Raw genomic sequence first — 72089 nt, forward strand, 5'->3', positions numbered from 1 at the left:
TTAAAATAAAGAACATTATTAAAGAAAGCATTAATCGAACCAACTTCATTATCAAACGAAAAGGTGAAACCTTGTTTGTACAATGCATGAAAGGAAATAATATTTCTTGCCATTTTTGGCGAATAACAACATTTATTCAAATCTAAATTTAACCCACTACTTAGCGATAAAGTATAAACTCCAATCTTGGTGACAGGTGTAACTTTCCTATTCCCCATGATTAAGTTTACTCTTCCTTGCTCCACATTCTCACTTCTTCCTAGTCCCTACAAGTCATAACAAATATGAATACCACAACCGGTATCAAGGACCCAAGATTTCGAATGGGGTGAGTTATTAGAAATGATAGTGTAAATACCTGCATGGTTGGTTTGACTTTCCCATCCTTCACATCCTGCTGGTACTTTGGGCAGTTTCGCTTCCAATGAGCTTTTTCATGGCAATAGAAGCATTCAGCCTCTTTTGGGTCAGAAGAAGGAGTAATGAAACCTTTCTTGGTTCCACTTGAAGAAGAGCCATCAAGGGTCCGAGCCTTGGTACCCTTTGAAGATCTCTTTCTCTTCCTCCCTCGACTTTGCCCGATTGCCAACACCGGAGTTGAGTCTGGGGTAGGAGTGATAGCAACCGACTTCCCCTTAAGACCTATTTCTGCGGTCTTGAGAAGTCCCTGAAGTTTGCTGAGGGTGACCTCTTCCTTGTTCATGTGATATGTCATGCGGAATTGATCATAGCACGATGGTAAGGAGTGCAAAATGATATCTATTGCAAGCTCCTCAGGGAAGTTCACATTAAGCTTCAGCAAACGATCCGCATACCTTTGCATTTTCTGCATGTGGCTCGTGACGGACTCTCCGTCCTTCATCATGGTTGTTATCATGGAGCAGATGACTTCGTACCTCTCTTGTCGTGCACTTTGATGGTATCTTTCCATCAAATCTTGGTGCATTTCATAAGGGTAGAAATCTTCATAAGACTTTTGGAGTTAAGCTGTCATGGTGGCCAACATGATGCAAGCCACCTTGGTTGCATCTCTTTCATGAGTATGAAAGTCAGCGATCTCCTGGGGAGTTGCAGTGGACTCGTCAATTTCCTTAAGCTCCTTGTCAAGGACATATTCTTTGTCCTCGTAGCGGGTAATCATCCTAATGTTTCTGATCCATTTATTAAAGTTGGATCCATCAAAGGTGACTTTCCCGCACAAACTCATAAGAGTAAAGGAGCCATTAGGATTCGAGCTAGAAGCATTGTTTGAAGACATCTGAAAGAGAAGAACAAGTTTAGTTTAGATTTAAGAGAGTCCTTAATAAAACACCCAAATGTAATATTAAGGCTAGGATCCAATCACAATATAATATAACTTAGAAGAGGTATGCCGTAATCTAAGCTATACCATATTTGAAAGGTAGGTGAATGACGATTCACCAATTTCCACCACGAAAACCGAAATATTAGATATTTAGTTTTTATTGGTTTTAGAAATTCCTAGATTCTTTGAGATCCAATGAACTTTTCAAAGGCATGTTTCTATCTCGGGAGTGCCCTCCAGGTTTTGTGACTGGGATGCCGAGGATCACAAAACGAGGTGTGAAGTAACCATGCAAATCACTAGGTACCCTTAAAGTTTATCACTCAATCGATGTGCCGGTAAACCACACACGCTCCACCGATACTATAATAAACCTTAAGTCACCCTTTACCTACCTTGTTAAGTCCAAGTTAGTGTGCCGGTTAACCACACACGCTCCACCAACGACTTAGACAAAGTGTAAAGTGTAATTTCATGGATTAGCACCTTATTCACATTTTTCCTAAAGTAACTAAGATTGGGAATTTAATAAACATTTAGTTACTTTATTATATTCATCATACTTTGAATGAGAATTTATAAGTTCTTGTCTTACCCGTTCGGCTAACGACCCTCCACCAGTCAAGCAAGCGGTGGGTGAGAATATACACCCATTAAGTCACCATTTTATAGGCAACAACCTTATACCCACCTTATAGACTGGCTTCGTGAATGAGGTGTACTAGCGGTAAGACGACTTTAATCTTATACATATATATATATATATATATATATATATATATATATATATATATATATATATATATAATTATTAAATTATCATAATATAAGTATAAGGGTTGAATTTTAACTTTTATAATTCTAGGGGTTGGAACTTAAAGTTGTAACTTAACTTTACTTGTTCCAAAACTTGAGGGCAAGTTTTGTCACTTTCAAAACTTTTCATTTCTTGTAACTTATGAGTTTAATAGAGTAATAAAATGAAGACTCTTCATTTTTCTAACTCTTGTGTTTTCTTAATGGTTTTAACTCAAGTGTGACTCTTGGTTTTCCATAACTTAAGGATAAGTTATGGACTCCATTAAAACACATTATGATCAAGAATTAATCTACCAAATAGGTTACAAATAATTCTTATGATCATCTAAAACATCATAAGAACAAGAACATGAATATGAACACAATCAAAAATTTCATAAAACTTTCTAATTTTGATAACTAGTTGTTGTAAATGAATTAGCAAAGACATTACACCACCAAAAACAAGTTTTTCAATTACCAAAACAGTTTAGGGTAATGTTTCTAATTCATTTCCAGCAACTGAATCGAAATTCTGCACTCATTCGACCCTACTCGCCGAGTGCATAAACTGACTCGCCGAGTTGGTTGAAGATACTCATGGACTCGACGAGTCCCCCCTATAGACTCGACGAGTCCATTCGCAGACAGCAAAATTTCCGATTCTGTTTTCAACTTTTAAGCACAAATAAGATCAAACAAGCCTAGGCTCTGATACCACTGATGGGTTTTGAGCATTCTAACACTTCCTAAGTGTACATGCAACCCTAATAACCTTGGATCTATGTTTGTCTAATTTGTCATGCAAAGTTGAATTCCAAGGCTATATTCCTATCTAGCATACATGGGGAACAATTTTAACATAAAGTATAGATAGAATAACTTACCTTGTTGTTGCTTGTGTTCCTTGAAACCTTGTGAGCCTAACACCCCAAGTGTGATGCCTCAAATGCTTCACACAACACCAAATGCTCTTGGAAGAACTTATGAGAGAATACTCACTTCTTCAAAATCGGCCAAGCCCTCTTGATTCTTAGTTTAGCTGATTTTGGGTGGAGGATATGTTACTTATATAGTGTTGACACATCTAGGGTTAAACCCTAATGTGTCATGACTCTTCATTTCCATGATCCATGGGTTTGTAACTCCCATGGAGCATCCTATGGGTGGAACCCAACTTGATGGTCCATGAAGCCTTTTAGTCCACTATACAAGATATGGATGATTTACATAATCAACCCATATATTTAATTAGTTATCTTTTGATCACTTAATTAATTGTAAATTAATTCTTGATCAAACTAATCAAATAATATTATTAATATATTAGAACTTATAATATATTAATAATCTCCAAGTGTTATTTCTCTCATTTAGTCTATCCAATTGCATGGTGCCATGCAACCCAAATGGACCATGCCGGGTCGGGTCAAGTACATACCAGAAATAGTTATGGACTTAGACACCTTATCCAACAAGAAATCCGTCTATGCGATCAGATTCAGCATATTCTTTCTTTAAGTTCCTTTACTTATCTTTGATTCTTAAAACATTACCATGTGACCCAGTCACATCATGTATCAGGAATCTCAGAACAGAAACTTAACATAGTTAGATTAGTGGACTTTACCTGAAGTAGAGTCAACCTTATTGACTTTAACATCCTTAGGTAAATGTGGTAGCTTCACAACTAATGACCCTTCCTTTGGAAATATAAACATATGGACCCTTTGATAATGGTACACGGGACTATTACAAACTTAGCCTTTTCTCTTTTCCATTTGGTCAACCTAGTTAACTATGGTCAATCCCTTTCCTTGGGAATAGAATGCTTTTTCTATATTTCCTGTGTCACTATTGTCAATGTCCATAAAGTTTTGAGGAAGTTGATCTTAACAAATAAATAAGATCATTAAGGGTCTTGTAATAGTCTGTTTCATAGGTGTTCCAAAAAAACTCACTATGTGACTTAGAAAGTAGTTGAACCACCAACTTTCTCAAGACTTTGACACCCTTCTCTCCCAGCTTGTCAATATGTGACTACATCTCCAAGATGTGATCACACCTAGACCTTGCCTTGCCAATAGGGCTTGAGTGACTTTGAACTTGTGGGTTGGGAGAATAATTTGAGGAGGTGAAAGAAGTATGATTTCCAAGGGACATCATCTTCATTTAGGAAAGCTTGTTTCAAGAGATTTGGGAAGATCATAAATGTCTAAACCAAACATGTTTTGGGAGATATTCAAGATAGTTGATCTAAGTCCTTAATATGACACCCAATCTGAAATATTATGGCTAGGACCCAACAAACTATTTATAACTTAGAAGAGGGATGCCGTATTCCAAGCTATAAAATACTTGAAGGTAGGTGAATGACGATTCACCAATTTCCACCAAGATAAACGAAATGTATTATTAGGTTTTAATTGGTTTTTGAAACTCCTAGATCTTTGAGATTCATTGAACTATTCAATGGCATGTTTCAATCTCGAGTGTGCCCTTCAGGTTTTGTGACTGGGATGCCGAGGATCACAAAACAAGGTGTGAAGTAACCACGCAAATTACTGGGTACCCTTAAGTGTTTACCCCTTAATTGATGTGCCGGTTAACCACACACGCTCCATCGATATTATGGTAAACATTAAGTTACCCTTTGCCTACCATGTTAAATACGAGTTAGTGTGCCGGTTAACCACACACGCTCCAATAACCGACTTAAACAAAGCGCAAAGTGTAATTTCATGGATTAGCACCTTCTTCACATTTTCCTAAGTAACTAAGATTGGGTATTTATAAGAGTTTAGTTACTTAGTATTTATCATTAATACTTTTAATGAAGGGAGAATTATAGTCCTGTCAAACCCATTCGGCTAACGACCCTCCACCAGTCAAGCAAGCGGTGGGTGAGAGTGGACACCCATTAAGTTGCCATTTTATAGGCAACAACCTTATACCCACCTTATAGACCGGCTTCGTGAATGAGGCGTACTAGCAGTAAGACTGACTTTACTCTTATACATATATATATATATATATATATATATATATATATATATATATATATTATTAACTTATAATATTATAAAGTATTCATAAGAGAAAACTTTACAAATTCCAAAACTTGAGGGCAAGTTTTGAAACTATTCAAAACTAATTAATTCCATAACTTATGTGCTTAAAGTAGTTTTAATCCAAAAACGCTTCAAGTTCCATAACTTGAGGACAAGTTATGGAAGACTTTAAACTAATAAAAAAATTAACTTTTCTTAATTTTATAACTTATGGAATTAATTAAGGTTACATTTTTTTTTATTATTTTTTTATTTATTTAATGAAGAGACTCTTGGTCCTCCATAACTTGAGCACAAATTATGGAGTCATAACTCCAATTAATTAGAACTAGACTCTTCATTTTGTAACCTTTGCCAAGTTTTATGAGTTTTCTGAAACTTAAATGTGACTTTTCATATCACTTGAGGACAAGTTACAAAAACACATTTTAGAATCAACTCTTATATTAATTTGGATTGAAGACAACTATTTCACTCAAAATTTCTATTAATCTAAGCAACTCATAAGAACAAGATAATTCAAATCAAACTTTTTCATGTAATTAGTTTAAACCTTAAACTAATACAAAACATGAATCTATTGACAATTATCTTTGAAATTGGATTAGCATGAACATTACCACTTCAAAAACAAGTTTATAAGTTCAAAAACATCTTAGGGTAATGTTCCTAGTCCAATTCCAGCCAAAAAAGTCGAATTTATGCTGTTTGGGGGTCCAACTGGTCGAGTGCATGAACCAACTCGGCGAGTTGGATCGATTTGATCACTTTTTAGGCATGGACTCACCGAGTCTCCTGACGGACTCGCCGAGTCTGATGATCAGACAGCAACAATTTCGATTTTTTAAGCAGTTTTGCAAGTATAACAAGAAAACAAGCTTAGGCTGTGATACCACTGTTGGGTTATGAGTATTCTAACACTCCTAAGTGTACATGCAACCCTAAATACCTTGGATCTATGTTTTCTCTATTATACATGCAAATATGAACATCCAAGGTATTATCCTAATCTAGCATACAAAACTATCAATATAACAAGATAGAATATATACCTCTTTGATAGTGCTTGTCTTCATGAAGCTTGAGTGCCTAGTTCCCCAAGTGTGACTCCTCAAATGGTTCACACAACACCAAATACACTTGGAATAACTTGAGAGAATTCTACACTTCATGAAATCGGCTAGCCCTCTCTAGAATCATACTAGTGCTGATTTTGTCAAGAATAATATCTTTATATAGTGTTACAATTAGGGCAAACCCTAATTGTCATGACTTTCCATTTCCTTGGATCCATGGGTTCAAATACACCATGGAGCATCCATGGAGCATCATATGGGTTTTGGCCCAACTAGATAATCCATGGAGCATTAGCCCACTATACAAGTATGGATGATTAACACAATCAACCCATATATTTAATTAGTCTTCTTTTGATCACTGAAATAGTCCTAGATTAATTCTTGATCAATACTAATTAAATAATCTTATTATTCTTATTATTAATATACTAGAACTTATAATATATTAATAACCATAAGTGTCTTATATCTCTCATTTTAGTCTATCCAAGTGCATGATGCCATGCAACCCAAATGGACCATGCCGAGTTGGGTCAAGTCTTACCAATTATAGTTATCGACTTAGACATTAATCCAACACAAAACCCATCAGTGGTATTAAAGCCTAGGCTTGTTTTGTTTGATTTTTGTGCAAACTGCTTAAAAAATTGAGTTTTATGCATTCTGCCCGTATGAATTCGCCAAGTGCATTGGGGGACTCGACGAGTCCATGACCAAATGCAAGCTACTCGCCGAGTCAGTTCAAGCACTCGACGAGTAGAAGCTGCAGTTTCAAAATATCGATTTTAGTTGCTGGAAATGGACTAGAAACATTACCCTAAATTTCTTTGGTTTGTGTAAACATGTTTTAGTTGGTGTAATGTTTATGCTAATCCATTTACAACAAGTTATCAAAATTATAAGTTTTTGAGTCTAATTTTTGATTCATGAAAGTATTCATATTCATGTTCTTGATCTTATGATGTTTAGATGATCATAGAAATTATTTGTAACCTATGTGGTAGATTAATTCATGATCTTTATGTGTTTTAATGGAGTCCATAACTTGTTCTCAAGTTATGGAAAACCAAAAGTCACTTTGCTTAAAAACCATTAAAAGAAGTCATGGGTTATAAAATGAAGAGTCTTGATTTTTAAATACCCTAATAAACTCATAAGTTACAAGAAATGAAAAGTTTTGGAAGTTTACAAAACTTTCCCTCAAGTTTTGGAATAAGTAAAGTCTTCATTAAAACTTTAGTTCCAACCCTTACAATTTTAAAAAATTAAAATTCAACCCTTATACTTATAGTATTATGATTTAATAATTATATATATATATATATATATATATATATATATATATATATATATGTATAAGAACAAAGTCATCATACCGCTAGTACGCCTCATTCACGAAGCTGGTCTATAGGGTAGGTATAAGGCTGTTGCCTATAAAACGGCAACTTTTTGGGTGTCTACTCTCACCCACCGCTTGCTTGATTGGTGGAGGGTCGTTAGCCGAACGGGTAATACAAGGACTTATAAATTATCATTAAAAGTATAATGATTATTATAAAGTTACTAAATGTTTTTTAAATTCCCAATCTTAGTTACTTTAGGAAAAATGTGAATAAGGTGCTAATCCATGAAATTACACTTTGCACCATGTTTAAGTCGTTGGTGGAGCATGTGTGGTTTAACAGCACACTAACTTGGACTTAACAAGGAAGGCAAAGGGTGACTTAAAGTTTTTCATAAGGTCGGAAGGAGCGCGTGCGGTTTACCGGCACAACGATTAAGTGAAAAACATTAAGGGTACCAAGTAATTTGCATGGTTACTTCACACCTTGTTTTGTGATCCTCGGTATCCCTGTCGCAAAACATGAAGGGAGCACTCGACATTGAAACATGCCATTGAAAAGTTCAATGAATCTCAAAGAATCTAGGAATTTCTAAAAGACAAATAAAACCTAATAATTTATATTTCGTTTTCATGGTGGAAATTGGTGAATCGTCATTCACCTACCTTTCAAATATGTTATAACTTAGATTACGACATCCCTCTTCTAAGTTATAAAATATTGTGATTGGATCCTAGCCTTAATACTACATTTGGGTGTTTTATTAAGGACTATCCCTATATCTAAACTAAACTTACTTTCTTCCCTTCAGGTGTCTTCCAACAATGTTACTCCTGGCTCAAACCCTACTGGCTCCTTCTCTCTCATGAACCTTTGTGGGAGACTCATATTTGATGGAACCAACTTTTCTGACTGGATCAGAAATATCAGGATGGTCACTCATTACGAGAACAAGGAATATGTTCTTGATAAGGAGCTCAAGGTGCCTGAGCCAACTGCTACTCCTGAGGAGTTTGCTGAATATGAGGCACATGAAAGAGATGTTACCAAAGTGGCATGCATCATGATGGCCACCATGACAGCCGAGCTCCAAAAGTCCTATGAGGACTACTATCCTTTTGAGACGCACCAAGATTTAATGGACCGCTACCCTCAGAGTGCTCGTCAAGAGCGATATGAAATCATCTCCTCTATGATCACAACCCGTATGAAAGATGGTGAACCCATCATAAACCACATGCAGAAAATGAAAAGGTATGTGGATAGATTGATGAAGTTGAATGTGAACTTCCCTGAGGAGTTAGCAATATATATTATTTTGCACTCCTTACCTTCGTGTTATGATCAATTCTGCATGACATACCACATGAATAAGGAGGAAGTTACACTTAGCAAACTTCAGGGACTCCTAAAGACCGCAAAATCAAGTCTTAAGGGAAAATTGGTTCTGACCACTCCTACTACTACTCCAAGCTCAGCACCAGTCCTGGCAATCGGGAAAGGAAGAGGGAAGAAGAGAAAGAGCCCTTCGAAGGGTACCAAAGGTAAGACCCTTGATGGCTCCTCTTCTAATCCCAAAGAGGCTGAATGCTTCTACTGCCAACGAAAAGGCGCACTGGAAGTGTAACTGCCCAAAGTACCAGCAAGATGTGAAGGATGGGAAGGTTAAACCCAAACATGAAGGTACTTACACTATCTCATCTAATAATTCACTCTATTCTAACTCTTGGGTCCTTGATACTGGTTGCGGTATTCATATTTTTTCTGAGTTGCAGGGACTAGGAAGAAGTGAGAATGTGGAGCATGGAAAGATAAACTTGATCATGGCGAATAGGAAAGTTTCACCTGTCACCAAGATTGGAGTTTATACTTTATTGCTTAGTAGTGGATGTACTTAAGATTTGAATAAATGTTGTTATTCTCCAGAAATGGCAAGAAATGTTATTTCCTTTCATGCTTTGTATAAACAAGGTTTTATCTTTTCTTTTGATAATGAAATTCGTGGAATAAATGCTTTCTTTAATAATGTGTTTTATTTTAAAGCCTTACCTTGTGATGGTGTGTATGAAGTTGTGTCTATTGTAGATAACTTATGAAATAATGTATTGTGTATTGATTCTACTAATAATAATAATTTGGATAAAGCATCATTATGGCATTGTTGTCTTGGACATGTAAACAAGAAACGCATAGGCCAACTCCAAAAGGATGGAGTCTTGGAGTCATTTGACCTAAAGTCAGATGATAGTTGCGAATCATGCTTACTTGGGAAAATGACAAAGTCACCCTTCACTGGTTATTGTGAGAGGGGTGAAGGTTTGTTGGACCTTATACACACGGATGTGTGTGGACCCTTCAAACATGCCACAAGGGATGCTAATCGTTATTATGTGACTTTTACAGATGATTATAGTAGATATGGATATGTCTACTTAATCAACCATAATTTAGAGACTTTTGAAAGGTTTAAAGAGTTTAAACAAGAAGTCGAGAATCAATTCGGCAGGAACATTAAGATGCTTTGATCCGATCGTGGTGGTGAGTATCTTAGTACTGATTTCCTCGACTATCTAAGGGAATGTGGGACTGTCTCACAATTGACACCTCCTAGGACACCACAGTTGAATGGTGTAGCTGAGAGGCGTAATCGAACCTTGTTGGACATGGTTCGTTCCATGATGAGTCGAGCTACACTACCAATCTCATTTTGGGGGTATGCCTTAGAGATTGCCACCCATATCCTTAATCTGGTCCCTACAAAGAAGGTTGCTAAAACTCCTCACAAGATGTGGACTGGAAAAGTTCCTAATCTAGCCCACATCAAGGTTTGGGGTTGTGAGGCTTTTGTGAGATGCGAGACTCATAACAAGCTTGAACCTCGAAGCGATAAGTGTATTTTCATCGGCTACCTACAAAAATCCTTTGGTTACCTCTTCTACAGACCTAGTGAGAATGTCGTCTTTGTAGCAAGGAGGGCTATCTTGAGAGAGAGAGAGAGAGAGAGAGAGAGAGATCATAAGCCAAGGAGACAGTCGGAGGCTAATTGACCTTTAAGAACTTTAAGATTCAAGTGGTGACGGAACCTCAAACCCTAGCAGTCAACTAGAGGAGGAATCTCCTGTTGACCCAACTATACCTCCATTTGTACCTATGAGGCGTTCCACAAGGGTTAGGAATGTACCATAGCATTACTATGGTTTCCATATTACTGCGGAATGTGAGACACTTATTAGTGATGAAACACTAGTAGGAATGGATGAACCTAACTGCTATGTGGAAGCTATGGCAGGCCCTGAGTCTGCTAAATGGAAAGAGGCAATGGATAGCGAGATACAATCCATGTATGACAATCAAGTTTGGAACTTGTTTGACAATGTGCTAGGTCGTAAGACTATAGGGTGCAAATGGATCATCAAGAAGAAGACCGATATGGATGGTAATGTACACACTTATAAGGCACGACTGGTTACAACGGGCTTCTCTCAAACTCATGGAGTGGAATATGATGAGACTTTTTCTCTAGTAGCCAAGATGAAGTCTATTAGGGTATTCTTAGCCATAGCTGCATTTCATGACTATGAAATATGGAAAATGGATGTCAAAACCACTTTCCTTAACGGAAAGTTGGTTGAGGATGTTTACATGAATCACCCAGAGGGTTTTATCAGCTTAGACTACCCTAATAGAGTGTGTAAGCTTGAGAAATCCATCTATGGATTAAAGCAAGCACCTCGCAGATGGAATCTTTGCTTTAATGAGAAGGTCAAAGAGTTTGGCTTCTCTAGGTGTAACGACATAAATTTTAAAACCAAATTTTCATTTTTGTAATGATCAAAACATCGATTAATATTTCAAATTCAAACGTAAACAATATTGTCACAACAGAATACATCCCAAAGATCATAAAAATAGTTTTCCCTCGATAATGTGTACGATCACGTCGGCGCCTTCCCACAGTCTTCGCTAGTACCTGAAACAAATAACACAACAACTATAAGCATAAATTCTTAGTGAGTTCCCGAAAATACAACTTATGCACATACGCATTTCCAGGCCCTGACCTTCCGGTCCATGTGTCTCAAGGGACCTCCTGTAACAACCCGAGATTTATCTGGGGACTGACTCAGCCAACGAAAGGAAACGTCATAACTGCAAGGCCGGATACGTACGACAGCGCCAAATGTTTAGCACAAATCCTAATCGATCACAGTGATGACCTTGAAGAGGCAGTTACCACTACTGAACCGACAATGAGGAGTGGCGAGAAAAGAAAACTTGGGAAGAAAGAGAAAAGCCAAACATCACACGAGTCTTCAAAGAGATAGCAAACGGTGGCAATTCACGCTGTCACTTCCTCTGCAACTATTTCTGTTGACGGGTCCTCAACCCGAAAATCTATTAATAGATATGCTGGAACCCATCCTAGTTGTGGCAAGTACAACTATCATCATCTTTCGTCCGGTCCATGTATAGAGGTAATTTGCAACAAATGTGGCATAAAGGGTCACATGGCGAAGAACTGTAAGACACCAACTCAATCAATGAGTCAAACTTCCGGAGTGGGCATCGGTCGGGCCTGCTATGGCTGTGGAGAAGTGGGACATCTCAAGCGAAACTTTCCTAAGGCTGTAAAACCTGGTAACATTGGAAGAGTCCTAGCGATAGGACAAGAAGAGACAGCCAACGATCCCACGGTTGCCACAGGTATATTTTCCTCGTTAAATTTTTATGCCTGTGATTCTTTTCGATTCTAGCACCGAGAGAAATTCGTTAACCATCCATTTGAACATTTTCTAAACCCCATCGTTTACGAGTAACTGAAAATGTATGTCTTCGAGATGGTTATCACATGAAAACGAGAACGCTTGTGTCATATTCGTAGATTGTTTTCTCAATCCGAGTGATTATTCTTTTCCATTCGATCTATTGGTAAACTTTTATGAAATGCTTTGATGTCACCCTTAGCATGTAATGACCGAGCCTTATTCATGCTGTCTTTCCTAAATTCAAGAAAGCCATTTGTTCTAATCTTCCTCCAATTCGACTCTCATGATCTTCGTACATAAAAGCTGAAAAAGTTTACCCGTGTATCTCTCGTCCAAGTGATCATCGAGACACGAGAAGTATACGATCCTTTCCCGATGCTGTTTCTAAAGAATTCTTGAGAATTCTTTCCGAACGTGTAGCCTAGTCTCACATCGATCTAATCCCGGGAATTTCCTCGTAACCGAACCTCAGTAAGCACAATGTGTGCAAGTCAGCAATCAGGGCATGATACGATCACTACGAGGAGGTAGTGACGCCCTTCGGTCGAACCATTCTCTTGTTCATGTAGATAAGCAAAGCAGTCATACTCGTAGATCCTTTCAAAAACTAAGGCAATAAAGAATTAGTCGACACCGGGAGCACCCATGGAACCTGTCGATCTCTAGATCCTGTCGGCTATGATCATAGACTCACGTAAAAGTTCCCCTTAGAACCATTGGACCTTTAGTTACTCTGACATGTGAAAGTGTACCCACTTGTTGAAGGTTTTACCCTGGAAAGACATAGTACGTCTTGGGAAGTGCGGAAAACTTAGCTTGTGGAACCTTAGACCCTTCGAGATCTTCGTTAGGAATCGATTCCATAGCTCTCTCCGAGCTATCTTAAGGACTCAGTAGCAATCATCTGGTATTCCGCATCTTTATTCGTAAGGCTTGCCGACGTGACGAAACCCTAGTAAATTCCTTTGAGGAAATAAAAATCCAAATTTTCATGTATGAATCAATTGAGATCGTAGATTGAGAGATTAATCATGCGTAACAAAGCCATATCCTGACAGTGAGGGTTCGCTAGAATGTTAAGCGAAGACCCGAATGCAGTAAATTCATCTCCATATATCTTTCCACTTCGTGATCTGTATTCGAATCTTTGAATTTCGGGACGAAATTCCCTCTAACGGGGGGATAATGTAACAACCCAAAATTTATACCCTTAATTGTAACCCCCTTTTCGCGACTCGTTCCGATCATCAAATCGTCGTTTCCGATTTTGTTTCCGTTTCCGACCTTTTATTAAGTCGTTAATGTGAATTTTATTTTATGACTTAATAAGTGTCTTAATACCCTTAGAACTCATTCTAACGTCTCATATTAATGATCAGAACACTTTTTAGAACCAACCATATCGGGTTACGGCAAATTTGCTGGGTGCGACGAAAAGCCCCATCTAACGCCGGTATCGGGTAAAATTCTACTATGTCCCGAACTTGGACACTATTTAAAGTGACTCAAGTCTCCATTTTGAAGCTTTTGCTCCATTTTACAACTATCACTCCAACCTCTCTCCTCAAACTAGATTTTAGGGTCAAAATCTCATGTTTAAGGCTTCAAATCACCAAGGTACCTTCCCTAATTTGTTATGCAACATCTTTAGCCCTCAAATTCGAGTTCAAACCATGGAATAGGACCATTAACATGAGTTTACGGCCCTAGAACATTCCTAGGCCGTAAACTCACATAAAGGGGGTTTTTGGAGCAACAAAACCCTTCCAAACCTCAATTGGACCTTGTATATGGCTAAAGGACTTTATGAAATGGAATTAGAATGCCTCAAACCAAGATTTGAAGCCTTGTATATGAGTTTACGGCCTTGGAAGGTGCCTAGGCCGTAAACACATATTATGAGGGTTTTTAAGCCATTTAACCCTTCCAAAACACAAACAAGACTTAGATATGATTTTTAGAATATTAGAATTGGACTTAGAACACTTCAAACATAAATTTTGAGAGGTTTATATGAGTTTACGTCCAAGGCATGTGCTTGGGCCGTAAACTCCTCAAAAAGGGGTATAAATTCAATTCTAAGGTGTTAGAAAGCCATCCAACACCACCAAAAGCCTTGGAATAAATCATAGAACCAACTAAAAATAGTTTAAGGGCTTTAAACACATCAAAATCCCACATTTGAGAGTTTACAACAATAGAACATGCCCCATGCCTGTAAACTCCTAAATGGATGTCATATGATGCCCAAAATTGATTTCTAGGCTTGTTAGAATTATTAGAATCACATGTGATTAATTTTGGGACCTTAACAACACTTATTCTATGAGATATGTGAGTTTACGGCCATAGAACCCACGACTAGGCCGTAAACTCCTTTAAGTGTTGCATTTGATGATTTTAATTCAATCCAAGCTTTAGTTAAAATTATTCCAAGCATTTCCAAGTGTCCATACCCATTTGTGAGCCATTAAACACCATAAACCACCCCTCTATGAGTTTACGGCCGTAAACTCATGGGGAATGGGTGTTTAGGCCATAAACTCAACTAGGAAGTTTACTCTTGGGGAGTAAACTCAAATCCCAACTCCCACACTTCAATTCCCGTCCGTAGATGTCACCCGGGTCACTCCAAACACCCGTTTTGAGGTGTTTTCGTTCGTTGGAGTGTATCTTCATATCTAATTAGAGATTGTAAATCTAATTAGATATATTTGTATGCCATTTCATTTTACATAGGAACCTCGTGTGCTATCAGACCTCGATTCGACGTTTAGCATCCGAAATCGACACATTTGCACGTCCGGTGAGTTCATACCCCTACCCTTTTTCAATGGTTTTTCAATGTTTTCAGGGGGGGAATACAAGAAAAAGTACAAGAATATCTTGTACTCAATCACATGATTTCAATTAAATGGTTTCATAATTGCACACTTTAAGAATTGAAAACCTTTTAAACAAACTGTTTTAACTTGCAGAGTTGTTTGTTTTTAACCCGATTTTCAATTCTTATTATACACTGTTATATTGTGTACTTTGCATTCGATCGTTCACATTTAAACTGATAGAACACACAAACCATTGTAATGTCTGTAATAAAACACTAAGGTTCGAGTGTAAAAGACAGACTCCATTAGAAAACATGAAACATCTATATGTTCTTAACAATACACCTAGGCTCGAGTGTGATAGATAAATACCATCATAACACACAAATCACTGTAATGTCCTTAATAAAACACCTAGGATCGAGTGTAAAGGACCATAATCATTAAATAACACCTAGGTTCGAGTGTAATGTCCTTAATAATACACCTAGGGTCGAGCGTAAAAGGACAACCATCATTAAATAACACCTAGGTTCGAGTGTAATGTCCTTAATAAAACACATAGGCTCGAGTGTAAAGGACAGTTACGTAGAATATAGTCAGTTGTAAATACTACTTTCCTAGTCGAAAAGTAAAGAGTAATCTTAATGATTGGAGACACGTCCTTGTAACACTTCCATGGCACGAGATAGTGGAGGACTAACCCTGTAACCAGAATCTCCGTTCGTAGGAGAGCGTGGCTTGAGTGTATAGATCTATACGGGACTGACAATCCCACACCTAGCTGCTAGCTACAGCCGAACCAAATGGTTCAAGGGTGACAAAAGTCATAAATAGGATACTGACCATGGTCCGAGTCATATCCAGTGTAAGTATGGTTAAGGACTCGCAATCTCGATTATTAACGTTTCAGACTCATTTACTAGCTTTATGTACGTAGTAAAGCTAATGTACACTTAGGGATTGCAGATACACACACAGTCAGGAAAACATGGGGTTTTCCTGGGGAGAAAACTGAACATAACCATAACTTGTAAAGACACACACACACGCAGTCAGGGAAACATGGGGTTTTCCTGGGGAGAACACTGAACATAACCATAACCAGTAAAGAAACACACACACACAGTCAGGGAAACATGGGGTTTTCCTGGGGAGAACACTGGACCTAACCATAACCAGTAAAGACACACACACACAGTCAGGGAAACATGGGGTTTTCCTGGGGAGAACACTGAACATAAACAAAACCGGTAAAGATATTCACATAGTCAAGGAAACATGGGGTTTTCCTGGGAAGGACGCCGAACATAGTCAGAAACTAGTAACAGTTCACACACACACAATCAGGAGAACCTGGGGTTCTTCCTGAGTAATAGTAGTACGAAATTAGAGAAGTGTAATAAGTTAAACAATTGAATTACATTTCACAAGAACAATCATGTTTTAATTAAACATCGTTTACTTTACTTTCGGATTTGGAAACTAACTTTACATAAGAAAATATGGGATTTTCTTAGATAACCACTTTTCAGGAAAACAAAGGAACTCGTACATTTTCAGAAAAACTAACCGCTTATGAACTCACCAGCTTTATGCTGATTTTCAACTTCTTGTATTCTCAGGTCCATGTTAGACAGGTACCCGAAGATCCTTTTGTGTGAAGATGGAGTTCTCAGAAGACTCATTTTGTATTGTTCATATATATACTATGTATCACTTGTATAGCTTATTCTTTTGAAACAAATGTAAAACTTTCATATATGTAATGTAATGGTTGATTTACTTTACTTACTATGTACATTGGATTTAATACTCTACGTTGTGTCAACCCCGGAAATGTTTCCGCCTTCGGTTTTCAGGGTGTGACAGATTGGTATCAGAGCCCTTGTTTATAGTGAATGAAGTATACCAAACCTTACATGGTATAAAAATTTTAACATTAAAGGGCCTCAGTGCTCTGAATTAAAAGTATCTTCAAAACTATAAGTATTTTCAAAACTATACAAGTATACCGAACCGCTGAAATCCGTAACTACAAGTAGAACAAAACATAAGTAAATGGATGTTGTACACTGCGGTTAAACCTGGGCAGTTATGTAGTCATGTCTAGGATCAATATAGCCTGGCCAACTATATTGATTCGAGACACGGCCAACATGTGCTTGGGAGTGACTGTAGTACGCAGCGTGCCTAAAACTTACCTAATATCTCAAACAACGAATCGTCGCTGCAGTGAACCATGAAATACTATGAGAGTATTTCTCGAGCCAATCGTTCGTAGAAAATCCTCATATATGCAATGTTACTTGATCATTCCTCTAGCAATAAAATGTTTTGTCTTGATAACTCTTTCCTATTTTATCGCTTAGTATGATGCTATATCTGTCTTGATGAGATATCCCCTGGTCCATATTCCTTGATTCAATTCAGAGGACTTATGATCCTCACTTTCCTGATCTTTTTAGATCAAGATGCCTCCGAGAAAGAGACCCAGCTCGAAGAACAACGACAATCCTCCTCCGCCATCATCTCCTCCTCAGTTTGACCTAGCATCACTCCAGATAGTCATGACAGCTGCAATGGTGGCAGCCATGTCACAAATGAACCCTAGCGGTTCAGGAGGTGGTCCTCAATCCCAAAACCCAGAAGATAGCCAGGGACGCCGGAAAGAGGGTTCCTATAAGGATTTCATGAACGCCAAACCCACGTCTTTTGATGGCACTGGAGGTGTCATTTCCCTTACCCGATGGTTCGAGAAGATCGAATCTATCTTTGAAATCTGCGCTTGTTCAGATTCAGACAAGGTGAAGTTTGCCGCCTGCACCTTTCTTGACAAAGCCTTGACATGGTGGAATGGCCGAGTCAAATCCCTAACCTTACCTATAGCCAACGCCATGGGTTGGGAAGCCATGAAGGAACTTCTGCTGGCTGAGTACTGCCATCGAGGAGAAATGCAGAAGTTAGAACATGAACTGTGGAACCTGAAGATGAAAGGTTCCGACATTGCTGCTTATACTTCTAGGTTTGACGACTTGGCACTACTTTGTCTGGGAATGGTTACCCCGGAAAGTAGGAAGATAGAGAGCTTTATCTGGGGACTGACTCAGCCAACGAAAGGAAATGTCATAGCTGCGAGGCCGGATACGTACGACAGTGCCAAATCTTTAGCACAAATCCTAATCGATCACAGTGATGACCTTGAAGAGGCAGTTACCACTACTGAACCGACGGTCAGGAGTGGCGAGAAAAGAAAACTTGGGAAGAAAGAGAAAACCCAAACATCACACGAGTCTTCAAAGAGATAGAAAACGGTGGCAATTCACGCTGTCACTTCCTCGGCAACTATTTCTGTTGATGGGTCCTCAACCCGAAAATCTATTAATAGATATGTTGGAACCCTTCCTAATTGTGGCAAGTGCAACTATCATCATCTTTCGTTCGGTCCATGTATAGAGGTAATTTGCAACAAATGTGGCATAAAGGGTCACATGGCGAAGAACTGTAAGACGCCAACTCAATCAACAAGTCAAACATTCGGAGCGAGCATCGGTCGGGCCTGCTATGGTTGTGGAGAAGTGGGACATCTCAAGCGAAACTGTCCTAAGGCTGTAAAACCTGCTAACATTGGAAGAGTCCTAGCGATAGGACAAGAAGAGACAACTATTGATCCCACGGTTGCCACAGGTATATTTTCCTCGTTAAATTTATATGCCTGTGATTCTTTTCGATTCTAGCACCGAAAGAAATTCGTTAACCATCCATTTGAACATTTTCTAAACCCCATCGTTTACGAGTAACTGAAAATGTATGTCTTCGAGATGGTTATCACATGAAAACGAGAACGCTTGTATCATATTCGTAGATTGTTTTCTCAATCCGAGTGATTATTCTTTTCCATTCGATCTATTGGTAAACTTTTATAAAAGGCTTTGATGTCACCCTTAGCATGTAATGACCGAGCCTTATTCATGCTGTCTTTCATAGATTCAAGAAAGCCATTTGTTCTAATCTTCCTCCAATTCGACTCTCATGATCTTCGTACATCAAAGCTGAAAAAGTTTACCCGTGTATCTCTCGTCCAAGTGATCATCGAGGCACGAGAAGTCTACGATCCTTTCCCGATGCTGTTTCTAAAGAATTCTTGAGAATTCTTTCCGAACGTGTAGTCTAGTCTCACATCGATCTAATCCCGGGAATTTCCTCGTAACCGAACCTCAGTAAGCACAATGTGTGCAAGTCAGCAATCAGGGCATGATACGATCACTACGAGGAGGTAGTGACGCCCTTCGGTCGAACCATTCTCTTGTTCATGTAGATAAGCAAAGCAGTCATACTCGTAGATCCTTTCAAAAACTAAGGCAATAAAGAATTAGTCGACACCGGGAGCACCCATGGAACCTGTCAATCTCTGGATCCCGTCGGCTACGATCATAGACTCACATAAAAGTTCCCCTTAGAACCATTGGACCTTTAGTTACTCTGACATGTGAAAGTGTACCCACTTGTTGAAGGTTTTACCTTGGAAAGACATAGTACCTCTTGGGAAGTGCGGAAAACTTAGCTTGTGGAACCTTAGACCCTTCGAGATCTTCGTTAGGAATCGATTCCATAGCCCTCTCCGAGCTATCTTATGGACTCAGTAGCAATCATCTGGTATTCCGCATCTTTATTCGTAAGGCTTGCCAACCTGACGAAACCCTCGTAAATTCCTTTGAGGAAACAAAAATCCAAATTTTCATGTATGAATCAATTGAGATCGTAGATTGAGAGATTAATCATGCGTAACAAAGCCACATCCTGACAGTGAGGGTTCGCTAGAATGTTAAGCGAAGACCCGAATGCAGTAAATTCATCTCCATATATCTTTCCACTTCGTAATCTGTATTCGAATCTTTGAATTTCGGGACGAAATTCCCTCTAACGGGGGGATAATGTAACAACCCGAAATTTATACCCTTAATTGTAACCCCCTTTTCGCGACTCGTTCCGATCATCAAATCGCCGTTTCCGATTTTGTTTCCGTTTCCGACCTTTTATTAAGTCGTTAATGTGAATTTTATTTTATAACTTAATAAGTGTCTTAATACCCTTAGAACTCATTGAAACGTCTCATATTAATGATCGGAACATTTTTTAGAACAAACCATATCGGGTTACGGCAAATTGGTCGGGTGCGACCAAAAGCCCCGTCTAACGCCGGTATCGGGTAAAATTCTACTATGTCCCGAACTTGGACACTATTTAAAGTGACTCAAGTCTCCATTTTGAAGCTTTTGCTCCATTTTACAACTATCACTCCAACCTCTCTCCTCAAACTAGATTTTAGGGTCAAAATCTCAAGTTTAAGGCTTCAAATCACCAAGGTACCTTCCCTAATTTGTTATGCAACATCTTTAGCCCTCAAATTCGAGTTCAAACCATGGAATACGACCATTAACATGAGTTTACGCCCCTAGAACAGTCCTAGGCCGTAAACTCACATAAAGGGGATTTTTGGAGCAACAAAACCCTTCCAAACCTCAATTGGACCTTGTATATGGCTAAAGGACTTTATGAAATGGAATTAGGATGCCTCAAACGAAGATTTGAAGCCTTGTATATGATTTTACGGCCTTGGAAGGTGCCTAGGCCATAAACACATATTATGAGGGTTTTTAAGCCATTTAACCCTTCCAAAACACAAACAAGACTTAGATATGATTTTTTGAATATTAGAATTGGACTTAGAACACTTCAAACATAAATTTTGAGAGGTTTATATGAGTTTACGGCCAAGGCATGTGCTTGGGCCGTAAACTCCTCAAAAAGGGGTATAAATTCAATTCTAAGGTGTTAGAAAGCCATCCAACACCACCAAAAGCCTTGGAATAAATCATAGAACCAACCAAGAATAGTTTAAGGGATTTAAACACATCAAAATCCCACATTTGGGAGTTTACGGCCATAGAACATGCCCCATGGCCGTAAACTCCTAAATGGATGTCATATGATGCCCAAAATTGATTTCTAGGCTTGTTAGAATTTTTAGAATCACATGTGATTAATTTTGGGACCTTAACAACACTTATTCTATGAGATATGTGAGTTTACGGCCATAGAACCCATGCCTAGGCCGTAAACTCCTTTAAGTGTTGCATTTGATGATTTTAATTCAATCCAAGCTTTAGTTAAAATTATTCCAAGCATTTCCAAGTGTCCATACCCATTTGTGAGCCATTAAACACCATAAACCACCCCTCTATGAGTTTACGGCCGTAAAATCATGGGGAATGGGTGTTTAGGCCGTAAACTCAACTAGGAAGTTTACTCTTGGGGAGTAAACTCAAATTCCAAGTCCCACACTTCAATTCCCGTCCGTAGATGTCACCCGAGTCACTCCAAACACCCGTTTTGAGGTGTTTTCGTTCGTTGGAGTGTATCTTCATATCTAATTAGAGATTGTAAATCTAATTAGATATATTTGTATGCCATTTCATTTTACATAGGAACCTTGCATGCTATCAGGCCTCGATTCGATGTTTAGCATCCGAAATCAACACATTTCCGCGTCCGGTGAGTTCATACCCCTACCCGTTTTCAATGGTTTTTCAATGTTTTCAGGGGGGAATACAAGCAAAAGTACAAGAATATCTTGTACTCAATCACATGATTTCAATTAAATGGTTTCATAATTGCACACTTTAAGAATTGAAAACCTTTTAAATAAACTGTTTTAACTTGCAGAGTTGTTTATTTTTAACCCGATTTTCAATTCTTATTATACACTGTTATATTGTGTACTTTGCATTCGATTGTTCACATTTAAACTGATAGAACACACAAACCATTGTAATGTCTGTAATTAAACACTAAGGTTCGAGTGTAAAAGACAGACTCCATCAGAAAACATGAAACATCTATATGTTCTTAACAATACACCTAGGCTCGAGTGTGATAGATAAATACCATCATAACACACAAATCACTGTAATGTCCTTAATAAAACACCTAGGATCGAGTGTAAAGGACCATAATCATTAAATAACACCTAGGTTCGAGTGTAATGTCCTTAATAATACACCTAGGGTCGAGTGTAAAAGGACAACCATCATTAAATAACACCTAGGTTTGAGTGTAATGTCCTTAATAAAACACCTAGGCTCGAGTGTAAAGGACAGTTACGAAGAATATAGTCAGTTGTAAATACTACTTTCCTAGTCGAAAAGTAAAGAGTAATCTTAATGATTGGAGACACGTCCTTGTAACACTTCCATGGCACGAGATAATGGAGGACTAACCCTGTAACCAGAATCTCCGTTCGTAGGAGAGCGTGGCTTGACTGTATAGATCTATACGGGACTGACAATCCCACACCTGGGTGCTAGCTACAGCCGAACCAAATGGTTCAAGGGTGACAAAATTCATAAATAGGATACTGACCATGGTCCGAGTCATATCCAGTCTAAGTATGGTTAAGGACTCGCAATTTAGATTATTAACGTTTCAGACTCATTTACTAGCTTTATGTACGTAGTAAAGCTAATGTACACTTAGGGATTGCAGATACACACACAGTCAGGAAAACATGGGGTTTTCCTGGGGAGAACACTGAACATAACCATAACCAGTAAAGACACACACACACGCAGTCAGGGAAACATGGGGTTTTCCTGGGAAGAACACTGAACATAACCATAACCAGTAAAGACACACATACACACAGTCAGAGAAACATGGGGTTTTCTTGGGGAGAACACTGGACCTAACCATAACCAGTAAAGACACACACACACAGTCAGGTAAACATGGGGTTTTCCTAGGGAGAACACTGAACATAAACAAAACCGGTAAAGATATTCACACAGTTAGGGAATCATGGGGTTTTCCTGGGAAGGACACCGAACATAGATAGAAAGTAGTAACAGTTCACACACACACAGTGAGGAGAACATGGGGTTCATCCTGAGTAATAGTAGTACGAAATTAGAGAAGTGTAATAAGTTAAACAATTGAATTACATTTCACAAGAACAATCATGTTTTAATTAAACATCGTTTACTTTACTTTCGGATTTGGAAACTAACTTTACATAAGAAAATATGGGATTTTCTTGGATAACCACTTTTCAGGAAAACAAAGGAACTCGTACATTTTCAGAAAAACTAACCACTTATGAACTCACCGGCTTTATGCTGATTTTCAACTGCTTGTATTCTCAGGTCCATGTTAGACAGGTACCCGAAGATCCTTTTGTGTGAAGATGGAGTTCTCAGAAGACTCATTTTGTATTGTTCATATATATACTATGTATCACTTGTATAACTTATGCTTTTGAAACAAATGTAAAACTTTCATATATGTAATGTAATGGTTGATTTACTTTACTTACTATGTATATTGGATTTGATACTCTACGTGGAGTCAACCTCGGAAATGTTTCCGCCTTCGGTTTTCGGGGTGTGACACCTCCGTCCCGACGAAGTAAACCTTCTGGTCCTACCCACGTCGACCTTACGGTCCACATCACAACGCCTTCCGGCCCATAACATATTCACCTTCCGGCCCATAACAAAATGCCTTCCGGCGCATATCAGGCATATCATACATGGCACAAATAACGAATAACTTATCACACATAATACATATATCTCATTAGGCATCGCGCGGACCTCCTCTGCAGTTAACTGGAAAGCTCTTCCACGAGCCTTCGGAGCCTCGGCCTTCACTGACCGAGTCTCGATAACCCTGGCAACAAGCGTAGAACACTGGCGAAGCTGGGGGCACTCGGCCTTCCGGTGGCAGGTCTGGTTGCAATGAAAGCAAACCATAAATCCCTTAGGGCAATCCCTAGCAATGTGCCCCTCCTTCCCACACTTGTAGCAAGCACCCGATCAACATGCCCCCTCGTGACCTTTTCCGCACTTTCCGCAAGTGCGGCCCTTCTGACCTCCCGACCTCGAATCGGCAGACTCTATCCGCTTGGTTGTCGGCTGAGACTGAGTCGACCGCCAATCCACCCGTTGAGACTCGGCCTCCTCCCTGGCCTGTGTCTCCAACTCGATCTCATGCTTCCTAGCATTCGCCTGAAGCTCAGCAACAGTCTGGTATGACAAGTTCGATACGAACTCCTAGATATCCCTCCTCAGCACACCCAAATACCGACTCATCCGAGCCTGCTCTGTGGACACCTGCTCAGGGCAAAACATCACCCTCTCATGAAACTTCAGCGTGATCACCGTGATAGAATCATTATCCTGCTTGAGGGTCAAGAACTCCTGAACCAACCGTTCCCTCTCCACCGGGGGAACGTACTCATCTCTGAACATAGTAGTAAACCTCTCCCATGTCACAGCTGAAACCTCCGCCAGAGTGACGTTTGCCATCACGAACTTCCACCAATCCTTTGCTCCCAGACGGAGCTGGTTCAAAGCGAACCATACCCTCAGATGCTCCGGACATGAACAAGTGTAGAAGCATCTCTCGATATAAGAAATCCATCTCATCGCAGCGATCGGATCCTGCATCCCGTGAAACTCGGGGTGGCTTCGTGTTGCTGAACTCCCGAAACAGTAACGAGTCACCTCCCTGTGGTCTGGCAGCGGCCACAGCCACGGTAGCTGCAGTGGCTGCGGCCTCAGTCACCGCGGCATACCGCTCATTAAAAGTCTCCATTAGTGTGGTCTTAATAGACCCAAACATCTTCGGAATCTCAGCCCGGATCGCTGCAGCCACCTCCTCATGAATCATCTGACGAAGCTCCTCGTCACTCACACTGCTCGTACCAGGTCTGTGGCGTGGTCCAACCATGATGCCTCTGAAATACAACATAGAAATATCAGAGACTCTATCGAGCATAATCGCACTCGATAACGCAACCCTACTCAATCTCCGATACCCAAGGATTCTTACCTCGGTTTCCCACTGACCTGGTGTCTTCAGTAGTACGAGCCCAATAATACCAACTTGTCACACCCCCAAACCAGAACGGCGGAAATGTTCGGGGGCGGTCGGCGTCATATTCAGTATCATAACAGTTCATATAAAGGAAAGTACACACCACCATATACATTAAAATTTCCAAAATCTTTACATAATTTTATTCGTTACATGTTCAAAAGTTAACTACATAAACATCTTTCAAAAGAAGTAATTAACGTCAGCACGTTAATCCCCATAAGTTGATTTCCAAATCTGCCTAGCGGTTCCCTGAGAATACAAGTTATTTCAAAGAGAAAGTGTCAACAATTAAGTTGGTGAGTTCATGAGTAGTGTTCTGAGAAAATGTACGCCATTCGAAAGTTCGTGTATGTTTTCCAGAAAACGTAGTATTTCAAATGTAAAAAGTGGTGATTTATTGTGTTGAAAGTGAATGTATTAGATCCAGAAAATCCCATATTTTCCCTAATGGTTGAGATACGAATTGTTGTGTTTTCCAAGGAAAACCCTTATTTTCTTATAAAAGTATGAAATGCATATGAATGTTCGTGTTATAAGTTGTAAATAATTGCACCAAGAAAATCCCTTATTTTCCTATTAGTTGTTTGGTTTGTATATACGAAAAACCCTTATTTTCCTAACATAACTGGCAGTCTCTAAGACCGAAAATCGCAAGAAACCGACGTTCTTAAAAGTTGTGTCATAGTTTTATATAATAAAGCTATACGAAGATCGCATTTGTTAGATGAAGAATAGTTTTAATAGCCACTCGTTCATAAAAGCATAATACCATAATAATTGTATATCCGATGAGTTTTATAACCATACTAAACATAATATGCCTGTAACGACATTCTTCAGGCGTCGCAGCGTTATGACAACTGTCACCCCAAAAGACGGAATGTAGCTAACAGTCAGGGCGCGGGATCATGACTTCCCGTATAGATCTATACACATTTGACACGTTCTCCGAACGGGAGACTTTGGTTATAGACAGGACTTGCAGCAATGCTTTCTAATAAAGAAAAGTAACGTTTGAAGATATACACGTCTCATGGATTCTCAACTAAGCCTATATTAAAGTGATAGTTTTGTATGCAAAGTTTATCCTTTTTCACAATGTTTGACAAAGCAAAATCATAAGTTTTTAGAATGTATAAAACGACTTAACAATGAAAGGTACTTTGAAATCATTATATACTTTGTACAATGTCTAATGCACGCAAAGTATGACAAGAGTTTTCCATAATAGTAATGAGTTCCAAGTGATTTATTTGATAAAACAAGTGAAGTGAAACTTTATAAAATACACGATAATAATCGTATGTTTACTTGTATTCCCCCCCTAAAAGAGTATAAAAGCATTTAAAATGTATTTAAAGTGTGTTTGAAAGGGGTATGAACTCACTTGAAAGTTTGAAGACAGCAAGATGGAAAACTGGGCAGAGTTTTGTCTCGGGAAATGGATTTTCCTCGGGAGCAAAATCGACCTTCGAGACTTGCAGAAAATGACCATGACTTCGGGGTAGTGCGAGCACGGAAAACGAGGTAAAACGCAAGAAAAAGGAGAGAGAATGAGCCATTTTCCCGGGAACCCTCGCATCCCTTTTATAGGGGGCTGAGAAGCATGCGTACGCGGGGCGTACTCCTGTACGCGGCACGTACGGGACGTCACTGCTGACCGCATCGTCGGCTGCAGCGCTTCAGACGGGACGGGGAGGGGGGTAGCTCGCATAGGGGCGACGTGGACGATCCGAGGCCGTGGCCTCGAGTACGCGGGGCGTACGAGAGTACGCGGCGCGTACTACGGCCCTAGGCTGACTCCCCTTCTGATAATACCGAATTTTTAATAAAAATTATATATAAATTATTTATCAAACTTCAAAAATTCATATCTCCTTCATACGAACTCCGTTTTTGACGTTCTTTATATCCCTACGAAGGTGAGACTACGATATACAACTTTCATTTAGATTCCGTTGGCAAATTCCGGAATTGTTTTTATTATTTATTTATTAAAATAACGTGATTAAGGAATTTCTTTAAAAATTCATAACTTATTCATACGATGTCCGATTTGAGCGTTCTTTTTATGCATGTTTGTAGTTTAACGATATCTATGACTTTCATTTAGACACCTAAGGTCAGAAAGTGTTTTATTGAAACTTTGCGTTTTTACGGAACTTCATATTGCTGGTTTTTGTCGGAAAACTTAGAATGATCATAACTTCTTCGTTATAACTCGGATTTTTGTGTTATTTATATGTTTGGAAACCTTAAGAAGATACCTACCACATAGTGTACTCCAAATAGAGTTTTTGAACACTTCATTTTTCGATGATATTCTAATTCCTTTCGCAAAGAGGTTACAGGACTAGATTTTTGCTGACTTGAAATAACGGGCCGTTACACAACTACACCACATCAGCATTCACCCCAAGTCCTCCTCCCCAAAACCCGGATCATGAGTACTCTATTCTTGGCATGCACTAGCTACCCACTCTCTCTCAAAGCACCTCATAGCAGCAGATTTCCCTAGACTAAGGCATCACAAATCAGGCCACTCTAGTCCTAATATGAATACCTAGTCTACTAGCATGCGTATCATATCATATAATATCTCATAACTCATATTGTAAGAGTATTTTGGGGAGTTTACCGTTCGGGTGCTGGTTGACCGTACACACTTCTTCTTCCTTTGTTTTTTCAGAATCAATTATCAAATTTTTATTGATTTTATTAATTAAGAATTTCTCAAATCCCCGGTTTGAGTTCAGTTACGCCCGAAGGTGTATCCGAATCCCTCAAACCAAGTGTCACACCCCGAAAATCGAAGGCGGAAACATTTTCGGGGTTGACTCCACGATGAGTATCAAATCCAATGCACATAGTAAGTAAAGTAAAACAACCATTACATTACATAAGAAAAGTTTTACAGTTGTTTCAAAAGTAAAGTTTGTACAGCTGTGATACATAATATATATAAACAAAATGAAACGGGTCTTCATGTACACCGTCTTCTGATCAAAAAGGAATCTTCGGGTACCTGTTCTAACGCTTACCTAAGAACACAAGCGGTTTGAAAATCAGCATAAAGCTGGTGAGTTCATAAGCGGTTTTTGTTTGTGAAAATGTTCCAAGTTTCCTTTCTGTTTCTGAAATGTTATGTATACCAAGAAAATCCCATATTTTCTTAAAAGTTGATTGTTGTTTCACAAATGTAAAGTAAGTAATTTTGTACACTGAAAACATGTCTACTCCTGTAAAATGTATAGCTTGGTTATCCGATTTGTTAAACTGTACTGTTTACCTATCATATATTACCAGGAAAATCCCATACTTTCCTTATTGTATGTTACCAATTGTAAAAGATGTAATGTTATCCAACTTGTTACTCTTTTTAGATATGTAAATGTTACCCAGGAAAGCCCCATGCTTTCCTGCATGTTGGTTTCTAATGTGAACGATGTTAAAGATGTAAAAGATGTAAGCGTGCTCAGGTTCTATGTTTTTCCCCAAGAAAGTCCCCTACTTTCCTGAATGTTAGTTACAGTACGTGAAAGATGTAAAAGATGTAAAGGATGTAAAAGATGTATAAAGTGGTTCATTATTACTATAAGTAAATCTCTGTTAACCTAATTGCGAGTTCCATAACCATACGATAGACTAAAACCTGTGGCAATAAGTAGTCCACATGTGGCAATAAGTAGTCGACATACTTATGACTTTCGTCACCCTTGAACCATTACGGTTCGGCTGTAGCTAGCAGCCAGGTGTGGGGTAGTCAGCCCCGTATAGATCTATACACTCAAGTCACGCTCTCTTAATACCAGAGATTCTGGTTATGGGTGTAGTCCTCCACTCGCGTATCTCGGTGGAGTGTTCGCCGAGGACGTGTCTCTAATCATATAGGATTAACAAATTTACTAGTAATAATATAATAGTCCTCCACTCGCGTATATGTATGGAATGTTACCGAGGACAAAACAGTGTACAAGTATTATATTCAAATGTATAATGTCATGCTTTTAACTGATAAAATGTGGAAAACCATTTGTGAAATATATGCAAAACATAACAGTTTAAAGATCCATTTCACAAATATATGTTACGTGATTTGCATGTTCAAATAGTTATCAGCTGTAGTAATCAGTATTAAAAGCATATGGAATATGAAACACACATTTGAAAACATGTTTTGAGTACAAGAATTTCCTTGTACTTTTCTTGTGTCCCCCCTGAAAACAGTGAAAACATTCACTAATCATATGGAATATTATACTCCAACGAGGTTAAACACCTCAAAACGAGCGTTTGGAGTGACCCGGGTGACATCTTCGGACGTGTAATGGAACTAGGGACTTGGGACTTGAGTTTACTCCCCAAGAGTAAACATTTTAAGAAGTTTATGTTGGGTTTTGAGCATTCTAACACTCCTAAGTGTACATGGAACCCTAAATACCTTGGATCTATGTTTTCTCTATTATACATGCAAATATGAACATCCAAGGTATTATCCTAATCTTGCATACAAAATAATGGATATAACAAGATAGAATACATACCTCTTTGATAGTGCTTGTCTTCATGAAGCTTGAGTGCCTAGTGCCCCAAGTGTGACACCTCAAATGGTTCACACAACACCATAAGCACTTGGAATAACTTAGAGAGAAATTAGAACACTTCATGAAATCGTCTAGCCCTCATACATACACATTGTCACGATTTCTTGAGCCATGGGTTTCTTTTATATGGTGGCTATTAGGGTTACACCATGTAACTCATGACTTTACCCATTCCTTATGCTCCATGGATTTTAACCTCCATGGAGTATCCATGGGTCACCCCATGGACTTAGTCCAACATAATGAATCTTGGATCACAAGCCCACATATATAAGAATGAATGATTTACACAATCAACCCATATATTTAATTAGTCTCCTTTTGATCACTTAATTAATTCCAAATTAATTCTTGATCAATACTAATTAAATAACCTTATTAATATATTAGAACTTATAATATATTAACAAACCTTAAGTGTTATTTCTCTCATTTTAGTCTATCCAAGTGCATGATGCCATGCAACCCAAATGGACCATGCCGGGTCGGGTCAAGTATTACCAATTATAGTTATGGACTTAGACATTAATCCAACAGTCTCCCACTTGGATAAGTCTAAAACTATTATTGCGTATGACTTCAGGAACCAACTAGCAATCGTAGCTCTCAAAAGCTTCTGTCGAACTCTGACCTTGTAGATGAACTCTGATCTTGTCAATGACTTGTCCATTAGATAAGGGATCATATATTCCTCCATTCTAGATATCATATGGACTGAGACATGGATTATAATAATTCTCTCTGTCCATTTGTTGTTTCCCGATTTCCGATTTATGACGACTGACTAATTGAACAAATCAAATTAGTCCTGGCCCGGCCGAGCACTTCCATTTGTCATCATCAAATCATCGAGGGGCCCACAGATATCGCTTTCATCCCGAAGGTAAAAGGAATGGATAAACTTCGACTCATATGGCTTGTTCTACTACTTGTTGAATCATACACAAAGACACGTTTTATAACATCGAGTTACCAATGCGTTTCGTGTAATCAATGTACTATCAACTCATATTAACAACTCATATCTCTAGGTTTGAAGAATATAAGATATTATCATCTCGTGATCACTCGTGATAAAATCCATGAAGTGATTCCAATGAGCCCGGGTTGAATCCAATACTCATAACTTATGAGCACTCATGAGTGTTGTAGCCCTTTGTCCAACAACTTAGACCTCTACAAGCCAACCCATGACAGTCTGAATTCATATCTACTTCCAACATATGACCGACTGTGGATGGTTTGAATAACTTAGTCATTCCGGAAGAATAACCTAGTTTATTCGGGAAATCAAAACATTCAAAGTGAAACACAATAATAATTGAATCCAATATGGTCTCAGAACTTATGAATATAAATAAAACACTTTTTATTTATCACCATATGATTACACATTATTCATTGTATACTGTTTCAGCTATCAACATTATTCTTGAATTTAAAACGATAGTTGTCCCATGCTCCAAGCATGCACACTATGTTTTCTAAACACTAGTCATGCCATACACCAAGTATGCATAATATGTTTGTCTATGATCTTTATTTTGTGAACTAGATCAAATGAACATAACTTCAATGATTCTCTTTTCACACTCCCAAATCCTTAATGCAAATGCAAGAATTCCAAATTCATGTCATTTACTGAAATCTGTTAGATTCTAAACTTATATGCATCGATCCTTTTGTAATCATTATGCACAAAGTCAGAAAGACTTGGCAACAATCATTACAGAGCATTCCAAAGGAGATCAAGTCCTTGGAACCATCCTTCTTGCATTAAGTTTCCTTAATCTTACACAGATTGAAAATTCTAACTTTGAAACATTTCCAGATTCCATTTTGACTATCACTTCTGAACAAGAGTTGCCTCCTTACAGATTATGCCAATATGGTCCTTCCAGAATTATCACTATACTTCCAATTGTCCTTGAGAAACCAGTCTTTGGTAAACCTTAGATTGTCCTCGACAATTGTTTAATCCTTTTTAGTCATATCCAGTTCTAAACCTTTTCCATTCTTAACGCCCCAGGCATTCGGAAAATTTTAGAAAGGATGAATATAGCACATGTAATCGGTCCTATATCCGAAGCATATGGGACACGATTCATGATGTCTCACATAAAGACTAAACCAGTCTTTTGCTAAAACATTTCCATTTCAATTTGCCAAGTTCTCATAATTCAGATTATGAAAAGGGATGCCGTAATCATAATCGAATTTAAGAACGCAAATAATGGACCTATATACAGAATTTCCTTATGTTGAGCCATTCCAACATGAAATTCATATATATCCTTGACTAAATGATTAAAACCTCACGATCTAAGCTTATAGATTTGAGATGAAGTATAATTTCCTCTCCCTTAATTATAGCAAAACAACTTTTTCCCAATTGAAACCTTTTGTTTTCTATAATTAACATTGCTAGCTTGCAATACTTATCGTAATTATCATGCTCCCACTAACATGATGATTATTAGCATAACACTTATGCTCCCACTAGCTTTGACATATACTTAGAAAGCTCGACTTCTAGAAATCAATACTTTATTGACTTTCTTACCAAAGTTCAGATTTCTGATACTAGATTGTTTTGATAAGACTTTATCAAAAAACATACACCTTCCCTTAGATAGCTCATGGGTGTGTCAAAACAATTTTAAGAACTATGAAAAGGGATGCCGTAATCATAGTCTTGATCGTTTTGACCTTTGCCATTTCTCACAAGTCCAAGTTAGTGTGCCGGTAAACCACACACGCTCCACTAACGACTTTGAGAATGCAAATATCACAATTGCTATCTAACTAAAATCTACTTAGTCAAAGTGTTTCCTCACCATCATTTTCATGAATCGGAGAGAAACCTTATGACACTTAGATTTAATGGTGTATGAGTTCCTACCCATATGAATTTGTCAAAACCATAATCACAAGACAAGGATAATGACAAATCCAAAACCATATGGATTGAACTCAATCTTAATTTCTTGCCACCTGGCAGCTCAAGGGCCTACCATTGCTTCCAAGTTGTTGTGCAACACATTGAGAACTCTAAGAACTCATATGCGAAGCCAACTTTAACTAGAATGGGCACAGAATATGTCAACACGATAGGTTATAAACCTCAAGTCGTGCGCTAGTGAAGAACTTCAGGTTTCATTCTCGATTAGCTCTTGAGAATTTCAAGACCTTTAAGACTCCCACTGTCCTCTTGACCTATAAGACTTCCTTGTCAAACATCCAAGAGATAGTGTGGATTCTAATCAAGACAAACACTTCACACAATTGGCCGAAGTTGGTCTTTGTTTTATCGAAAACATCACAACTTACCAATTTCAAATGTACAAGAGTAGAAAACTTTTACTCTTACATTTGTCAAGTGTTTTAAACCTTCTTTAAGACATGTCACTCAAATTACAATCTTGGAGTATGACTCCAAGACTTGTATTGGAACGAAGTATGACTCATCTTCTTGATTTAACCATTTCAACAATTCAAGATCCCTTCTTCTTAGTCATAAGAATGCACTAAGACTTCCTTAGAGAACTGATTTTGATATGGTTTCTTAATCATTAAGATGATCACAAAGCTGATACTAAAGTACTCTCCCATCTTTTTTCAGATTTGAGAAACTTTTATCTTTCTGCCTAGTTTGATTCTTCTTATTCGCTCTGCCTTACATTGAAACCTTTTTCCAATGTCTCAGAGTTAGACTTAAGCTTGTAAGTATAATCATATTTACTGAGCTTTAGTAAACTATGACGAATAGACTTACATCTTTTGTGGTGGACTTAATCAGTGCACATGACTATGTGCTCGATCCCTTAGTCCATTACTTGACTCACACATCCATGTGAATAAGTAATTAGTCTTAATTTTTCCAATACTTGAAAAGTTCTCATTCATCATGCTATACCACTTGCATGATTCCAAGTCCCGGTCCAATTGAGACTTTGGATGATGAGAATCTTTCCTTGTTTGGTAAATTTAGACATTACCACAAATGAAAGAATCAATTTCATATTTCCACTCTTGCTATTAATGGAATCGTATAAGCAACAATTTTTCCTCAAATGCCATTGTAAGGATATTTTAAAATAAATAAAATCAAAATTTTCTTTTTATTTTAAAACTATGCGGAAAAACTTATCCTTACAATCCATACGAAAACTTGTTGTTGTCTATTCCTTAGCAATATCTCATAACTCCTAAGAAGTAGCTCAAGAATCCGATCTTCAAACTACGCGATAGAAATCCATCTATGCGATCAGATTCAGCATATTCTTTCTTTAAGTTCCTTTACTTTTCTTTGATTCTTAAAACATCACCATGTGACCCAGTCACATCATGTATAAGGAATCTCAGAATAGAAACTTAACAGAGTTAGAGTAGTGGACTTTTACCTGAAGTAGAGTCAATCTTATTGACTTTAACATCCTTAGGTAAATTAGGCAGCTTCGCAACTAATGACCCTTACTTTGGCAATATAAACATATGGACCCTTTGATAATGGTACACGGGACTATCACAGACGTAGTTTTTCTCTTTACCATTTGTTCAACCGAGTTGACTATGGCCGATCCCTTTCCATTGGGAAGAGAATGTTTTTTTTCTGTATTTCCAGTGTCACCATTGTCAATGTCCATAAAGTTTCAGGAAGTTGATCTTAACAATAGATAAGATCATTAAGGGTCTTGTCATAGTCTATTTCATAGGTGTCCCAAAGGAACTCACTATGTAACTTAGAAAGTGATTGAACCACCAACTTTCTCAAGACTTTGGCACCCAACTCTCCCGGCTTGTCAATATGTGACTACATCTCCAAGATGTGATCACACCTAGACCTTTACTTTCCAATAGGGCTCGAGTGACTTTAAACTTTTAAAGAACTTGTGGGTTAGGGAGAATAATTGGAGGAGGATAAAGAAGTATGATATCCATGGGACATCATCTTCATTAGGAAAGCTTGTTTCAAGAGATTTGGGAAGATCATAAATGTCTAAACCAGACATGTTTTGGGAGATATTCAAGATAGTTGATTTAAAGTCCTTAATATGACACCCAATATGAAATATTAAGGCTAGGACCCAACAGACTATTTTATAACTTAGAAGAGGTATGCCGTAATCCAAGCTATAAAACAATTTGAAGGTAGGTGAATGACGATTCACCAATTTCCACCAAGATAAACGAAATGTATTATTAGGTTTTAATTGGATTTGAAATTCCTAGATCTTTTGAGATTCATTGAACTGTTCAATGGCATGTTTCAATCTCGAGTGTGCCCTTCAGGTTTTGTAACTGGGATGCCGAGGAGCACAAAAAAAGGTGTGAAGTAACCATGCAAATTACTTGGTACCCTTATGTGTTTACCCCTCAATCGATGTGTCGGTTAACCAAACACGCTCCATCGATACTATAATAAACATTAAGTTACCGTTTGCCTACCTTGTTAAATACGAGTTAGTGTGCCGGTTAACCACATACGCTCCACTAACCGACTCAAACAAAGTGCAAAGTGTAATTTCATGGATTAGCACCTTATTCACATTTTTCCTAAGTAACTAAGATTGGGTATTTTTTAAAAGTTTAGTTACTTAGTATTTATCATTAATACTTTTAATGAAGGGAGAATTATAGTCATGTCAAACCCGTTCGGCTAACGACCCTCCACCAGTCAAGCAAGCGGTGGGTGAGAGTGAACACCCATTAAGTTGCCATTTTATAGGCAACAACCTTATACCCACCTTATAGACCGGCTTCGTGAATGAGGCGTACTAGCGGTAAGACCGACTTTACTCTTATACATATATATCTTATTAACTTATAATATTATAAAGTATAAGGGTTGAATTTTAACTTTTAAAATTCTAAGGGCTAGCTTGGAATTAAAGTATTCATAAGAGAAAACTTTACAAATTCCAAAACTTGAGGGCAAGTTTTCAAACTATTCAAAACTAATTAATTCCATAACTTATGTATTTAAAGTAGCTTTAATCCAAAAACTCTTCAAGTTCCATAACTTGTGGACAAATTATGGAAGACTTTAAACTAATAAAGAATTAATCTTTTCTTTATTTTATAACTTATGGAATTAATTAAGGTTACATATTTTATTTATTTATTTATTAATGAAGTAACTCTTGAACCTCCATAACTTAAGGACAAGACTCTTCATCTTTTGTAACCATTGCCAACTTTATGAGTTTTATGAGTCTTTAATGTGACTCTTCATGTAACTTAAGGATAAGTTACACAAACACATTTTATACTCAACTCTTAGATTAATTTGGATTGAAAACAACTTTTTCACTCAACTTTTCTATTAATCTAAGCAACTCATAAGAACAAGATAATTCAAATCAAACTTTTTCATGTAATTAGTCTAACCTTTAAACTAATACAAAACATGAATCTATTGACAATTATCTTGAAAATGGATTAGCATGAACATTACCACATTTAAAAACAAGTTTATAAGTTCAAAACAACTTAGGGTAATGTTCCTAGTCCATTTCTAGCCAAAAACCACGAAGATATGCTGTCTGGGGTCCAACTCGTTGAGTGCATGAACACAACTCGGCGAGTTGGATGCATTTTGCCTTGGACTCGTCGAGTCCCTTCATGGACTCGGCGAGTCAGCTGGGCTGACAGCATCAAAACTCGATTTTTCAGCTTCTATTGCAGGTATAACAAGAAAACAAGCCTAGGCTCTGATACCACTGTTGGGTTTTGAGCATTCTAACACTCCTAAGTGTACATGCAACCCTAAATACCTTGGATCTATGTTTTCTCTATTATACATGCAAATATGAACATCCAAGGTATTATCCTAATCTAGCATACAAAATAATGGATATAACAAGATAGAATACATACCTCTTTGATAGTGCTTGTCTTCATGAAGCTTGAGTGCCTAGTGCCCCAAGTTTGACACCTCAAATGGTTCACACAACACCATAAGCACTTGGAATAACTTAGAGAGAAATTAGAACACTTCATGAAATCGTCTAGCCCTCATACATACACATTGTCACGATTTCTTGAGCCATGGGTTTCTTTTATATGGTGGCTATTAGGGTTACACCATGTAACTCATGACTTTACCCATTCCTTATGCTCCATGGATTTTAACCTCCATGGAGTATCCATGGGTCACCCCATGGACTTAGTCCAACATAAGGAATCTTGGATCACAAGCCCACATATATAAGAATGAATGATTTACACAATCAACCCATATATTTAATTAGTCTCCTTTTGATCACTTAATTAATTCCAAATTAATTCTTGATCAATACTAATTAAATAACCTTATTAATATATTAGAACTTATAATATATTAACAAACCTTAAGTGTTATTTCTCTCATTTTAGTCTATCCAAGTGCATGATGCCATGCAACCCAAATGGACCATGTCGGGTCGGGTCAAGTCTTACCAATTATAGTTATGGACTTAGACATTAATCCAACAGTTTACAGCCATAGAACACACACATACATGAGTTTACGGCCGTAAACTCATGTGGGTGTGATTTTGAGTGTTTAATGACTTAAATGGACATGGGGATTGTTGGAATGGATTTCTAAAATGCCTTTGAATTGATTGAATGAAATTATAACACTTAAAAGGGAGTTTACGGCCACCCACTTGGAGTTTACGGCCATAAACTCACCCATGGCCAAGAAAATAGTTTTAAACTACAAAGGACAATCACATGTGATTCTAGTTAATTTTCCAAGCCTTTTTATCAATTTTGAACACCATTTAACATACTTTTAGGAGTTTACGGCCTAGAGGCATGTTCTATGGCCGTAAACTCTTCTATACCCATGAAAAGTTAGTTTTTGATACTAAAAACAATCACATGTGATTCTAGAAATTTATGCAAGCCATTTGAGTGTATTTGATGCATCATTTAACAAGTTTTATGATTTTACGGCCAAGGGTATGTTCCTAGGCCGTAAACTCCTATAAATGATATTTTTGATGTGTTTCAAACACTTAAACTATTTTTAGATGCATCTAGATTTTACCACAAGGACGTTGGTTGAGTTTCAAGGCATTTGGACATGTTTAAAGGCTCTTAATCCCCATTTAAGAGGAGTTTACGGCCCAAGAATGTGTCTTGGCCGTAAACTCTCTTTTGTCCCCCAAAATTCATGTTTAAAGTGTTCCAAGTCTAGATTAGCAAGCCTTAAGGTCATATCTAAGTCCCAACTATGATTTGGAAGGGTTATTTGGCTCAAAAACCCCATGTTGAGGAGTTTACGGCCCAAGCATGATCCTTGGCCGTAAACTCATGTTCTTCGTCCCAAAACATAATTTAAACATCAATTTGAAGGCTAAAGAGGTGGAATAACAAGTTACGGGTGTTACCTCTTTGATTGGAAGCCTTAAATCTTTGTTTTGGACATTTGATTTTGGATGAGGAGAGAGGTTGGGAGTATTAAATGAGAAAATAGCCAAAGGCTTCAAATGGAGGCTTAAGACACATTATATAGTGTCTGAGTTTCGGACACGGTGGAATTCTACCCGATACCGGCGTTAGGCGAGTCTTTTGGTCGTACCCGATTGACTTGCCGTAACCCGATACGGTAATTTCTAGAAATATTCCGATTACTAAAGTTGGGTGTTAAAATGATTTCTAAATGTATTAAGACACCAATTAAGTCATTTTAAATACATACAAGTTAATGACTTAATTAAACAGAAGGTCGGAAATCGAATTTGGAAACGACGATTGGTTGCATGAATTGTACTACGAAAGAGTTACAAGAAACGATACAGAAATTTCGGGTTGTTACACCAAGGCTCTAATACCAACTTGTATCGACGTAAATTTTAAAACCAATTTTTCATTTTTGTAATCATCAAAACATCGATTAATATTTCAAATTCAAACGTAAACAATATTGTCACAACAGAATACATCCTAAAGATCATAAAAATAGTTTTCCCCGATAATGTGTACGATCACGCCGGCACCTTTCCATGGTCCTCGCTAGTACCTGAAACTCATAACACAACAACTGTAAGCATAAATGCTTACTGAGTTCCCCAAAATACAACTTACGCACATACGCCTTTCCAGGCCCTAACCTTCCGGTCCATGTGTCTCAGGGGACTTCCATCCCGACTAGGTAAACCTTCCGGTCCTACGCATGTTGACCATACGGTCCACATCAGAACGCCTTCCGGCCCATAAGATATTCACCTTCCGGCCCATAACATAATGCCTTCCGGCCCATATCAAGCATATCATACATGGCACATACAACGAATAACTTATCACACATAATACATATATATCTCATAGCATATCCGACCTTCCGGTCACACAGTTAACCCTTCCGAGTACAGTATAGTGAGACAACTCACCTTGTGGAAAGTCTAAAATCTCGCATCCTTGCTATCACTGAATCCAAACGACGACTTTACCTCGCCTAAACATAAAAATATCATTTAATACACAAAGACTTCCACCACTAAAGCTTTACCCCTTATCATCATTCCTCCAAGGGTAAAAGACCATTTTACCCTTCCTTAACCTAAAGTCCTCATGTTGACAAAAACCCTAAAAGTCAACAAAAGTCAACCCTGAGAGTACGCGGGGCGTACACCGCCAACCCCCCCTGGATCGGGGTCTCCACCCAGCACGTTGTGCGTACTGGAAGTTATGCCCAACGTAGCCATCAGAATCAGCCACTCTTCATTTCTGGTCCTAATCGGTTAAGCCATTACAACAACTTCTAGATCCGACTCTTTTAGTGTGTCTAAACCCATAAAGTCAAGACCTTTAAGCCTTGGGATGGCTTAAAGGCTCCAACATCACATAACAACTTTCTATTCCAACTTAAGGACCTAGATCTCATGCATGGTGCAATACCCACGTCTAAGATGCCATTTTTATGAGTCTACATCTCTAATAGATCAGAAATATGAAGTATCTAAGCTTATGGAGGCCATTTGCACAAAAAGTCTCCACCTTTGGGACTTAAACCCTAGAAAATGACACCTTAAGCATATAACATGAACCAAGTGACAAGATCCAAACTTTTTACCTGAAAATGAAGCTTTAACCCTTGCAAAGCTTAGATCTACACTTGAGCACCACTTCTAGCCTGTCCAACAAGCTCTTCTTCTCCTTTGCAACCTTGGAATGGCACCACCAAGCTTAGAATACACCCACAATGGCTAAAGAACGAAGGCACACTCTTTTTAGGGTCTCACTCTGAGGGATGGTGGCTGAGAAGTCCAGCCACACATTCCTTTTATAGCCCCTCCAAAGGAAATTAGGGTTTGGATCTGAATAAGTTACGCCGGGCGTAACCTTGGGTACGCCCCGCGTACCTGAGGGTGAACGCGTCCAAATGAGGCGTGTAAGTATGCGCAGCGTACACCTTGTACGCCCAGCGTACTCACCTACCATGAAAACCCTAAATTAACAATTTAATCCAAAATAGAAAAATACCTAGATTTCGGGTTGTTACACTAGGAGTGAAGATGAATCTTGTGTATATATCAAGGCTAGTGGGAGTAGAGTTACCTTTTTGGTACTGTATGTGGATGACATACTACTCATAGGAAATGACATCCCAACTCGGCAGGAAGTTAAGTCCTTGCTTGGGAAGAGTTTTGCTATGAAGGACCTAGGAGAAGCTGCCTATATTCTACGGATAAGGATCTTGAGAAACCGGAGTAAAAGACTAATTGGACTTAGTCAAAGTACCTGCTTGGACAAGGTGCTGAAGAGATTCAACATGGAAGATTCCATGAAGGGAGAGTTACCCATCCAGAGTAACACTAGGCTGAGTTGGACTCAGAGCCCGAGTTCTGAGGATGAGATAGTAGAAATGAGTCGGATGCCCTATGCTTTAGCAGTAGGCTCGATCATGTATGCTATGACTTGTACTCGTTCTGATGTAGCCTTTTGCTTTAAACATGGTTAGCAGGTATCAGGTAAATCCTGGTAAGGCTCACTGGACAGCGGTAAAGAACATTCTCAAGTACATGCGGAGGACTAAGGACTGGGTCCTTACCCTTGGTGGGAGTGGTGACTTTAGACTTGTAGGGTATAGTGATGCTAGCTTCCAGACTGATAGGGATAATTTCCTCTCTCAGTCAGGCTCGGTCTTTACCTTAAATGGAGAAGCAATCTCTTAGAAAAGTTCCATGCACGAGACAATAGCTGATTCAGCTTGCAAATCAGAGTATATAGTGGCAAGCGAGCCGGCAAAAGAGGCTCTAGGGCTAAAGAACTTCATTGGAGACTGTCACAACTAGAAATTTTGTGTCTTGTAATCACTAAACTCAAGTAAAGGTTGAATCAAAAACTTAAGAGCATGTGTGATACCTATTATTATGACATCAAAAACTTCAAACAAATACATCGTACGAGTACTACAAATGGTCATCAAGAAATTGAAAACCCTAGAAGTTCTCGTTTAAGTCCATTTTGGACTGGGACTTCCTTATTGGGCTCAAATGGACCAATAAGCTTCCAATTTGACTTTCATGGGCTTAGAACCCTTATATGGGCTCTAATTGGACCCACATTTATTTATTTCAATATTTTGGGCCATGTTGGGCCTAGAATGAAATAAATTAAAAGCTTTGATCCATGATTAGCCTAAACTAGTTCAACAAAGTATAAAAATCATCTTACATTTTCTTTTAGGTTAAAACTCATCCAACTTAACTCTAATAATGGGCTTAAGGGTATTAAAGCCCAAAACCCTTCTTTCTTTCTTTTTTATTTTCGGCCCAAAAGCCCAAGACAAAGATGAAGAGTTGACTTCATCATGCCACATCAATAATACCTCATGGATATCCATGCATTACACTCCAAACCTCCATGCAATCCCATTTCTCCATGCACATGTCATCTCAAAGTCACTCTTCTTCTTCCTCCCTCTCACTCTCGGCCGAGGATACACACACATCACAAAAATTCAATTCCAATCTCTCTAAGTCTTGAAGAGCATTCCTCCCTCCTCCTTCAAAATTTTCGTGAATCAAGAGCTTCACAAGGAGAATCCATCACCAAAATCATTATCTAGGTAAGTTAATGCTTGGATCCATGCTTTGGACTCTTTCTTGTCTTCAAAAATCTCCTCTTAACTCTCATGAAATCATAAACTTGTGTCTTAGAACTCCATAAACTCGAATTCATCATCAAAGGGTGCTAGGGTCAAAAATCACCAAGCTTTCTTCCATCCTTTCTTCAAAAACCGAATCAACATCCAAAGGTGAGCTTCATACCCCCTTATTTTCGGTTTTTATAAGTTTTTGTGGGGGAGAATACAAGAAAAGGTGTAGATCTATCATTATGTGTATGCTTTCTATGATTTATATGCTTATATGTGTGTTTGGTATGATTATGATGTTGGATCTAGTCATAAATCACTAAAAACCGAGATATACTTTATGTTAAATGATACTAACATAAAATATACTACTACATACAAAGTATACCAAGAAAAATAGCTAAGTGGCTTAACAATACATACTTTGGGCTAAAAACTCATTTTTTTTGACATAAATGTTAAAAATACAAAGTTGAAGGGACCAAAATGAAATATTTCGAAATCTGATGGGTGAGATGAGTCAAAACAGTTTCCATAATGTATTTTCTGAAAATATACTCTTTTGGAGGATTAAAAACATAAATTTCAAGCTTAATGGGCTAAAAATGACAATTTCGGCCCAATAGGGCCCATTATGCGAAATTTTCAGTTTTGATGGGCCAAAACTGTAATTTTTATGTAAAACAGTGGACTACTAGTGTTACAAGTACTTTTCAAAGGTTTAAAATGCTTTTCAAATTTAAAAAGGACCAAAGTTGCAAAATTTTTCCAATTGGGGTCAAAATTGTAAAAACTGCAAAAAAGAGGGGTTATAACCGAGAAAACTGCAATTTCAGGGACTTAAACTGTTTTCAATGAAAAATATGCTGAAAAATAGTAATTTCAATAATTTTTGGTGTTAAAATGTCAAGAAAAATGATTTAAGGACCAAACCGGAAAGTTATTTAATTAGAGGGTTGAAAAAGTAAATTTTACAAACAATGAGAGGCTGAAAGCAGAAAACTTTCAAGGCTAATTCAATACACGTAACTTGATCGAATATTGCCATCGCGACTACCGACACAATGCACAACAATACCAAAAATCGTTGTTAAACGAATTGATTCGGTCTCGAATCAATAACAAAATCCAAAACTACTAACACTACAACGCTCAATACACATATGGAACTCTCGGAACTCTATACTCTCATGGAATTACTCAATACGTCGACGTACATTCCTTAGGCCCAAAAATTTGGAAATCATGCTTGTTGAGCATAGCTAGCCCGATGACATGATCTTTAGGCCCAAAGGATACTTGCTTACGTGTAGTTGGGTCTAATACAACTTAACCGCGTGTAAAAGGACTTTCAATGGCAAACGTGCTGCTGGTCCCCAAGGGTCCTTCGGTGCTGCTAGTAAAGTCGGGAACTCACGATTGCAGGTTGGGCTTCGGGCCCTTCGCAATTGCAATGGTCTTAAACGACGTAGGGAAATACCGGGAGGATTGAGTTGTGTGAATAAGTGCGAGTGACGCCTAAGGGATCGCTAGTACGGTTGTCGACTGGACGTTTTCATTAACGGACGTTACAACAATTCACCACCCACTGTATACTCAATGCCTCCAGAGCTCAACGAATACCTCTAATGTAACGAAACAATAACACATAAACTAATTAAAGCAAAGTGATAGGAAAACGTCGGGTTTTCCTTGGGTTTTCAACTAGTACACTTACGAACTACATGCCGAATTTTCACAACTCGTACGCTTACATCTATAGAATTCAAACAAGCATACTCACGGATCTTCACATATTTTTACGCTATACTATTTTCAGAAAATATCGGATTTTCTGGTGGTTTTCAAAACAATACAAACATTGGATTTTAAACATTACTTATGAACTCACCAACATTTCATATGTTGACGTTTTTCGAATATACTTGTATTGTCAGGTAACAGATAAAGTGAAGAAAGGATTGTACTCTATGATGTTTTGCGGTTGTTTAAGTAACAATGAACAATTTATTTTTGGGCATGTAATATTTTGAGACAATGTAATGGATGTAAACGCTACCAGTTGTATCATTCCAATGCTTGGTGATGTATAATGTTATTGTTTCATGTATATTCATTGTGATGGTATTCAATTGAGTCACAAAAGCCCCCGGATGTTTCCGCCGTCTGGTTCGGGGGTGTAACAGGTTGGTATCAGAGCTTTGTTTATAGTGAACTAGCATATCTAGCCACACATTCATATGCAACTATAAACCAAAAAGAGGGACTAACATAACTCTAAACAAAACAAGTAAATAAAACACCCTTGCTTGCATTAGGAATAGGAACATAATGCCGAATCAAACAAAAATAATACTAGTATCTCGGTTAAATTCAAGACTGTTCTTAGTGGTACCAAGGAGTGGATGTAGCCTGATCAACTACACTCTCTCCAAAGTATAACTAACACACGTCCTGACGAGATCGGGATAGCTAGGGAACCTAAAACTATACCCTTCTACCACTAAAAAGAGAACGCCTACTTGGTCTATGCGATAATTGTAGCATCCTAGGAATAACGTTAGCATAATTACACACTCTCGCAGACCGCATGGCTGGTTTTCATCACCCCGGAGATCCTTACTTCCCTAACCAGGGGAACAACGGATGGCTAGAGGAGGAGCCCGAGGAAGAGCCTGAGGAGGAGCCTGAGGAAGACCCCAAAGAGGAATCTGACGGGGAACCGGAGGCCGAAGTTGAGGGCGAGCCTGCCGAATCAGAGGAAGATGAAGGAAACCTCGAGGAGGATACTGATGATAGTGAAGGGGGTGATTCGGATGCGGAGTCCGAAGTCATCAACCCCCCTTACCCGATCAGGGTGCCTGCCTATCGTGTAGGCCCCACTGGTCCTACACCTCCCTGGGGTATTGATCTTTGGAGATGGAGCAGACAGTAGGGACAACGACCCCCGTACGGCATGTCACGCGAGTTCTTTGACTTGAGAGACGGAGGACCGGCTGATCGAGCCCTTCTAGTCATGGTGAAACGGTTACGGAATACGGGCGACCTTGCCCAGGACACTACTGATCAGATGCGCCAGTTGAGGACTAGGCTCGAGCGTGCGGAGCAGGAGACGCGTGACATCCTTCAAGAGTTTCACATGAGGCAGGTTCGGTGGGAGTCTTGACTTCAGGACGCAGAACACTTGGTGGCTCGTCTTCAGGGAGCATCCACATCCTCGGCACCACCTCCGGATGCAGGTCATCGCGGTTAGGGATAGACTTGTCTTAGTAGGTCGTTAGGAATTATGCTATGTACCCCGACTCTATGTTTAAGTGACTACACTACTCATAGAGTCGTTATGCTGTCAAACTAGTATCACTCATGTATGCTCTACGAGAAAAATTTTCATGTATCAAATGCGGATAATATTAATAAAGTTTTACGTGTTTTGTTACGATATTACAAATTGCTATGTGTTGAAAAATATTGATTGATTGGTCAATAGTAGTAGTGTTTAAGTTCGTACCATGCACCTAGTCAGTAGGATCACGACCTCACAGAAACCACATACCCTCAACATCTTTCCGTTTTGTGAAAGAAAGATGCCTCTCCGACCTACTCGCGGAAACCCAGGACCAACCCCACCTGAAGTTGACTCAGCCGCGTTCCAGGCAGTTGTATTTGCAGCAGTCACTGCAGCGATTGCGCAAATTCATCAAGGGAACAATGGAGGAGTCAATGGACAAGGAGTTGGCAGTTCGAACAACGGAATGAATCAAGGACCCACCAAGACATGTACCAACAAGGACTTCACAAACGCCAAACCACGAACTTTTAACGGCACTGGAGGGGTGATCACTCTGAAGCGATGGATCGAGAAGGTGGAATCGGTATTCGAGATATGCGATTGTCCTGAGCAGATGAAAGTAAAGTTCGCGGCCTGCACTCTTGTCGATCAAGCGCTCACCTGGTGGAACGGACATGTAGAATCCATGACGCTCCCTGTAGCCAACTCTATGCCGTGGGCAGAGATGAAAGAAATGTTAATGGCTGAGTATTGCCCACGAGGTGAAATACAAAAGATGGAGCAAGAGCAATGGAACCTCACTGTGCAGAATGCGAATATCGATGGCTACATATCGAGATTTAGCGAACTATCTCAGCTGTGCCCGGGTATGATCACCTCGGAAGGAAAGAAGATTGAGCGATTCATCTGGGGACTAACATCACCAATTCAAGGGAATGTGATAGTTGCAAACCCCGAAACATTTGTCAGTGCGAAAAGATTGGCAAAGAAGCTGTATGACCATAACAACAAGAAGGGAGAGAAGCCAGTGGAGACTAAGAAGACGAAGGAAGGTGATGGTAAGAAGGGAAAGAACAATAAGAGGAAGGGGCGCCAGGGCCCTGACACCTCCAAGAAGCAGCAGACAGTGGCGGTTAATGCCGTCACCGCACCGGTTCCAGCTGCACCACATGCTCCAACGTCAGCCACTTCAAATGCTTCCAAACCTTATTCCAGTAATCTTCCCAAATGCAACAAGTGCGGTTTCCATCACAATGGAGAATGCAAGGATTTTCAGTGCACCAGTTGCAACTGAAGGGGACACACTGCAAGGTACTGCAGGACTTACCCTCCCCAGAACCAAAATCAGGGAACCAACAACAACAACCATCGCAGCAACAACAACATCAATGCCGGCGGCAATAACGCAGGGCCTAGCCACACCTGCTTCGGGTGTGGGAGGATTGGACACATCCGCCGAGACTGCCCTAACAACAACAATTTAAGAAACGGAGGAACAGGAAGGATGTTGACCATGGGTCAGGGTGAGGCTATTCAGGACCCATCTGTTGTTACCGGTACGTTTCCCTTAAACCACACTTATGCATGCATCTTATTTGACACCGGAGCGGAGCGAAGTTTCGTAAGCAATAAGTTTAAGCATTTATTAAAACAACTGCCCCAAAAGCTAAATGAAACCTATACGGTGGAAATGGCCAATGGGAAAACCGAATCCACTTGGGAAATCTACACCGGATGTACCCTAACTCTTAATCAACACGTCTTTCGAATAGATCTAATGCCAGTATCAATTAGGAGTTTCGATGTGATCATCGGCATGGACTGGTTAAGCCCCCGCAATGCTGAAATTATGTGCCACGAGAAGGTCGTTCGTCTTCGTCTCCCAAATCACGAAACCCTAGTAATTTACGGAGACAAATCTAGCACGAACCTTCGCCTCGTTTCGTGCATCAAGGCACAAAAATATCTACGAAGGAACAATCAGGCGTTCCTGGCTCACGTGGTGGATAAAACCAAGGAGGAGATTAACGTTCGAGACATTCCTGTAGCGTGTGAATTTCCGGACGTGTTTCCTGAGATCTTCCGGGAGTACCCCCAGAGAGACAGGTTGAATTTCGAATCGACCTCATTCCAGGAGCAACTCCTCTCGCTAAATCACCCTACCGGCTAGCTCCTACCGAGATGCAGGAATTATCCAGCCAACTCAGCGAACTTTTGGACAAGGGATTTATTCGACCTAGTTACTCGCCATGGGGAGCTCCGGTGCTCTTTGTCAAAAAGAATGACGGATCTTTTAGAATGTGCATCGATTATAGAGAGTTAAATAAACTCAAAATCAAGAACCGCTACCCACTCCCACGAATCGATGACCTATTCGACCAGCTCCAAGGAGATAGTTATTTTTCTAAAATAGATATACGGTCCGGATACCACCAACTCAATGTCCGGGAAGAGGATATTCCAAAAACCGCTTTCCGAACTCGCTACGGACATTATGAATTTGTCGTAATGCCCTTCGGTCTAACGAATGCCCCTGCCGCATTTATGGACCTAATGAATCGAATCTGCCGACCGTTCCTCAACAAATTTGTCATTGATTTTATCGATGACATCCTCGTCTATTCTTAAAGCAAGGAAGAGCATGACCAACACCTTCGACAAGTCCTAGAAACTCTGCGATCAGAAAAGCTTTACGCCAAACTCTCCAAGTGTGTATTCTGGCTATGGAGTGTGAACTTCCTAGGTCATGTAGTCAGCCAAGATGGAATCCATGTGGATCCCTCTAAGGTCAAAGTTGTAGAAGGATGGGCAATCCCGACAACGCCCACAGAAATTCGTCAATTCTTGGGTCTGGCAGGCTACTATAGGATATTCATTCAAAACTTCTCTAAGATCGCCAAGCCACTTACCTCCCTTACACAAAAGGGAGTACCATTCAAATGGACAGACAAACAAGAGATTGCGTTTCGGACCTTGAAAGAAGCTGTCACACCCCAAAACCATGAACGGCGGAAACGTTCTGGGGCGGAGGACGTCATGTAAGTATCACAACACAGTAAATGTAAATAAGCAAACAACATCATCCATTGCATTAAATATATAATTTTAATACAAACGTGTTATGTACATTATAGACACCAAAATAACGTATATAAAAATAATAAGATGAGTCTTGAATGCGCTCCATCTTCTCAAAAGCTGGCCTCGGTACCTGTCTACTGACAACCTTAGCATACAAGTTATTTTGAAAGAGTTTATCAGCATTAAGCTGGTGAGTTCATAAGTATTTTAGTGTCAGAAGTTGTCCTTCAAAAATGTTTGAATCTATATCAAGTATAAGTTTGTAAAAATGTATGTAAAAGTTTGCAATCGTTTGTAAAAGTTTGAACCTCTCAGAAAATCCTATATTTTCTATCAAAGAAGCCTTCTACCAAGTCCTGACTGTTTTGTATGTTCGCTTGATGTAAAAGTGTATAATTTCCCAAATGTAACTATCATTCATCAAAATATAGTTTATACATAAACGTGTATGTGAGGTTATCACTAAAATATGTAATGGGTAAATTAATGTAGTACTGTAGCATTTGTATTTTAAGAACTACTATTGTACTAAACTACCTTAAACCGGATTTATATTAAGGCATTACGTGATAAATTGTACCATACTATCGACTAGTAACAACGACAAATGAATGGTCGTAATAACGGAATGACGTTTGGCACCCGCAGACCTGCAGGTCCGGCTGTAGCTAGCAGAAAGGTGTAGGATTATCAATCCAGTATAGATCTATACGCAAACTCAACGCTCTCCCTTCAAGAGAATTCTGGCTACAACTCGAGCCATGACAGTTAAGTCATGCTCCGATTTAAATCACAATAATAAAGTGTTCATGTATATGTACTGTTTCTCGTTCTAGTATATGTATATGTATTGTTTCTAGCATCATTGTATATGTATTGTTTCTAGCATCATTGTATATGTATTGTTTCTAGTATATGTATATGTATTGTTTCTAGCATCATTGTATATGTATTGTTTCTAGTATATGTATATGTATTGTTTCTAGCATCATTGTATATGTATTGTTTCTAGTATATGTATATGTATTGTTTCTAGCATCATTGTATATGTATTGTTTCTAGTATATGTATATGTATTGTTTCTAGCATCATTGTATATGTATTGTACTGTGTTACCCCGATGGTAACTAACTATGGTGTACTGATAAATATGAATCTGGAAGTACTTTTATGTCTATATATGTATATATTATATATAACTAATGTTGAAACGACCTTCGGATGGTCACCCGAAACTCCACCAGACCACATCCAAATCGAGGAAAAGGAAATAGGATAGGTGGCTTTCCTAAGCCTTTTAAACATTATTTATACATCTATACATATATCGGCATGCAATTTATAAGAAGTAGAACAAAGTTTAAATAAAGCATTTGATAAGTAAAAAGAGTTTGTAAAACGTTTGAAGTGAAACAGTTTGATAAACAGTTTAACATTGGTAAAAATCGTTGTTTTCCTAGTTATTAATCACATGTGATTAAAGGCAATCACATGTGATTGAAGCAATAACTATAAGTATTTGACTTGTATTCCCCCCCATAAAGTGTTTAAAACATTTAAAATCATTTCAAAGGTTGATTCAAGGGGTATGAACTCACATGTGGTGAGTCGCTTGAATTGAGGTATCGGGTACCGTGCTAAGTGTCAAACAGAGACTTCTTCACACGTACGAGCCTAGTTATCATATAATAAGCATATATACAACTAATTAGCCACATAATAACTTAACAAGTAAGTTAATACAATTAGGAACATGTAAACACTCTTATGAGTGTTTAAGGTTCCAATGGTTGCATCTAAGTTGTTACGGGACAAGGCAAAAGGGTTTGAAACATCAAATGGCCTTGTATAGGAGTTCACCACCCAACAAACCCCACATCTTGGAGTTTACGGCTGTAAACTCATGGGTTTATGGCCGTGAACTCCTCAAAGGGTTGTTTAGGGTGTTTTGTGGTGCCATCTTGGTCCTAGCTCACTCCTAGCTTTGTTGGAATAACACATGAAGTAGTTTAAGGCTCTAGAACACTCCATATGGGAGTTTACGGCCTAAAGGCATTCACCCTAGAGTTTATGGCCGTAAACTCTTGGAATTAAATTGATTTGAGGCTCTTAAATATCAAGGATTGCTTTCATGAATTTATCTAAGGCTTATGGGGACAAGAGGCACACTTTGGTGCCTTCACTTGGAGTTTACGGCCCAAGATATGTTCCTTGGCCATAAACTCCTTTCAAGGAGTGGTTTTTATGTGTTCTACTCTCCATTCTAGTCCCAAAGGTGCAAGGTAAATTGTCTAAAGGCTTAAGGGTTGCTTGGAATGATTTTTGTCCCACAAAAAGGGGTTTACGGCCCAAGAGGAGTTCTTGGCCATAAACTCCTACTAACTTGTGATTTTGATGAGCTTTTGATGTTCTAAACAAGCACAAGTACTAGTAGTTAAAGTCCTTAAGCATTTGGGGAAAGTTTTAGGGCATTTAAGCCCTTGAAAAGGGGTTTACGGCCCAAGGGAGTTCCTTGGCCGTAAACTCCTAGAACTTATGTTTCTTGGATGATTCCTAGGCTATAAAGATCATACACAATGTCATTGATAACTCCTCTAACACGTGGATGGGTCTAGAAAGCATTAAAGTTCCATTTTGGAGTTTACTCCCCAAGAATGTTCTTGGGCGGTAAACTCCCGGATCTTGAAATCTAAACATGTTATTGTTGTTAATAAGCATTAAACAAGTATTGAAACACATTTAGAAAAGTAAACTCACAATCTGGGATGAAAACCCGAAGATCCGTCAGAGAGAATATGGTTTTTCTCTATTTGGAATTGTGAATAATGAATTAATTTAATTCAGAAAACTATTTATAGTCCTGGAATATTTTGACAGAAAATATTTTTATTCCGGAAGTCGGACTATAACATTGTGAAACTTACAATGTTCAAGTTTCACGATCATAGGAGCATCCATTCTCCGGATATGTCCAGAAACATAAACCCTAATGTACACAAACTTGTTCGGACAAGTCTGAAATTTACAGAAATTGGACTAGCTCCTATTGAATAGATGATGTTCGTACAAATGAAAATTTCGGGTTGTCACATCATCCCCCCGTTAGAAGGAATTTCGTCCCGAAATTAGAATTTAAGCAAATAAGAAGTTATAAATAACTAAGCGAAGAGATGAGGGTGTTTCAGTTTTATCTGATCCTCGCGTTCCCAAGTGAATTCTGGTCCTCGCTTGGCGTTCCAGCGAACCTTCACGATAGGGATACGGCTTTGCTTCGTCTGCTTGACCTCACGGTCCATGATCTCTACCGGTTCTTCCACGAAGTTGAGGCTCTCGTTGATCTCGATCTCGTCGAGTGGGATTACGATAGTCTCGTCGGACAGACACTTTTTCAAGTTAGATACGTGGAATGTAGAATGTACATTACGAAGTGTGTCGGGTAGATGAAGTTTGTATGCTACGGGGCCGACTCTTGCGAGAATCTCGAAAGGCCCTATGTACCTAGGATTAAGCTTCCCACGCTTTCCGAAGCGTATCAAGCCCTTCCAGGGTGAGACCTTGAGAAGGACTCGGTCTCCCACCTGAAATTCCAAAGGTTTTCTGCATTTATCAGCGTAGCTCTTTTGTCGGTCTCTAGAGGCTTTCAATCGTTCGCGAATTTGAACGATCTTCTCTGTCGTTTCCCGAATGATTTCCGGACCAGTGAGAGTACTGTCGGAAGCTTGCCCTCTCGCTAATTGGGTATCACCCACCTCAGCCCAGCACAGAGGGGATCTGCACTTTCGGCCGTAGAGAGCTTCAAATGGTGCTGCTTTTATGCTCGTGTGATAACTGTTGTTGTAGGAAAATTCGACGAGGGGTAAATGAGTATCCCACGCTTTTCCAAAGTCAATTACACAAGCACGCAACATATCTTCTAAAGTCTGGATTGTCCTCTCACTCTGTCCATCAGTCTGTGGATGGTAGGCTGTGCTCATGTCCAGCCTTGTTCCTAGGGAATGTTGTAGTGATTGCCAAAATCTAGAGGTGAACCTACTATCTCGATCGGAGATAATGGATATAGGTACACCATGTAATCGTACGACTTCCCTAATGTATGTTCTCGTAAGTTTTTCCATCTTGTCGGTTTCTTTGATAGGCAGGAAGTGTGCAGACTTGGTCAATCTATCAACGATGACCCATATGGTATCAAGTCCACCCATTGTCTTGGGCAACTTGGTTATGAAATCCATAGTGATCCGCTCCCACTTCCATTCTGGGATCTCTGGTTGTTGCAGTAAGCCAGAGGGCTTCTGGTACTCGACCTTTACCTTTGCGCAAGTAAGGCATTTACTTACGAAGGTAGCAATCTCTGCTTTCATATTAGGCCACCAGTATAGCTTTTTAAGATCCAGATACATCTTATCTGAACCTGGGTGGACGGAATACCGAGTGTTGTGCGCCTCGGTCATGACTAGGTCTCGGAAACCATCGTGTTTTGGTGTCCAGATCCGATCCATAAAGTATAGGGCTCCGTCCCCCTTGGCTTCTAAGTTCTTGTCCATTCCTCTAAGGGATTCACTCGTCACGTTTTCAGGTTTCATGGCTTCAAGTTGGGCCGCCTGAATTTGGTTAGACAAGTGTGAATGGATGGTTATTGATAATGACTTGACCTTGCGACCAGAATATTCTTTCCGACTCAGGGCGTCTGCTACTACGTTGGCTTTACCCAGATGATAATGAATATCGCATTCGTACTCACTGAGTAGCTCGACCCATCATCGTTGCCTCATGTTGAGCTCCTTCTGATCGAATATGTGTTGTAAACTCTTGTGGTCGGTAAAGATAGTGCTCTTCGTTCCATACAAGTAATGTCTCCAGATCTTCAGAGCAAACACCACTGCTCCCAGTTCAAGATCGTGTGTCGTATAGTTAACTTCGTGTGTCTTCAACTATCGGGAGGCGTAGGCGATGACCTTACCTCGTTGCATCAGAACACACCCGAGCCCTTGGTTCGATGCATCGCAATAGACTACGAAGTCTTCTATCCCTTCGGGGAGAGATAGTATTGGCGCGGTGCACAAGGCTCGTTTGAGCGTTTGGAACGCTCTCTCTTTTTTCTCTTCCCAGTCAAAGGCCACGCCTTTCTGGGTCAGGGTTGTAAGAGGTTTCGCTATTCGGGAGAAGTTCTGAATGAATCTGCGGTAGTAGCCAGCAAGACCCAGAAATTGACGAATTTCTGTTGGCGTCTTCGGTGCTGACCAGTTCTCAATGGCTTTAATTTTGGATGGGTCCACGTGGATTCCCTCTTCGCTTACCACGTGTCCTAAGAATTCGACTCTTCGGATCCAAAATTCACATTTCGAGAACTTCGCATAAAGTTTCTCCTTTCGTAAAGTTCCTAAAACTAGTCGGAGGTGATCGCCATGCTCTTCCTTACTTCGGGAGTAGATCAGGATGTCGTCAATGAAAACGATGACGAACTGATCCAAGTAAGGTCGGCACACTCTGTTCATCAGGTCCATGAAAACTGTTGGCGCATTGGTCAATCCGAATGGCATCACCACGAACTCGTAGTGTCCGTAACGAGTTCGGAAGGCTGTCTTTGGAACATCCTCCTCTAGCACTCGTAACTGGTGATATCCGGATCTTAGATCAATTTTAGAAAAATAGTTCGCCCCTTGCAGTTGGTCAAATAAATCGTCTATGCGAGGTAGAGGGTAACGATTTTTGACCGTCGGTTTGTTGAGTTCTCTGTAGTCGATACACATACGGAATGATCCGTCTTTCTTCTTAACGAACAAGACCGGTGCTCCCCAGGGTGAGAAGCTTGGTCTTATGAAACCCTTGCTGAGCAGTTCGTTAAGTTGACCGGATAATTCTTGCATCTCTGCTGGTGCTAATCGGTAGGGCGACTTGGCTACTGGGGTAGCTCCTGGGACTAAGTCAATTCGGAACTCGACCTGTCCTTGCGGAGGTAATCTAGGTAGTTCTTCTGGGAAAATGTCGGGAAAGTCGCTCACTACAGGAATTTTCTTGAGTTCTTTCGTTTCGAGGTTCATGTCGACGACGTGAGCAAGGAATGCGTGGTATTCTTTGCGCAGATATTTATGTGCTTGAATACTTGATATAATGCGAAGACTCGCACCAGGTTTGTCGCCGTAGACTATAAGAGTTTCGTTAGACGGAAGGTTTAGTCGGACTGCTTTCTCGAAGCACATGATGTCGGCGCGATGAAGACTCAACCAATCCATGCCGATGATGACATCGAAACTTTTTATTGAGACCGGCATGAGGTCGATTGGGAATGAATGGTTATCTAGGGTTAGGATACATCCTAAGTATATGCTACTGGTGTTTTCTGTTTTGCCGTTTGCCATTTATACTGTGAATTGTTCTTTAAGTGCGTGTGGTTGTGGTTTAAGCATGCGAGCAAATTTGTGGTTTACGAAGCTTCGCTCCGCTCCACTATCGAACAGAATGCATGCATAGGAATTATCGAGGAGGAACGTACCAGTCACCACTGTCGGGTCAGCGAATGCTTCCCCGTGGCCTATAGCTAGTACCCTCCCTGCTCCTCCAGTATTCCTCGCCTTGGGGCAGTCCCTTTTAAAGTGGCCTGGTTCGCCACATCCATAGCAAGTTGGGCTCACGCCAGAGCCAGGAACTTGCGTGATCGGTTGCACTGGAAATTTACAGAAACGGACGGTGTGTCCTTTCCTGTTGCAGTTAGAGCACTGCATTTCACGGCAGGGGCCGTTGTGGTGGAAGTTGCATTTGTTGCACTTCGGCAAACTTCCAGCATACTGCTTCGTCGGTGCAGTAGCAGCAGGGGTTACTGCGGCATGTACAACCACGATTTGCTGCTTCTTGGCAGCTCGTTGCCTCTTTTTGTCATCCCAGAACTTCCGCTTGGTATCAGCGGGTTTGGATGGTTCTGAGATGGCTAGGGTTGTTGTGGTTGTAGGGGTTTTGACACCATGGTCAATGAGTCGCTGTGCCAGTCGCTTGGCATTGTCGAAGGTAGCGGGGTTGGATGCTAAGACATTCCCCTGATACGGAGGAACTAGCCCCCATACAAACCTTTCAATCTTCTTCCCTTCAGTGGGAACCATGTTGGGGCATAGGGCCACCAGTTCGCTAAAGCGGGCAGTGTAAGCGATAATGTTGGTGCCCTTCATGGTCAGGCTCCAAAGCTCCTGTTCCAGTTTTTGGATCTCGCCCCACGGGCAGTATTCCTCTATCATGAGGTCCTTCATCGTATCCCAGCCTATGTCGCTGGCCACGACGAGAGTTAGAGATTTAACGTGGCTGTTCTACCACGTCAGTGCCATCCCTTCGAAGGTCCATGCGGCATATTTGACTTTGCACGCAGCAGGGCACGAACAGATTTTGAAGACTGATTCAGTCTTCTCGAACCATTGCGATAGGGCAATGACTTCGCCGGTCCCATGGAAGGGTTTCGGCTTACAGTTGGTGAAATCCTTATAAGAGCACTCTCTCGAGCGCACGGGAGTTTCAACCGGAATAGAGTTAACCGGGGTGTCACCTCTGCTAGCATCCGATGAGTGATACTGAGCCATGGCAGTTGCCACTGCTGCAGCTACGGCAGCGTTCAAAGAGGCAGTATCGATGACTGCAGGTGGAGGAGGCGGTGGAGGCACATGATTATTCCTTACCCTTGGAGATTTACGAGGAGGCATCTTTCAACTATAAGTTTACAAAGATGAGAAAAGTGATAAGAATCAATTTGTAAGAAATGTGCGAATGACACATGGACTAACTAACCATAGTCCAACAATTGAATGAGTGTTTGTGTTCATAACCAGAAAGATGTGTAGGAAAACCCAAATGTAAAGGTTCATCCCACAGAGTAGGTAGTTGTCAAATAATACTGGTATTACTGATGTAACGAGTTCAATGAAAACTGACCTAACAGTAGGTCTTACATCATACCATACAGAAAGTTTGACAGTTCCTAGATTCCTAATTAGAGTACTGAAAGTTAGGAATATTTTACAGATTAGTGCTTCTTAGAGCACAGATGTTAAAAGACTAATCCTTAACCGAAAAGATAATGATGTACTAGACATCATCTAACGGCGATGAGTATTCCTCGGGAGAATCCTGAGGTCTCTCATTTGACGTACCACCTCTTGAAGGTGTCGTTCATGAGCCCTTTGCCGAGCTCGAAGTTCCATGACCTCAGCTTGAGAGGCAACCAGACATTGCTGTAGAGTTTCATTGGTTCTCCGGGTCCGTTCCATATCTTCTTCGAGACGGCGAATGCGGACTGTGTTGACACCAGAGTTGGCATCAATCTCCACGACTCGGTCGAGGGCTGCTCGACCTTGCTCGACATTACGAGATATCCTACGGATAAGAACAGGTAGAGCTCGGTCAGCAGAGCCACCATCGTTGACATTGTAAAAGGTTTGGTCCCCAAAGTATGGTAAGGGTTGACCCTATTCGTCACTCCAGCGATTCAAGTTATGTACCCACAAGGGAGTGGGACCTAGAAAAGCTCGTCGAGGGTTGTTGTTCGGGGCTTGACCTACTAGAGGTAGGTTGTTGACTTCAGGATCAGAGTCTGATCCATCTGAGAAGCCTTCGGCTTGATGATCATCCAATGGAATTGGGTGTTCATCGTCAGACTCTGCTTCGAGCCATCCTGCGTTACCTTCATTTGGAAAGTACGGGTCGCCGTGATGGAATCCAGCCATCCAAATCTACGCGAGAAGAGAGGTATAAAGATATAGTATACAAGTAGTTGGTAGTACAAAATACACCTATAGTATTTTAAGTTTAGGTCCTATTGAATCTTCTTGTGGTATTTGTTGGTAAGTTTTTAGACTTGTTAACACATCACAACCATTCTAGGGCATATGCTAATAACTCCTCGGACCAGCATAGTTGATCAGGTTATGCCATTCCCAGGACTGACCATATATCCCCGAGCTTACCTGTGATATTTAACAATCGTAATACTTTTGTTCTTGTCGTTGTGACACTGGTTTTAGTATGAATGTAGACGAGTATACTTAATTAAATATTTTATTATTTTAAGTATAGACTCTTGGTCAGAGTGTTTTAATCCCAAATGGGTTTATAGTTTAGTATATCTTTTATGGGTTGATACACTTGATACACTATAAACAATGCTCTGATACCAATCTGTCACACCCCAAAACCATGAACGGCGGAAACGTTCTGGGGCGGAGGACGTCATGTAAGTATCACAACACAGTAAATGTAAATAAGCAAACAACATCATCCATTGCATTAAATATATAATTTTAATACAAGCGTGTTCTGTACATTATATACACCAAAATAACGTATATCAAAATAATAAGATGAGTCTTGAATGCGCTCCATCTTCTCAAAAGCTGGCCTCGGTACATGTCTACTGACGACCTGAGCATACAAGTTATTTTGAAAGAGTTTATCAGCATTAAGCTGGTGAGTTCATAAGTATTTTAGTGTCAGAAGTTGTGCTTCAAAAATGTTTGAATCTGTCTCAAGTATAAGTTTGTAAAAATGTATGTAAAAGTTTGCAATCGTTTGTAAAAGTTTGAACCTCTCAGAAAATCCTATATTTTCTATCAAAGAAGCCTTCTACCAAGGCCTGACTGTTTTGTATGTTCGCTTGATGTAAAAGTGTATAATTTCCCAAATGTAACTATCATTCATCAAAATATAGTTTATACATAAACGTGTATGTGAGGTTATCACTAAAATATGTAATGGGTAAATTAATGTAGTACTGTAGCCTTTGTATTTTAAGAACTACTGTTGTACTAAACTACCTTAAACCGGATTTATATTAAGGCATTACGTGATAAATTGTACCATACTATCGACTAGTAACAACGACAAATGAATGGTCGTAATAACGGAATGACGTTTGGCACCCGCAGACCTGCAGGTCCGGCTGTAGCTAGCAGAAAGGTGTAGGATTATCAATCCAGTATAGATCTATACGCAAACTCAACGCTCTCCCTTCAAGAGAATTCTGGCTACAACTCGAGCCATGACAGTTAAGTCATGCTCCGATTTAAATCACAATAATAAAGTGTTCATGTATATGTACTGTTTCTCGTTCTAGTATATGTATATGTATTGTTTCTAGCATCATTGTATATGTATTGTTTCTAGCATCATTGTATATGTATTGTTTCTAGTATATGTATATGTATTGTTTCTAGCATCATTGTATATGTATTGTTTCTAGTATATGTATATGTATTGTTTCTAGCATCATTGTATATGTATTGTTTCTAGTATATGTATATGTATTGTTTCTAGCATCATTGTATATGTATTGTTTCTAGTATATGTATATGTATTGTTTCTAGCATCATTGTATATGTATTGTACTGTGTTACCCCGATGGTAACTAACTATGGTGTACTGATAAATATGAATCTGGAAGTACTTTTATGTCTATATATGTATATATTATATATAACTAATGTTGAAACGACCTTCGGATGGTCACCCGAAACTCCACCAGACCACATCTAAATCGAGGAAAAGGAAATAGGATAGGTGGCTTTCCTAAGCCTTTTAAACATTATTTATACATCTATACGTATATAGGCATGCAATTTATAAGAAGTAGAACAAAGTTTAAATAAAGCATTTGATAAGTAAAAAGAGTTAGTAAAACGTTTGAAGTGAAACAGTTTGATAAATAGTTTAACATTGGTAAAAATCGTTGTTTTCCTAGTTATTAATCACATGTGATTAAAGGAAATCACATGTGATTGAAGCAATAACTATAAGTATTTGACTTGTATTCCCCCCCCCCCCCCCCATAAAGTGTTTAAAACATTTAAAATCATTTCAAAGGTTGATTCAAGGGGTATGAACTCACATGTGGTGAGTCGCTTGAATTGAGGTATCGGGTACCGTGCTAAGTGTCAAACGGAGACTTGTTCACACGTACGAGCCTAGTTATCATATAATAAGCATATATACAACTAATTAGCCACATAATAACTTAACAAGTAAGTTAATACAATTAGGAACATGTAAACACTCTTATGAGTGTTTAAGGTTCCAATGGTTGCATCTAAGTTGTTACGGGACAAGGAAAAAGGGTTTGAAACATCAAATGGCCTTGTATAGGACTTCACCACCCAACAAACCCCACATCTTGGAGTTTACGGCCGTAAACTCATGGGTTTATGGCCGTAAACTCCTCAAAGGGTTGTTTAGGGTGTTTTGTGGTGCTATCTTGGTCCTAGCTCACTCCTAGCTTTGTTGGAATAACATTTGAAGTAGTTTAAGGCTCTAGAACACTCCATATGGGAGTTTACGGCCTAAAGGCATTCACCCTAGAGTTTATGGCCGTAAAATCTTGGAATTAAATTGATTTAAGGCTCTTAAACATCAAGGATTGCTTTCATGAATTTATCTAAGGCTTATGGGGACAAGAGGCACACTTTGGTGCCTTCACATGGAGTTTACGGCCCAAGATATGTTCCTTGGCCGTAAAATCCTTTCAAGGAGAGGTTTTTATGTGTTCTACTCTCCATTCTAGTCCCAAAGGTGCAAGGTAAATTGTCTAAAGGCTTAAGGGTTGCTTGGAATGATTTTTGTCCCACAAAAAGGGGTTTACGGCCCAAGAGGAGTTCTTGGCCGTAAACTCCTACTAACTTGTGATTTTGATGAGCTTTTGATGTTCTAAACAAACACAAGTACTAGTAGTTAAAGTCCTTAAGCATTTGGGGAAAGTTTTAGGGCATTTAAGCCCTTGAAAAGGGGTTTATGGCCCAAGGGAGTTCCTTGGCCGTAAACTCCTAGAACTTATGTTTCTTGGATGATTCCTAGGCTATAAAGATCATACACAATGTCATTGATAAGTCCTCTAACACGTGGATGGGTCTAGAAAGGATTAAAGTTCCATTTTGGAGTTTACTCCCCAAGAACGTCTTGGGCGGTAAACTCCCGGATCTTGAAATCTAAACATGTTATTGTTGTTAATAAGCATTAAACAAGTATTGAAACACATTTAGAAAAGTAAACTCACAATCTGGGATGAAAACCCGAAGATCCATCAGAGAGAATATGGTTTTTCTCTATTTGGAATTGTGAATAATGAATGAATTTAATTCAGAAAACTATTTATAGTCCTGGAATATTTTGACAGAAAATATTTTTATTCCGGAAGTCGGACTATAACATTGTGAAACTTACAATGTTCAAGTTTCACGATCATAGGAGCATCCATTTTCCGGATATGTCCAGAAACGTAAACCCTAATGTACACAAACTTGTTCGGACAAGTCTGAAATTTACAGAAATTGGACTAGCTCCTATTGAATAGATGATGTTCGTACAAATGAAAATTTCGGGTTGTCACAGAAGCTTTCTGTAGCGCACCTGTACTATCTCTGCCTGAAGGAACGGAAGATTTTGTAGTCTACTACGACGCATCAAATCAGGGCTTAGCTTGCGTTCTCATGCAACGTGAGAGAGTGATAGCCTACGCATCCCGCCAACTAAAGACGCATGAAGTAAACTATACGACCCATGACCTAGAATTGGGAGCTGTAGTCTTTGCCCTAAAGATTTGGAGGCATTACCTTTACGGTACGAAGTGCACCATCTTCACGGATCACAAGAGTCTCCAACACATCTTGAACCAAAAGGAGCTGAACATGAGGCAACGAAGATGGGTGGAATTGCTAAACGATTATGAGTGTGAGATTAAGTACCACCCAGGCAAGGCCAACATGGTAGCTGACACATTAAGTCGGAAGGAGTACTCTAATCGTCGTATGAAAACTCTCTCCACAACCATTCAATCTCACCTGGTTACTCAAATTGCAGTAGTCCAGTCAGAGGCCATGAAGATGGAAAATAGAGCAAGCGAAGCATTGCGCGGAATGGAAAAGAACCTGGAGGCAAAGGAGAATGGAGTATACTATTTCATGAACCGTATCTGGGTCCCTAAACTTGGAGGGTTTAGAGATGTTGTTATGAAATAAGCCCACAAGATGCGATGCTCCATTCATCCCGGTTCAGACATGATGTACTTGGATATTAAACAACACTATTGGTGGCCTAACATGAAGGTAGAAATTGCGACCTACGTTAGTAAGTGCCTTACGTGCGCCAAGGTAAAGGTGGAGTACCAGAAACCCTCAGGATTGTTGCAGCAACCGGAAATCCCGGAGTGGAAATGGGAGGGGATTTCTATGGATTTCATGACCAAGCTACGCAAAACATCGGATGGATTAGACACCATATGGGTAATAATCGACCGACTGACGAAATCTGCCCATTTCCTGCCAATTAAAGAATCGTACAAGATGGAGAGATTGATGCGTTTATACATTTGAGAGATCGTGAGACTCCACGGAATACCAATATCTATCATCTCGGATAGGGACAGTAGGTTCACGTCACGATTTTGGCAATCACGCCATAAGGCGATGGGAACAAACCTCGACATGAGCACCGCTTATCATCCACAAACGGATGGTCAAAGTGAGCGAACCATCCAAACGCTTGAAGACATGATCCGCGCATGCGTGATAGACTTTGGGATGTCTTGGGATACCCACCTACCCTTAATCGAGTTCTCATACAACAATAGTTATCATTCGAGCATCAAGGTGTCTCCTTTCGAAGCACTGTACGGGCGTAAATGTAGATCACCGTTATGTTGGGCTGAAGTAGGTGACACCCAGCTAGCAAAAACGCATACATTAGACAAAGCACTAACGGGACCGGAGATCATTCGCGAAACCACAGAAAAGATCGTTCAAATCAAAGCTTGATTGCAAGCATCGCGTGACCGACAAAAGAGGTACGCCGATAAGCGGCGAAGCCCTTAGAATTTCAGGTCGGTGATCGAGTACTGTTAAAAGTCTCGCCTTGGAAAGGAGTTATTCGTTTTGGGAAGCGGGGAAAACTAAACCCACGGTACATTGGACCTTTCAAAATCGTCGCCCGAATAGGCCCGGTAGCATACAGACTGCAACTACCCGCAGAGCTAAACGGTGTACACCCCGTGTTTCATGTCTGTAATCTGAAGAAGTGTCTATCAGATAAAACACTCGTCATTCCCCTTGATGAAATCGAAATCGACGAGAATCTCCTGTTCGTTGAAGAACCAATTGAAATCATGGATAGGGAGATGAAGCATACTAAGAAAAGTCGCATCCCGATCGTGAAAGTATGGTGGAACGCAAAGCGTGGGCCAGAATTCACGTGGGAACGCGAAGACCAAATGAAGCAAAAGTACCCTCACCTATTCTAGCATTCTCAAATCTAGCTTTCAAACAGAATTTCGGGACGAAATTCCCTCTAACGGGGGGATGATGTCACAACTAGAAATTTTGTGTCTTGTAATCACTAAACTCAAGTAAAGGTTGAATCAAAAATTAAGAGCATGTGTGATACCTATTATTATGACATCAAAAACTTCAAAAAAATACATCGTACAAGTACTACAAATGGTCATCAAGAAATTGGAAACCCTAGAAGTTCTCGTTTAAGTCCATTTTGGACTGGGACTTCCTTATTGGGCCCAAATGGACCAATAAGCTTCCAATTTGACTTTCATGGGCTTAGAACCCTTATATGGGCTCTAATTCGACCCACATTTATTTATTTTAATATTTTGGGCCATGTTAGGCCTAGAATGAAATAAATTAAAATCTTTGATCCATGATTAGCCTAAACTAGTTCAACAAAGTATAAAAATCATATTACATTTCCTTTTAGGTTAAAACTCATCCAACTTAACTCTAATAATGGGCTTAAGGGCATTAAAGCCCAAAACCCTTCTTTCTTTTTTTTTATTTTCGGCCCAAAAGCCCAAGACAAAGATGAAGAGTTGACTTCATCATGCCACATCAATAATACCTCATGGATATCCATGCATTACACTCCAAACCTCCATGCAATCCCATTTCTCCATGCACATGTCATCTCAAAGTCACTCTTCTTCTTCCTCCCTCTCACTCTCGGCCGAGGATACACACACACATCACAAAAATTCAATTCCAATCTCTCTAAGTCTTGAAGAGCATTCCTCCCTCCTCCTTCAAAATTTTCGTGAATCAAGAGTTTCACAAGGAGAATCCGTCACCAAAATCATTATCTAGGTAAGTTAATGCTTGGATCCATGCTTTGGACTCTTTCTTGTCTTCAAAAATCTCCTCTTAACTCTCATGAAATCATAAACTTGTGTCTTAGAACTCCATAAACTCGAATTCATCATCAAAGGGTGCTAGGGTCAAAAATCACCAAGCTTTCTTCCATCCTTTCTTCAAAAACCGAATCAACATCCAAAGGTGAGCTTCATACCCCCTTATTTTCGGTTTTTATACGTTTTTGTGGGGGAGAATACAAGCAAAGGTGTAGATCTATCATTATGTGTATGCTTTGTATGATTTCTATGCTTATATGTGTGTTTGGTATGATTATGATGTTGGATCTAGTCATAAATCACTAAAAACCGAGATATACTTTATGTTAAATGATACTAACATAAAACATACTACTACATACAAAGTATACCAAGAAAAATAGCTAAGTGGCTAAACAATACATACTTTGGGCTAAAAACTCATTTTTTTTGACATAAATGTTAAAAATACAAAGTTGAATGGCCCAAAATGAAATATTTCGAAATCTGATGGGTGAGATGAGTCAAAACAGTTTCCATAATGTATTTTCTGAAAATATACTCTTTTGGAGTCAAAACAGTTTCCATAGTGTTACAAGTACTTTTCAAAGGTTTAAAATGCATTTCAAATTTAAAAAGGACCAAAGTTGCAAAAAGTTTCCAATTGGGGTCAAAATTGTAAAAACTGCGAAAAAGAGGGGTTATAACCGAGAAAACTGCAATTTCAGGGACTTAAACTGTTTTCAATGAAAAATATGCTGAAAAATATTAATTTCAATAATTTTTGGTGTTAAAATGTCAAGATAAATTATTTAAGGACCAAACCGGAAAGTTATTTAATTAGAGGGTTGAAAAAGTAAATTTTACAAACAATGAGGGGCTGAAAACAGAAACTTTCAAGGGTAATTCAATACATGCAACTTGATCGAATATTGGCACCGCGACTACCGACACAATGCACAACAATACCAAAAATTGTTGTTAAACGAATTGATTCGGTCTCGAATCAATAACAAAATCCAAAACTACTAACACTACAACGCTCAATACACATATGGAACTCTCAGAACTCTATACTCTCGTGGAATTACTCAATATGTCGACGTACATTCCTTAGGCCCAAAAGTTGCAAATCATGCTTGTTGAGCCTAGCTAGCCCAATGACATGATCTTTAGGCTCAAAGGATACTTGCTTACATGTAGTTGGGTCTAATACGACTTAACCGCGTGTAAAAGGACTTTCAGTGGCAAACATGCTGCTGGTCCCCAAGGGTCCTTCGGTGCTGCTAGTAAAGTCGGGAACTCACGATTGCGGGTTGGGCTTCGGGCCCTTCGCAATTGCAATGGTCTTGAACGACGTAGGGAAATACCGAGGGTTTCGGAGCTTCACTTTTTCTCTTCAGTCGTGGGACTACACAAGTCCGGGAGGATTGAGTTGTGTGAATAAGTGCGAGTGACGCCTAAGGGATCGCTAGTACGGTTGTCGACTGGACGTTTTCATTAACGGACGTTACAACAATTCACCACCCACTATATACTCAATGCCTCCGGAGCTCAATGAATACCTCTAATGTAACGAAACAATAACACATAAACTAATTAAAGCAAAGTGATAGGAAAACGTCGGGTTTTCCTAGGGTTTTCAACTAGTACACTTACGAACTACATGCCGAATTTTCACAACTCGTACGCTTACATCTATAGAATTCAAACAAGCAAATTCACGGATCTTCACATATTTTTATGCTATACTATTTTCAGAAAATATCGGATTTTCTGGTGGTTTTCAAAACAATACAAACATTGGATTTTAAACATTACTTATGAACTCACCAACATTTCATATGTTGACGTTTTTCCAAAATACTTGTATTCTCAGGTAACAGATAAAGTGAAGAAAGGATTGTACTCTATGATGTTTTGCGGTTGTTTAAGTAACAATGAACAATTTATTTTTGGGCATGTAATATTTTCTGACAATGTAATGGATGTAAACGCTACCAGTTGTATCATTCCAATGCTTGGTGATGTATAATGTTATGTTTCATATATATTCATTGTGATGGTATTCAATTGAGTCACAACAGCCCCTGGACGTTTCCGCCGTCTGGTTCGGGGGTGTGACAGAGACCTTGGAGTTGTACCAGCTATATCAGAGTCTATAGAGATTTTCTGTGATAGTGAATGTGCAGTATCCTTAGCAAAGGAACCAAGGGAACATGGGAGATCCAGACACATCGACAGAAAATGTCATTTCATCAGACATCCTATAGAAGACGAAATTCTCGTGGCAAAGAGAGTATCATCGGATGAGAACCCAACAAATCCCCTCGCGAAGGGACTGGGTAGGGTTAAGCATCTCCTGCATGCTAGGAGCATAGGGCTATAGGATGATATTAGTTTTTGTAGTTAGATAATTTTGAAATTTGTAAAATGGAATTGTCATTTGATGATGAATAAAAGTTGTATTTATTTATGAGTAAATTGTTGCTATCACTTGTCAATCGTTTACTATTATTTCTTTTGCATGTTTTGACTTCCAGAATATTTGTGTTGTTTTACATATTATTAAAATTATCCACAATCGGTCATATGTTGGAAGTAGATATGAAATAAGACTATGATGAGTTGGTTGTAGAGGTCTAAGATGTTGGACATGGCCTTAACACTCATGAGTGCTCATAAGTTCTGAGTATTGGAATCAACCCACGCTCATTGGCATCACTTCATGGAATTTATCTCGAGTGATCACGAGACGGTAATATCATATAAGTCTTCAAACCTAGAGATATGACCTGTTAACTATGAGTTAGTTACGCATTGAACGTGCGTAACCGCATTGGTAACTCGATGTTATAAAACGTGCGTTTGTGTGTAATTTAACAAGTAGTAGAACAAGCGTATGAGTCGAAGTTTATATGTTCCTTCTTGGATTAGAGGCTGATATCTGGCCGCCTCGATGATTTTGTTTTGACCTATGTACCGGGCCCGGTCAGAACTAAGTTGATGTGTTCAATTAAGTTCTTTGTCAAACAAATCATAAATCAGGAAACAAACTGCTGGACAATAAGCAAGACAATGTTCCATGTGTTTGTCTGGCTGATATCTAGAAAAGAGGATTATATGATCCTTTATCTGAAATTGCATACCATCATCTTCTCAGTTCCGAGAGACCTTGAAAGAGCTACGATTTCCGATCGGTTCCTGAAGTATTGCAGTTATAGTTATTAGACTTATCCAAGTAGGAGACTATTGGATAAGGTGTCTAAGTCCATAACTATTTCTGATAAATACTTGACCCGGCCCGACATGGTCCATTTGGGTTGCATGGCACCATGCAATTGGATAAACTAAATGAGAGAAATAACACATATGGTTTATTAATATATTATAATTTCTAATATATTAATAATATTATTTAATTAGTTTGATCAAGAATCAATTTAGAATTAATTAAGTGATCAAAAGACAACTAATTAAATGTATGGATTGATTATGTAAATCATCCATAACTTATATAGTGGGCTAACATGCTCCATGGATAATCAAGATGGGTTATACCCATTCGATAGTCCATGGATGCTCCATGGGAGTTACAAAACCATGGGTCATGGAAATGAAGAGTCATGACACATTTGGGTGTAACCGTAGATGTGTCAACACTATATAATGCTCATGTATTCTCCCCAAAACCGGTTAGACAAGAAACAAGAGGGCTAGAGCCGATTTTGAGTGTTATACATTCTCTCCAAGTTTACTCCATAGCATTTGGTGTTGTGTGAAGCATTTGAGGCATCACACTTAGGGTGCTAGGCTCAGAAGGTTTCAAGGAACACCTAGAACAACAAGGTATGTAGCTCTATCTATTATTTAAGTTAAAATTGTTCCCCTTGTATGCTAGATAGGATGATAGCCATGGAAATGAACTTTGCATGATAATTAGACAAACATAGATCCAAGGTTATTAGGGTTGCATGTACACTTAGGAAGTGTTAGAATCCTCAAAATCCATCAAAAGTACCATGAGTTTACCACCGTAAACTCAAGTGGAGTTGGTTACAAAACCATAAACACCAATTGGTGCCACTTCACTTCTTATTGTTGAATCACATGTTATTCCAACACCTAGCAAGGTGTTTCCTAGTCCCGGAAGGTGTTATCTTTCATATAGTTGCTTAAAACACTATATTCATGTCAATATGTGTCCTTATATATCATTTAGGAATTATTGTGTCTCGGGACTTCATTCGTGGAACTTCTCATCCGTACACGCATACCTGTTTGAACCACCCACATCATGTGAGTTCATACCCCATAATGAATCTTTTAAACTATTTTAACTGTTTTAAGGGGGGAATACATGTTGAACGCAATGATAATTGTGTAAATGTTTGTTATAAACATCTTTCAAAATGTTACTTATATCATTTATAAGTTGTCACACATTTCAAAACTCTTTTAAATGGTGTGTTACTTTATAGTTGTACAAAACTCCGTTTATATAGTATAAGCATACCTTGGTAGATAAACGAGTCTTTTCAGTAACTATACAACTAGAACTTTAGTAAACTATTATACGTATAGTTTAGGAGTATGCTATTCATTACTTCTAGTAAAATGAAGCACACAAAGAGTCAGTTCAGTTCACAATTCATAAATACGATATCAATACATGATAACAAAATAGAAGATAATAAGGTTTTATAGCATGGAACGTTTTTAGGATCTAACTATAACAATGAATCACTTCTACATTTGTCAGAGTTATATTGGGTATACATGATCATAGTAATGTGGATGTTCGTGGCTTGCACTCATGCAGGGTTCGCGTGAAGTTCCTAGAATCTATTGATAAGGGAGCATCTAGCATAGGATCTAGCCATCAAATTATGCCTTAACCGTCATATAAGGCACAATAGTACTTAAAGTAGTCACTTATTACAAATACTATAGTACTTACACTGTCATCACGACAAGTACAGAAGGATATAAAATTCCAATGCCAATGTTATTAATAATCAAACAGTCGAGTCTTGGTAGAAGGCTACTTTCTAAATAGTCGAGTCATGGAAGAAGGCTACTTTCAAGACAGTCAAGTCTTGGTAGAAGGCTACTTTCAAAACAGTCAAGTCTTGGTAGAAGGCTACTTTTAAAAGTTAGGACCATAATGCTAACGTGATGATTCCTTAATGTATACACTATAGAATACATATATGCTAAGTAGATTTCGACAGCTAATAGGATGTGTCCTCTTCGCTGTACATCTTGTTCTCGTTGGATGTGGGCTTACACCGAGGTCACCCAATCTATTATCTACCCGAATCTGTATATATTTATGCTTAGTATACATTAAGTCATCATAAGGGTACCAGGTACAGATCAGGTTATAGGACACAGAGTCAACGCATAATTATTCTAGTACAAAACTTACTTTTCAAAGTCAGTACTTTTTGTATACAAAACTAGCGATTTCCCAGTTAAGGGCTTAATCCATTTCATTAAGCCAGTACAGTTTTAAATACTTTAAGTGAGTTAACTCTATAACACCTTAGTTGATACACCATGTTTATATACAAAACTAATATCAGATAGATAGCTAATGTGTGTTTTCCCCCGACGTCCTGTTCCCGTTGGATGCGGGCTTAGAGCAGATTCCCCCAATTAAATATCTACCCGTATTCAGATTATATATAGGAATATAAACAAAGCTATTATAAGAGTAATCACCGTAGTCAATATTTTACTATAAGAAATATAGGTTTTCTTAAAATAACTCTCCATTAGATATAAAGGAACCATTACAAATAACTACATGAGTAACAAGTGAATACACCAAGGTTATATATGATAACGATCTAACAACCAATGGAATGTTTGCTATCCTCCTTACCTACTGTACCCCATTGGGTTGTTAGTTGAGGGCAGATGCACAGAATCGATTGTTTATTTACTCCAAGTATATATAACTTGTACCCACTTAGTACGCATAGAAAGGCTTGTAGTATCATTTTACTTAACTTCCATTAAAGTAGGAAAAATAGGATTTTCTAGAGGAACAGGCGAACTTTTCAAAACAGAACTTACAGCTTACATCACTTTAAATATACATTTTCAACAACACTTTATAGCTTACTCACATCACTAAAATCTTATAAACTCACCAGCTTAATTGCTAATCAACTCTTTCAAATAACTTGTATTCTCAGGAGACTATTAGACAGGTGCCCGTGTTGGGAATTTAGAAGATGGAGCATTACAGCTTCAAGTCTTGTTTTGTTATTTGTTTATGACATCTATGTTTTGTGAACACACACATTACAAGCACTTTCTTGCCAAATGAAATGGTTGTTTATTACTTGCTTACGATATATATATCTCGTGATACTTGACATGACGTTCTCCACCTCCCAAACGTTTCCACCGTTCCGGTTTTGGGGTGTGACAGATTGGTATCAGAGCATTGTTTATGGTGAACTAAGTATATCAACCGATAAAAGATATACATCTATAAATACAATGGGGCTTAAGTGCTCTATATAATGATATATTTTGGATTATAGCTTCATGTTATGAAAATATACCTACTTGCTCATACATGTACATAATAGAACTAGGGAGAACAAAACTAAAAGTATTTAAACGTTCCACACTGTCGTCAACCTGAATAGTTGTGTAACCATAGCTAGGATCAATATAGGCTGATCAACTATATTCATTCGAGATGTGACTGACATGTGTTTGGGAATGATGTGGTGTTCCAACACAGTTAAAACTTACTGAAACACCAGCCAAGACAACACCAGAACAAGTACAGTTAGAGTTAGAGTACTATGGGAGTATTCTATGATACGATAGCGCGATAACAAGTTTAGAACATACCAAGTACATTACGTTAGGATACTATAGGAGTATTTTAGTCCAGATAAATAACTTATGTGATAACTTAAAAGACCCTTGCGTATAGATCTATAATCTTACAGGGTATATTCATAAAATTTTATATATAATCAAGATCTTATAGACATAGAATCTGTGACTGACGCTTCGCTGTCCATTCCTTTTAAGGAAGAAGTGCTGAGGTGGGATCAATCATTCGAAGGTCTATTTGATCTTCAATTATATTCAATGCAAACTAGTGTACCTAGTACGATTATAGGAGAATTACCTTAAAGCTCATAGGTTCTTTAGTCACTTTCATTCTCGCACGACAAGCCCAGATAAATGTAACCACTTCCTCATAGTAGACAACAAAAGAGTTCAGGAAGAACAAGGACAAATTAATGAGAATATTTCTAGGAAAGATCAGCCAAAGTAACCAAAATGTCTTCCATGTCACACTAAATAATATTAATTAGTTTAATTTATCGAGCGAGTGCAAACACTACTGACATTACATGTGTTAGAATTATTTTCATACATGCAGCTGGTAACAGTTATTCAGGAAACAAATATTCATTCGAGGATAGTTATTTCAAATTCATAGAGTTTATTTGGTATAGACTCATTTATAAATTGTTCCTAGAATCCTGTGGAAGTCAGGACCCGATACATCCAGAATTAGGATAACCTTGTCTTTTCAGCTTTTGGCTTGTGTCCGTTACTATAGACTTATTCCGTCTCATCCTTGTTTTCTTTTAGCAAAGATGCCTCCTCGCAGATCACCCAGACACGCTACCCTGATAACTCCCATACCTTCTCCACAAATTGATGCAACAACTCTGAATGCTGCAGTAGCCACGGCTGTGGCAACAACCATGGCACAATATCATCCCATCAATACAAGTGCAGGTGAAACGCCTAGTGATTCTACTCAACGTGAGATCCTTGTGCACTAGGGAGAGTTCTCCTACAAGGACTTCACCAGATGCCAACCATTGTCCTTTAAAGGGATTGAAGGAGTCATTGGTCTCATGCAATGGTTCGAGAAAACACAGTCGATCTTCGAAATCTGTTTATGCCCAGAAGGAAGCAAAGTGAAGTTTGCTTCCTGCACCTTCGATGGCAAGGCCCTAACATGGTGGAACAGCCACGTTAAGTCACTAACCCTATCAGTGGAAAACTCAATAGGTTGGGAAAACCTAAAAGAGTTAATGCGGGAAGGATATTGCCCGTTAGGCGATATTCAAAAGTTGGAACAAGAGCTGTGGGATCTCACTATGGTCGGCTCAGACATGGTGACCTACACCGACCGGTTCAACGAACTCGCAGCTCTATGCCCCAAGATGATTACCTCGGAGAGCAAGACGATAGAAAGATACATTTGGGGTGTGACAGCTCCGACGCAAGGAAATGTGTTGTCTTCTAATCAAGTGATGTTCGCTAGTGCTAAACGTTTGGCTCAGCAACCAGCGAGTACTATGTACGACGCTACGACGCCTACTGCTTCAACACCTTCCAGTCGTTACGCTGGAAATCTTCCGTTGTTTGGAAAATGCAACTTTCACCACACTGGAGTGTGCCGGGAAATACAGTGTTTAAACTGCCACAGAAAAGGACACACAGTCCGTTACTGCGGGGCACCAGCTCAACCGATCTCCCAAGTCGTTGGAGCTGAAGAAAACCAAGCTTGTTATTGCTGTGGTGAGAATGGACACAATTAGAGGGACTGCCCGATAATGAAGAACTCAAGAGCGGATGGACGTATTCTGATGATCACCGCAGGAGAATCTACCATGGAGTCGTCGACGAGTAGTGGTATGTTTTCAAAATAGTAATTACTTTTAAAAATTATTTTATATTCAAATAAGATTAAAAGTTGGGGATGACACTA

The sequence above is a fragment of the Lactuca saligna genome, chromosome 2 (assembly GCF_052625555.1).
Source record: "Lactuca saligna cultivar CGN05327 chromosome 2, ASM5262555v1, whole genome shotgun sequence".
NCBI lineage: Eukaryota > Viridiplantae > Streptophyta > Magnoliopsida > Asterales > Asteraceae > Lactuca > Lactuca saligna.